The sequence below is a fragment of the Coloeus monedula genome, assembly GCF_965178545.1.
Source record: "Coloeus monedula genome assembly, chromosome: 3".
Lineage (NCBI taxonomy): Eukaryota > Metazoa > Chordata > Aves > Passeriformes > Corvidae > Coloeus > Coloeus monedula.
The window spans coordinates 44,459,304-44,525,840 of NC_138783.1; the positions used below are offsets into that span (position 1 = coordinate 44,459,304).

The 66,537-nt window shown below is 41.5% G+C and overlaps 1 protein-coding gene across 1 annotated transcript; it reads left to right on the top strand.

Annotated features, from left to right (window-relative positions):
* Positions 1-8,620: 8,620 nt before the first annotated feature.
* ZC3H12C (zinc finger CCCH-type containing 12C) lies at positions 8,621-53,230 on the top strand. Its single transcript, XM_082278714.1, has 6 exons — positions 8,621-8,937; positions 28,301-29,067; positions 41,187-41,326; positions 44,100-44,334; positions 45,250-45,356; positions 46,110-53,230. The coding sequence occupies exons 2-6, from the start codon at positions 28,373-28,375 to the stop codon at positions 47,504-47,506; spliced, it is 2,574 nt and encodes an 857-aa protein (XP_082134840.1). The 5' UTR covers positions 8,621-8,937; positions 28,301-28,372; the 3' UTR covers positions 47,507-53,230.
* The last annotated feature ends 13,307 nt before the right edge of the window (positions 53,231-66,537 follow it).

Consider the following 66,537-nt stretch of genomic DNA (forward strand, 5'->3'; position numbering starts at 1 on the left):
GTGGAGTATAATGATGGGCCAAATAATGTATCTTCTCATAATATTTTTTATGATTTCTATGATTCTTCTTATAACCATAAAATCATAGAATGGTTTGGGTGGGAAGGGACCTTAAACATCATCTACTTCAGACTCCTCTGCTGTGGGAGGGACGCCTTCCACCAGACCTGGTTCCATCAAACCTGGCCTTGCACACTTTCAGGGATGGGGCATCCACAACTTCTCTGGGCAACCGGTGACAGTGCCTCATCACCATCACAGTAAAGGACAAACAAAGGTGGCCAGGAATGGGGGAAATAGGCTCCAAGAGACTCAAAGAATGGAGCAGAGTGAAGGTAAGTGTCTAAAGTCAATATTGCCCCCCAGCTAAAATACAGACACCGGAAACTATTCTGTTGGTTCAAAAAATTGGTAAAGAAATCAAAGTGAAACAAAGTCTAACAACATGGATGCTCAGTCCCAACTATCATAGCATTTCTATATCAAATATAATGAATAAATAAATACTGAGACAATTCAATACTTGCTTGCTTTCAGGTCTTTGTTCAAAAGAAGAGGGCAGAAAATTATATAAATGGAAGGAATAAAGAAAGTAGAGATTCTCGTCTCCAAGGAGATGAGGTATAAAGAACAGCAATGATTAGGAGAGAAGATATTACTGCTCTCTCATTAATGATATGCAAAACCACTAAGAAAATGGTAGCATGTTGTTAGCAGCTTTTGGGTAAATTGCACAGTTCCTGAAAAAAACCAATTTTCACTGCAACCAAAAGCCATTTTGTTCATTTGTGGTAATTGTTATGTTCATTTCTGAGCCATCATGAAACAACGCTATAGGAAATAATACTAACCCCCCTCCAGGAAAAAAACCAGCACAAGTATTAGTGGTTGGGGGGGGGGGGGGGTGGTTGCATCAGTAAGATCAGGTTTCACCAGAATGAAGGAAACAAAATGGTATCACTTCACCTTAAAAAAACACCAACTTCCCACAGTATTGAGGTATAAAACTTATAATAAAAATACTATCTGGTGAAACCACAGAATATGACTAAGAGTCATACTGGTTGCAGAAGAACAGAAAAAAGCTTGTTCCTCTGTAATGCTCTGCCAATTTTTTCCAGCTGTGAAGAAAATAAAACATTTGAGTACCTGAAAGTTATCACCTAAGTGCTCTTTCATTCAAATTTTTAGCATTTAAAATATTTTCAGATAAACTAAAGGAAATTTCAGTGAAAATTTCTTCCTAATCAAGGAGTCAAAACCCCAGCTAAAGATGGAAGCACAAACTATTTTACTTAATAAAAATTCTGTCAAATATATGAATGCAAAACTGCTCAATGTTTTATGGTTTTTGATTCGAAATTTGAAATGCTGTAGCAACTATTTTTGTTTGAATTTTCATTGCTTCAAAATACCAATAACCAATAGTAAATACATGGTATGAGGCCATTTTACACTCCCATATCCTTCTCTCCTTACTCACTAAACCACAGCATGACAGTCACAGTGAATGAAATATATGGGGTATATATACCCCATATATTTACCCATATATAGGGTAAATAAAGACCTCCTCAAACCGTTGTTTTACTGCTGGGTTACTCCATCATCCAGTGTTCTCCACAGCCCAGAGGGGATCACAGGTATGAAGAATCCCTCAGCACTGGCTTTCTTCCTCTGCCTGTACAGTCTCATGGTTTTCCAGTAAGCTGCTGCTCAAGGTGAATTATGCCCTTCCCAGTCTCCAGAAGCCAACACGTATGCATGCATCCTGCTAATTGAAAGCCTGTTTAATATTCCTGTCAGTCAGACTTTTTCAAGCATCAAATTCATACTTTCCTGTGTTCTGCGGTGAAGAAGATTCCCATGCTAGTTTTCAATCGTACGTCTGTATATGTTGACAATGGATATGTCTCCTTGATGATGCTCTGGAAATTTTGATAACAGTGAGCACAACCCCTGCCCTGACCCACTTCAGGGATGCCCCAAGTGATGTCTCCCAGATGCAGAAAGTAGTTTTGCATCCACTTGATTCACTCTCTGGCAGGCACAGCAAGGGAATTTCTTCACTCTTTCCTCCACCCCCAGCATTATTGACCCTTTTTGTGGCCCTAAAGTCCTTAGGAATTTGCTTGGCTTTATCAGGATGCAGGAGACAATGATAATGGAGTCAGGCATCTGTCCATACTTGACTGTGTCCAAGGATGTGAGGGGCAATCTTTTTTTTCTTTTTTTCCTTTTTTTTTTTTTTTTTTTTTTTTGTTAACTTAAAAAAAAAAAAAAAAAAATTACGTATCAAAGGCAGATTCCTGCCTCCTGCTTATTCATCTGATCACTTCCCAGGCTGTGTCTCTTGCAGTGCTGTAGGGTTGCAGAAGCACAGACCCACACAAGTCAAAGGGTGTCAGAGCCTTCTCAGTCAGCAGGCAAATTAACAACAAAGTAAGAATGCTCACACTGGGGCACATGCCTCAGTCCACCCCAGGATCTCCCTCTGAGAGTGGCCAGCTGAAGACGCCTTTTGCCAAACAAAAGAATTAAACAAATGGGTAAAGGCTCCAGCAAGGCTGAAAGCTGGGGCTGCCTTAGGGACATGCTGAAATAGAGATCTCTACACTTCAGCTTTTAACAGCTCCAGATGGATTTTTATTCTACGGGCATATCCACTTGCTTTCTGATAGCTTTGATAATTAAAGGGAATTTCTCCTTTTGTGTCTCTGAAAACCGACATCTGACAATTTTATCTGACCAGATAACTCCCTAGCTCCAGTATAAAGACAGATACTCAATTCATGGGGTTTGTGCCATCCATGATTTACCGATCCCTCTCATACCCTCTCTGGGCTGTGTCCTTTTTGGGCTAAAGATTTTGTCTATTCAGCCACACCTCATGAAAAAGATGTCCCATATCCCTGATTATCCATATTATTTTTTTCTAGTTCTACTGTATCTCATCTGAGATATGAAGGCAAGAGCTGCTTGTGGCATTAAAAAACTGGAGCACCATAAACAGGGGCATAATGATACTTTATGTTTCCTATTCCTTTCTTAATATGTGTTTCTTTCAGCCACACTTTTCATTACATTTCAGGACATTTTCATTACAATTCCAATATCCTTGGCCTTACATGAAGTCAATGGTTCTTGATTGTTAGATTTTAGTTTTTATGACTCTGAGAAATCCAGTATTACAGAGAAATTTTGTCACTTTGTTCCCCACCTCCTCCTCTCCATCGCCTATGAATATGTGGATCAGCACAGGTACATGGGGCAATACTTGTTCTGTGCAGAAAAGCACACTACTAATCTGTAACAAGAAATTATTACAGAAAGAAAATCCTCATTCTCTGACAGGATAAAATGACTGTACAGTTTGCCAAAGTTATCCTTGAGAGGAAAAAGAGTGGGTTTAAACTTCTGATAGGCATTCTCTTTAAAAGCTCAGCAAAAGAAATATTCAGCATTGGCAATTATTGCAGCACCTTTTTTTATTCTAGGGTGCCCAAAATGTGCATGGGTCAGCTCTGACAGACATGCTGATTAAAGGCTATAAACACAAACGTTTGTAGAAAGAAGTAACACCAACTTACAACAGCAAACATGATTGGAAAAAAACACAGCAAACCTATCAAGAATGTTGTCTGTTGATCAGATCTGCCAAGCAAACAAATGCCAATTTTTCTTGGTATAACCTATTTATTTTAAACTGAAATGTAGACGTGAATGGGGTTTTTTTTAAATATACAAGACTTTTTGAAACCAAATCATGCCTAAAAAATAAGTAACATAGTACAGTTTACATTAAAAACTTTTGGGTTTATGGGTTCCTGTCAGTGAAGATCAGAGAATTTGCAATTATGTGCATTAGATTGGTCTGGAATACAGTAACATTTTATGAATTATTTTGTCTAGTATATGACTAGAGAATCTCAGATTTATGTTAACATTTTTATACAGTTTATGTAGAACATGTCTGAATAGACTGACAACAGTCATCTAAACAATCTTTACTGCATGTTTAACTCACATGTAATTATAATAGTTATCTCAGCTGTAAAATGCAGTAAAACTCATCAGTTTGTGTCTGTTGTGGGCTACCAAAAAATGAGAAAAACTTTGGTCTTTACCTACACAGGAAGAAAAAAATGGGACAAAACCCTCTTTGTCCTTTAGAGAACAGAGAGATGACCAGGGATCTGACTTGAAAAGAAAACAGAATGTACAATGGGACTGGATAAAGAAATGATGATCAATGAGAAGCCTCAGATTATATGTAATCACAGAAAAATAGGTCTGTAACAGACCTTGATTAGTCACTTGGTCCATCCTCCAATTCTAATGCCAGATCAATAGTACTTAATATTTGTCCAGTACATACTTAAAGACATCCAGTAACAGAGACATCATTACACCCTGTGATACAAAGCTGTGCCTCACTAATGCTACCATTAGAAAAGCTTTTTCTCCTTGATGCAATTTAAGTCCATTACATCTTACCCTACCTACCAAGAATAGATGATTCCCCTTCTCTTTGCAATGGCCTTTTAAGTATATGAAGAGTCTTAGCATGTCTGTCTTCTGCCTTCTTTTTTCTAGCCTGAACAACAACTCCAGCTCCCTCAGTCTTCCCAGTCCTCTGTCCATCCTTGTTGCCACCTGCACTGACTCCTGTGGTTCACATAGTCCTTGATGCACAAAATAGTGCACAAAGTTAGCCCTTCCACTGATGTCCTACCAATACCACACAGAGCCTACAGATTGTATCTTCCACATCTATATCTTCCTGGAATGTTTACTGGTTTTGCCAGGAAAACATATCGCTGACTCACACTCAGCTTGTGACTTACTGTAGACTCGATTCCTTTCTGGAAGATTACTTCTTCACCCATTGTTCATTTCCTGAATTTGTGCAATTTTTTATACTGGCCTAAGTTCATTGCTATTGTTCCCCCCAACATGTGTCTTATGTTTTCTAGACCAGTTTTCTATATGTCAGGATCCTAATCCCCTCTTCCAGCATGCTTGCAATTCCTCAAATAACCAAACAGAACTGTATTTAGATTCCTACAGGATCCTACCTGGTAAACCCATTTTGACAGCAGCTATTGATACCTACTCGATAGGCATGGTTATCTACCTAGTTAAGACCCAGCTCCACAGCAGCTGCACACAGACTATGTCCCCCTAGCTTTTTATCAGAATGCCAAAGTGCAATACCAAACAATGAAACACTACATTTTTGCATGACTCAGTTGCTGTGGCAACATAAATTAACAAAATGTACATTGTTGTAGCAGCTTTGTCATCTAAGTACATAGGCTTTTCCACGCAAATAATGGCAGAAGCAGCACAAGATTCTCAGATGGAAAAGTATCTGGACAAAATGCGATGGCTGAAAAGGTAAAATAATGCCAGGTGAAGGCTAAACAAAGAGCTGACAAACCATCTAGATATTTCAAGGATGTCAGTTTGGAATCAGGGACCATAACTGTGGTTAAGTGGAAGGAAAGGATAAATGTCTACCTGTCAAAGATACTCAAACAACCAAAACAGAAAGCCAGCAAGAAATGCACTTAATGTTCAGGATCTTCAAGTAAAGCAGCGGTTATTTAAGAAGACGAAAGAAACAGGCACTAATATTGATTACATTATGCTGAAATCAGTTATCTGCTCTGGCATATCTGATAATCTCAAGCACAAGGTGGATCAAGAGATTTTGGGGGGTTACCTCAGAAGCAGGTTGTTGAGGACAGAAGCATAAACCTCAGAGGTTTCCCAGGCTGAGAAGGTGAGGAGTAGGTTCAATTGCAGGGGCTGGCCAGTGCATTGGAAAACTGAAGGAATAAAAGAGCCATTCCCTGTCTGAGACAGAAAATATTCAAGTAATGGAAAACAGCTGAAATGCACAACATAATTGAAAAGGTAAAGGAATTGTGAAAATATGAATGTGCATTTCTTACACTAAAAAGAGAGATAACTGATGTAGAGCTGTTAACAGAAGTTTGACTTGACAGAGATTGATAAAGAAGACAGAAGGGAAATCAGAGTTAACACATATAGGAGATCAGTTTTACAGAAAAAGTATTGTTTATAAACTTTTGCTATTCTATATTATGTTGTAGTTATGCCAATACAGATTCTGGAAACAAAAGAGGTTCTGGTTTCCAAAGAGGGCAGCTGGTCCAGTTTTCCCTGATTAATCCTGTGAGTGTGTTCTCATGTATCAAAAACTTTTTCTTTCATTAGCTGACCAGGAAAGTGTTGTGAAACATGTGAAAGTCCCAAAGAAGCCATGGAAATCCTGAGTTTCAACAAAACCTGAAGAACAGTGATGTAGGAATGACTGGGGACATACAATGGGGAAGGAAGAAAGAGATGTGGGAAGTTCTGAAGGCATGGCATATAAATCCCCAGCCTCTGACTGTCCTACCCTGAGAAAGTCTTTTAACACTTAAAATCCCTCCTTCAAAGGTACTATTACTATATTGTGGGTGTGTGGTCACAGAACAGAAAAATCCTGGTTTCTGACTCCCAAGTCAGAATCTTATTCCCATTTTAATTGAGAAGCAAGTTGTTTCCTAAGGCAATAAGGAGGACGTGAGGCTTTACCAACGAGCAGTGCAGTGACATCAAGCAGCTCACTTCATTTTGAGTAGCCCTCCCACTTGAGCAGACGTAACTCATGCCCATGAGTGGTGTGTTTTAATCACTCACAGGGTACTGTAGGTTTACAGAATCACAAGATCAACAGGAGATGAGATCAAAAAGATCCATTTGACAAACTCAGGAGGAGCCATAGTATACTAAGAAAAAAAAGTTAATGTGAAACTCTTGTGATTTTAAGTAGTTTCAAAATCAATTCCATATTGCTCTGTTCTCTCTTATTCTGATAATTGAGAATCATTTTCTCCAGCACTGCAGTGCTTTTAACTGACTCATATGCTCCTCAGTCACCGGAAAAGGCTTCCATAATAAGCGGCAAAGTAGCACTGCAAGTGTCTAATTCTTTCATCTTGCTTTCACCAATTTCCCCTATTAAATTAATATTCATAGTCACATTTGGACACCACTCTGGCTCTGAAACAGCATCAGCATATGGGACTGAGGGAACGAGCATTTTAATTTTTTAAGTAGAGGCCTCAAATTCCTTCTGTACAGCTAAGTAGCTAACCAGGGAAGAGAGGTGGCCTTTTACATCATGAACTGAACCCTCCAAACTCGTACCTAGGATGGGGATGAGAGCCACTGAAAAATTCATCAGACTTTGCAATGAATGAGTCAAACGAACAAAATCATGCCATCACTCTACAGGCTATGTCAGGTCTAAGAGGGAGGGTTTATGGAAACTTACATAGGAAAGCAATGTAGCCCTGTGCCATCACAATCTTTTGTCCAGGCAAATCTATCACGTTTCATTAAAAAGATAACCCCTGCAAAGTGGCCCTTTAGGCTCATTTTTCTGTGCAGAATTTTTGCAAATTGGATGCAAAACTTTTAAAATTTAGCCCATTTTCTGCTGGGTACTAAAAGAGGTTTTTATAAATTGCAATAGTAGAATAGGAGAGGGTAACAGTTATATACCGAGATATATATATATACACATTTGCAGTCTGTGAGTAGCAATAGCTGTATGTCTTATCTTTATATACGATATGCTCCATCAGCTACAAGCCGTAATCACAACACCAGACTTTCATTCATATCTTCTAAGCAGCTCCTGGCGCTCAGACGCCTCGGCAGAAGCACAGAAGGCTGGGTGGGATGGTGAGAGGTAGATTACTTCAACTGCATAAAAGTAACTGCGGGGTGGGAGGAAACACCTCGTAATTAGAACACGGGACGGAAATTAAGGTCTCTACCAATTCTGTCACAGAGGGAGTTCGTGATCCTTGGCGAAAAGCTTTCCGACCGCCCTCTCTCCACCTGCACAGCCGGGGCGGTGGGCACAAGGACACTTGCACAGCGAGCGCCCGCGAGCACCCGGAGCTTTTCTCCGATGGCGGCAGGACCTTTGCCGGGCCGGAGGACCAGCTGCCCAGGCCGCGCCGCCCAGGCCCTCCCCGCTGGCCCCAGCCGGTAACGTAGCGGCGTTCTGGGAGGGGGGCACCGCGGCAAACTCCGGGAATTCACGGCGGGAGCCCACATCGCGGGGGGCGATCCGTGTCCCTCGGCTACCCACCACTCACGGCCGCTGCCGAGGCTGGGCCGGGCGGTTCCCCCGCCGGGTTTCGTGGCGCCCCGGCACCAGGTGCCCCCCGTCCGCCCGCCCGCCCCGGCCGTGCCCGGCGGGAGGCGGCGAGGGGCGGCCCGGCGGCGGCCGGCGGGGCCCCGCGCAGCGCCTCCCGCAGCACGGAGGGGATGCGGGCGGCGGCGCCGCGGCGGGCGAGGTGAAGGCGAGCTCGCGGCTGCCGGCGGGCTGCAGGTGGGTGGCTGCCTGCGAGGCCGCGGGGACTCGGCGGCCCCGGGCGGGCCCTGGCGATGGCGGCGGGGGAGAGCCGGGCCGCGGCCGCCGCGCTCCCGCCCCGGCGCCGCCCATTGCCGGGGCTGGGCCGGCGTCGCGGCCCCGTGTTGACACACGCGCCGGCCCTGCCCCCGGCGCCTCCCCGAGGTCGCCGGGTGGAGGTCGCCCGGGCGGCGGAGGCGGTGGCGCTTCCCGGGGGGGGAGGAGACAGCCCCGGCCCTCTGCTCCGAGGGGCTGGCAGGATCGCCCCGCGCCTCGGCAGGCCCTGTCCCTCCGGAAAGTTTTCCCCGACCTGTTCGCTGCCCACCCTGGCGGGAGCCGCGGGCCGAGACGGCCGTGCCCCCTTGCCCAGCGCCGGTCTGGCCCGCCCGCTGCGCCGCGCCCCGCCCGCGGCCGTGCCGGAGCTGCGGCTGTCCCGAGGGACACGCGTACCTGGCACATCGGGAGCCTGACAAGGAATTTAAAACTTGTTTCAGGTACTTTACCTACCCTGCCGTTCCCCTGTTTCTGACTTTCGGGGTTGTTTTTGTGGGTGTTTTGTTTTTAATAATTGTGTGAGAAAGTGTAGCTTTATTCCCTCCGCTTTGTGTGAGAGAACCGGCAGCATAATTTGGCTTGTTCTATTTAACCGAACCGTAATAAGTGTTGGTTTCACCATTCTCAGATCTGGCTGTGGCTTCTAAATTGTAATTTCTCGTAAAAATTAATTTTCAATCACCTGTGTGTTTTGGACCTAATTCTGCAGGCATGTCTGAGTAGCGCCGGGCATGTACGGTTGTATTTGTGGAGCGGTGACGTTATTTTATAATGCCCCCGGGGGAGGAAACTCCGCCGGGCTGTGCTTGTGCAGCACATTCTGCAGCCGGACCTGGCCCTGTCTGACACTCCCGTGCCTGGCTCTGGTTTGGTGCTTCTGACAGGGCCAAACAGCCCTTAAGCGATGGTGTTGCTGAAAGTTGGGTTAAGTAAATCCATCCCACTGAACAGCAGACCACAATTTTTGAACAACAGATGTATTGAAATGTCTTGTTTACTGTGTCTTGTCCTCTTGATCTGTTCTTGCAAAGCGGAGACATAACTCATAATTGCGGCTCTTAGGGTTATGCAATTAACAACATACTTAAGATAGCAGGAGCACAGTCTTTTGATCTGGAAGGAAAATAAACCATTCGAGTATGTCTGGGTTTTCAAACTGGCAGGGTTCTTTCTCTTCCACTGTCTCCTTACCACATAACATTTGGCCATATAGCAAGCCAGTGAGCTGACAGTAAGACTTCTTCAAGGATTGTATTAGATATATCTTAGTGAACTGAATTTTCTAACTGGCAATGCTCCAGGGTGATACTACACTTCAACAGAGTGTAATCTGTCATGAATGAATCTGAACTCAAGAATGTAGGCATTTTAAAGAGAATGTGTTATGTCAGTATAAAACACGTTTACAGCTATTTCAGGGAACTAGGGGGAAAGTTTTGTGTTTTCTCTCTCCCTGCTCCCCCTTGTTTCTTTATTAATTAGCCTTTATTAATTACTCTTAAGAATTCAAAAAATTCCTTTTTGTTTTTTCCTAATGGAGGTAGTTGAACCAATTGGAAGTATTTCATCTCTGTACAAATCTTACCATGGTTATTACACCTTTATTAGTACACCAGACTTCTGGGCAGCAGTCACCCAGTGGAGCTACAATTACCATCACCATTCGCAGTCCTTTTAAAAAGGCAGTTATTATTTATGAGGTCCTGATAGATGGAATTCTTCTAACAGTATTTTTACACATCAGCAAATCAAAACATGCTTTTAAAAAATATTGTCTTAAAATGTAAATGCAGAGAAGTGGAGTTTATTGAAGGCATGCAATTTAAAAACAAACCCCATACTCTCAACCTGACAGAGCATGAAGGGATTATCCAGACTTGACTCATCTGTGCAGATTGTGCATTTCATGCTGACTGCTGTGCTGAACAACGCTGCTGCAGTGATTCCACTGCCTGCTTCTCTGGGTTGTACCAACCTTTAAAAACATTACTGGTGTTCCAGAGCTGTTGGTATTTTTGAAGAAAACTGGACTTGCAGTTGGTGGGACTTGTAAAGATTGGAGATTCAGTTAGATATTTGATGAAACCTATTTACTATGTATTTACTGTTCAGTTTTACATAGGTAAGTCAAAAACCTTATGTGATTTTACTTTGTGATATCTTATACATCCTATGTGCAATTGAAAATATTCTTTAAGCAAGCTGGAGAAAAAGCAGTTCAAAGTCAGTGTGAAGTAAAATGAGGAACTTGTTTGACTCAGGTCAGTTTTGTTGTACTCAGAAATGGCTACAGCTAAGCAACTCCATTTGGTAGAAAAGAGATGTGTGACTTAGTTTGACTTCTTTCATTACAGGAGTCAAAAAATCTTGTTTGGTATTTTCTGCATCATCTCTCTAACTTCTGCCTTGAAACAGTTATTAAAAAAAAAACTGCCCTTGAGAACTAAAGAGTCGGTTTCATTTTTTTTCCCTTGATGCCCTTTGTTTTTTAATTAAAACAGATCTTAGCAAATCAATGGATTTTGCTAGTCTCAGCCTCCAATGATCAATCTCTTCATAATTTGTTTTTTAAATCATTCTTAAAAGCTGAAATGCTTCAGAGAGAGTAACAGTAGTGAAAAAGGGGGAGAGTGCTTTATAATAACTAGGAGGAAGGGTAGAAAATGTGTGATGTAAAACTCCTGCTTTTCCTCTTCTGTAAGTATTATTCTGCTGCTTTTGCTGTTCTGTGAAGCAGTGTACCACATGTAGCTAGGTAGTTGTAGATAAGAGTATTTCTAAGTTATTCAAGAGATATTTCATCGTTCAGTCATTTCCATAGTGTTTGTTGCCATGGGAGCTAGCCAGCGGCCTGCTTAGTGATAGACGTGATTACACTTTGTTTTTTGACTTGGGGTAGTGAAAACTCTGTCTGAGCTACTGTAAGAAACAGATGATGTACAAAGACTACAGCGAGTTGTTTCTATGAAGAGACTGAAGCGTTTCTGTCCTCGGACTGAAGTTGTTGTATCTTTATATCTCTTATCATGTATAGTTATGTTTAAAATGCCTCATGTCTCCAAGCTTGCTAAATATTTACAATAAATGTACTACTTCTACCATATGTTTGAATCAAGAAACTATTAACTGAACAAGCCCATATTTTTATGCTTGAGAGAATTGGCTTTTCATTTTAATTGCTAAATTATATGTTAAAAGTACAATGTAAAAAAAGCAGAGGTGAAATGGTGTAATGAGAATCAGAGTAATTTTTCTTACTTCCTGGCCTCAAACTGTAGTTATTTTCAGTTAGAAAATAGATAGAAAATCAATTGTAATCTGCTCATAATTGCCTTCCTGGTAGAGTTATGAGGCATTTACTCCCTCTTCCATCCCCCACCCCACTCCTTTTTCTTCATCCCTTTTTTTTTTTATTATTTTTTTTCTCACTGTCTGTATTTTTTCCTCTTTGTCTTGTGGAATAGGCAGATCTCCAGAGCTAAAGGAGATTTTTCATTGAAAAGCCCTTCATCTTTAAATGTTTTTGTGTAACAGCTTGGGGCTCTGTCAAAAAGCATGTTCCTTACCAAGTTATTTAGTGGTGAGTAGAAATTGACAGAGGTTTTCATAACCTTGGGGCTTTCTGCTTAGATGAACCAGGCATTTCTCTTTTACCTATCAGGATTGATTACTTCAGGTTAGATCACATTTCTTATGTAAAAAGCTTAGCTTGCACTACCAAAAATCCAAATTGTGTTTTGCTTAGTGCAAAGTGCTGGGCTTGACATTTGGCACTGACTTTCGCACTCTGCTAGAATGTTGTACTAACCAGTTAAAGAATTATTTTAGCTCTTTGGAAAACTCAAGCTCCATTCATTCTTGAGTCATAGCTGTAGAATGAGAATGTTTTGAAAGCATACCTCAGTTTTAAGACTTGCACCTCTGCTCTCCTGACTCGAAAGGTCCAGACGAGACGTTTTCAAAGTTTGCCCTGGGGACTAACGTAGCTCACCCTCTGCAACTGTGAGATTCATCATTCTTCCAGGCTTATGTCACAGCGTGCACCAGACTACCTCTCCTGATGACTTGGCCATTTTAAGGTTGTATTTGCTTGATTTATGATACCAGTGTAACACTTTAAAATTTGACATAAGTCATCCTCCTCCCTGGAAGGGTGGATGTCTATTTATATATTTATATGTATGTGTGTGTGTATGGGTAGATGGATACAGAATAGAATGCTAGACCATCCCAGGTTCTGCTGTCCTTTAAATGTTGAAACCACCTATGCATTCATAAATGTAGCTCGCAGTACCTCTGTTTTAGACCAAAGTTATTTGACTCTAAATTCTTTCAGGATAAAGATGTTCTTCGCATAAAATTTCTGCATTACAAAGTATTTAAAATGTATTCTGTCTTAAAATTACAGTTTTCTTCAGGTGACAATGAGGAAACTAAAGCTTTATTCAGCAGGAGGGATTTTACTTTATGAGAAGTTGGTATTTTGAGAAAAGAGTGGGTAGAAAGGAGGGAGGGGCAAGACATTCAGTGATTGGGAGTGCAGAAAATTTAATGGATGTTATTAATCCTCCCAATGGAAGAAATAGAGTAATTTCTTTTGGTATGAAAGGAATGTCTTGGGAGGTGGTTGAAAGTTGCAGAGGAGTGCCAGAGATTGAAGAGTCAGTGAAGCTGGAGGTGTTCAGTTAATGTGACACAGGTTATTGCAAATACCTGAAAAGCATTTTGCTTGCTGTGAGTAGGTAAAGCTCAGAGTCTAGGGAGCATCTTAAAGAGTAAAATCCTTGAGCCATTTACTACTTGACAGAAATTCACATGATAATTCCTAAATGACTATTTGTGTGAGCCACGCTCTCTTATGAACTGTTAAAAGTAATGTGCTAAGTTGTGAAATCAGTGAATCAGGCCCATGAAGCTTTGAAGTTTTGTGATGATCTGAAAAATTTCAGTGTTGCTGTGACTTAGACCTTTTATCTTAAGATTAATGAAATTTGGTGGTTTGGCAGAGATTGTCTGGAAAAGGGACGGATTGCATTTCCTTTAACAGAAGCTGCTTTCCTAGTCTACTTTTGTTCTTTAAACTGTTAGCGTAAGTAGCTGGTATCTCATTATTCATCTCTCTGCTCTCAGAGTTACCATTATAGTTGGTGCCTTGACTCTCAACAGGTCTCTTCAGTCCTTTGTCATCTGTAAAGCTAATATTTGAATTGCTGAGTTATCTGATCTTTCCAGATTTGATGCATGGCCTCATTCTTGATGAGAGACAGTTCTCTTATAAGAAGTGCCGTAAACACTCTCATGGAGATCTCAACTTTATCTTAGTGGAGAGCCTTAGAGCCTCATAGCTTGTAGCAACATCCCCTAAGGCTATTCCACCTTTAAACATTCAACTAATTTGGAAACCTCAGATGATTTTTCCTTCAGCAATAATTCTAATACATACTATTTGTAATGCCAGATACACCTCTGGAAATGGTTTGTTCTGGCTAGGGAAGGACTGTGATGTACAAGTGCCCAGGGCTGTGTACCTGGGTTCACAAGTCTCTCTAGCAGCTGCTTCTGGGATTCTTGCTGGGCTGCCAACTAGGCTTTTGCTGTTCTTGCTGAGCTGTGAGTTGGATTAGAGTTTCTGGAACTGTCACTATTGGGATTACAGTCTGAGTTTCTTGAAGTTGTTGCTGAGCTACAGCCCATGCTTTCTGGTGCAAGATGGAAATCAGAGTTTTTTGCTTCAGCTGCTGTTTCCCCAGCCGCTTGTTCACTTGTCTTTTCATCGCTTTTTACTGTAGCTGTTGTGTGGAAGAAAATAGCATCTGGTATCATGCATACATTGATGGGACTTTCATCTGGTTCCAGCAAAAGACTGTGTGGCTAAATGTGTTTAGGTAGTGCCCAATTCCTGGAGCTTGATCTTACTGCCAGGACTCATTCAAAGTCATGACTTTAGTGTGAGCTCTTTGCTCTCTTCTCTGAATTGACCATTGCTTATAAGTGAAATTTGGTAAACCACCCGGGCCTGATAATTTAGGAGAAACTAAACTACAGATCTCACAGAGATTTAGTTTGTGTTTGCATTGTGAAATTATGCAGCCAGTTTTTTTCAGGACCGAGAATAATTGTTCTTTGGTAGGTTTTAATGGTGTTGGTACCGTGCATGGTCTGTTCCTAAGGTTTTGTTCAGTATTTGCTAATAGTCTGCAGTCTGATTTGTTCATAAAACTGGCAGCTCCAAAATTTTATAAGGCTGTGGTAGCACTCTATAACTCAAAATTCTTGATGAATTTTGGACATTAGTGTGTTACAAATCACTTTGCTTTTGATATATATGTATGTTGCAAGAAAGATCTCAGGTATTTCATTAGTGTGAAATAAGCATCATCATCTGAAAGTTGATCTTTGTCGCTGCTTCTGTGAGCAGTTTGAATTGTTCATCTGCAGCTTGAATGCACTCTTCATTATGCCTGTGAGAGAGCTCTGACGAGAAAATGTTTGTAGCGGACAGACTGAAAACAGATGCCTCCAGTGGGTATTGTAAATAGGGTTTAGTTCATCTGCTGACATGGGATCCTATTGTGGAAAGTAAAGCCTCAGCCCTTGATAAATGTAAGATGATGTTGCAGAAATAGATAATAAGGCTAAATATTATTTATGAATTGGCCATATTATCAAGAGCATTGCCCTAGGGTCAAGTGGAGTGATCATTTACCTCTTTTTGGCCCTGATGAGATTGTATTTGGAGCACTGAGTCCAGTTTTGGTCTCTAAAGGACAGGACAAGACACTGCCTTACAGGGACAAGGTTAGTGGATGGCTACCAGGCTGATTAAGGGGCTGAAGTACATCATGTAACAAGGAGAGACACTGGGAGAGCTGAGTTTGTTCAGCCTTATTTGAGAGAAGACTAACAGGGATCTTATTGCTGTCTTCAGCTCTGTAATTTGAGGGTTTGGAGAAGACAAAGTATTCTATTTGGAGGCACGTAACAAAAGGACAAGAGACAGCAGTTGGCAAGGTATAGTGGAGAAATTCTGGCTGAAGATGAAGAAAAATGTCACCATGAGAATACTTACACACTGGGGTAGGTGTTTGGGGAAGTTGTGGAGTCTCCAGCCTTGGAAATGCTCAAAAGTTGACTTGGAAAAGACACAGAGCAACCTACTCTAGCTGACCCTGTATTAAATGGGGGTTGTTGGACTAGCTGATCTCCAGAGATTCCTTCCAAACTAAAGTATTTAATACTAAATGTTAATAGCATCGCCAGTTCTGAATGAAGTATTCCCATTTGCATGTGTCGTTATCATATCTATCTTCATGACAAGGACTCTGAAGAACAGGGGGCTCGAAAGGCTAGCCTTAATAAAGAAATCTGTGCATGGACTCACAGGTCTAAAATCTAGCTGGCTTTTCAACTAAATATAAGAAAATTTGGTCAGCAATATTAATTACTACTTTAAAAGTTGCAAACTTTGGAACTCAGAATGACTCTAAGACTGCAAATAGCCAGGAAAATTATGTGAAATCACTAACACAGTTTGTCTCTTTCTGATGTATTAGGTTATTAAACATGAGCAAGCTGTTTTATTAACATGTAAAATACTAGAATTTCAAAGCCTGTATGTAGCTTGGTGTGGAGACTTTCTGATGGTCTTTCCTGAATTCAGGAATACAGTAAATCTGAAGAAAAGCTATACTGAGGTAGTAAGACTTCTGTGCAGCTATTTTCTTTCATTCCAAAAATCCAAGTTCATTTGGAACTTTGATTTGCAGCTACAGTAACCCACTTTGTGTAAGATCTGGCTGTTGTCAGGTCTATTAAAAGCTTCCCCAGAAGGTAAAAAACAGTTATGTACTAAGTGTGTCTCGACAAACCACATGATCATCTCTGCCTTCCCTGATTCTTAGCTTACTAAATCCAGGTAAAAAATTGAACCGTAACATATTCTCTGACTCTTTCATCCCAATAGAGAGTAAATGGCAAGGCTGAAAGTCGTGCAGAAAATCCACTGCTGGCAGCTCTCTCGCAGAAGGCTCCAGGCCAAAAGGACAACTGCAGCCGTGTGGTACAGGCATAGGAATTGTCTCTCAGATAAGCATAACACTGTGAAGCCATTTAGGGCGACACAGAGTCCAACCAACACCTTGAACTCTGTCCAGGAACCCTGGAGATTATGGAGCTCTTTTGCCAGCAGCATGGCCTGAAACACAACCTGGCCATGTCTCTAGACAGTTTGAGAGGCCTATTTTCCTCTGACGAACCTTTCAAACTCTTAACAATAGTCTGTGGCACAGATAAAAGATATTAGGTTGACTAGCTAAGTGTATTTAAATGAAGAGAATACTTTTTTTTCATGTAACCATGTTAGTTTTGTTAGAGGATTTTCTTCTGACAGAACAAATTTGAATAAAAGTACTTTGCTAAGCATGATGGTATACACTTTGTACAGTTGTAGGCATTATCTGGCCTCCCAGTATTGTCACTGGGAAAGTTAATTAGACAGTTCAAATTTTCATGCTCAGAAAGCATGTAGGCAACGTGACTCTTCCTGGAAGTGGGAGGAGATCAAATTTAACATGTATGTATTGGTGGAAACTTTTTTTTTTCCTGGAATGCTTTGTATTTCAGTGTCTGCTTCAATTCATAAACAATAAAATTTAAAAATAAATTAAACAGTTACAATCTTAAAGTAAGCACTGTTTCCCCATTTGTTGCAGAAATGGACAGTGCATTTCACAGTTGATGAGATGGTGTTGATGAAGAGTGGTTGCCCGACAGCTACCTTAGCACATAGAAAGGGGTTTCAGTGCTTTCTGGCTTGCAAACCCCTGAATACTTTCTGGTAGAGCTTTGTGTCTATTCCCAAAAAAACCCCCAAGAATTTCTAGACATGTGACTTACTGCTGTTGGAAACAAGACTTCTGTGATCATCCTTCTGTGTGCATGCCCTGGTGTGCTTGTGCAGATGTGGTTATAGTGGCTTGCATGTCTGTGCTGGGGTTTAACCACATTTGAGTTGGAGCATCCACTTAAAGATGGGGCAGTCCTTGAGCCTGCTGTATGTCGCCATGCTGGAGGCAGCCAGCAGCGGCCTGGTTGTGTTAGGAGGGGTGGTGCGGCACGTCAGGGGAGATGATCCTTTCCCTCTGCTTGGCACTGGTGAGATAAATCTGGGCTCCCCAGTACAAGAGAGACATGGAGTTACTGGAGTGAGTCTAATAAAAGGCCAGAAAGATGATGAAGGAGCTGGAGCATCTCCTCTAGGAGAAAAGGCTGAGAGACCTGGAATTGTTCGGCCTGGAGAAGGGAAGGCTTGTGCGTTTCTTACCAATGTGTGTAAATATCAGTGTGTGCAAAGCAGACAGAGCCAGCCTCTTTTTAGTGGTGCCCATGGACAGGACTGGAAGCAATGGGCACAGACTGTTTCATCTGAACATCAGGAAATGCATTTTTACTGTGAGGATGACCAAGTACTGGCACAGGCTGCCTAGGGAGGTTGTGGAGTGTCCATTCTTGGAGATGTTCAGGTGCTGTCTGGACAGGGTCCAGCAGCTGGCTCTTGGTGGCCCTGCTGGAGCAGGGGAGTTGAAGCTGATGTCCTACAGAGGTCTCTTCCAACTTCAGCGATTCTGTGATACTGTGAAAGGATCATTGCTTAGGCATCCATGCCTGCAATGGATATCTGTAAGTTATGGTACTGAGGCAATGACTTTTTCATCATCCTCTTAGGTAAATAGTGGAGTTTTGCTACATGATCAAAACTATTGACTTTTAAAATTAAAATCTGCTTCAGAAAATACATTTCACTTCAGGTGCTACATCTCATTGTGGTAGTGAGGGGTGACACCAGTGTTTTTTGGTGTTGCAGAATGCTGCTTTATGCTTTCTGTGTAGTTGGCTGGTGGGGCTCAAGCCTGTTGGGCTCCTAATGTAGGCAAACTGCAGCTGCAGGCGGGTGCCTTGTCATGTTGTGATGAACAGCTCACAGTCACTGCCTTTGTCTACCGACAGACAAGCGAAGACTGGATCTGTTTACCTGTGGTTAGCAAAAAGGTAATCGCTACTTGTGATAAAGCTTGGGGTTTTCCGCTTCTCTTCAAAACCTCAGAGCACATCCTGATATATGTTGCAGGGGTTTGCTCAAGTCTTGCATGCAGCCTATGTACTGATGATCTAATGGGATTATTCCAGAAACTCTAGGCATTCTGACCTTCTTTTAAATAATGCCATGCTGGAAAATGCATCTCTGCTTTTTAAAATTTTAAGTATAACTAGAGAGAGATAGTCTTTTTTCTAAGAGTGAAAGAACTCTTCCCCACTTTGTTTTAATGCATTTGAAAGTGCGTATTTTTCTACAGAGCAATTGCACTGCATTTGAAAATACAGTTGAACCTTATTTTAAAATATGGGGGTTTTTAAAGCTTAGTTATTCTCTAGGTCGTCTTTATCATAATATCAGTTCTTTTTCTGAATTCTAGGCACTCTTTATGGGTCATTTAATTCACTCCTTTGTATGGCTGTGGAGTGGTGGTGGGTTTTTGTCTGTTTTTGACTGTGTGTAGATCCAGTCTAGAGCACCACTTACCACTCCTCAAAACTAGGTGAACTTCTTTCAAGCATTCTACTTAAGATAGTTTACATCTCTTCACATAACTTGAAAGGAATATTCTTTTTGTATTGTCCCCTTGTAAGTTTAGAGATAAGCATTTCCTTTGCAGCTCCCAAGTACAACAGTAAATGTAAATTTTTTACATTTTTTTGGCTGAGTTTTGTCTGTAGCTTATAACCTTAGTTTCTATTCATAAATGCTGTGGTACATGGTTGATTTAACTTTTGCAGTGTGTTCTTACAAAGGCATCATTTATTAGAGGAGGCTTAGCATAAAGTTCTACAATAAAAGATAATTAAATACTTTAATGGGACAAATTGTCTTTCTAATTGCTGCAGTAATACCACTGGAGTTACAGAATGACAGAATGACCACTTTATATGCTTGCATAAAATAATTTCTTTTTAAATAAGGCTTTGTTTTCAATGTACTTGAAACAGCAAGATTTGGCTGGAACTAGCAGCTTTTTTTTTTTTTTTTTAGTTTTTTTGGGTTTTGAGGTTTTTTAGGGGTTTTTTTCTGGCTTATAGCAGTGCTTCCCTAGTATCTTCAGCTTCTGCTGTCTGAATTTCCCAGCTGCTCCAGCTCTCCCCTCTTTGGTCTCTCTGATCCTTCCATGCATGCTTTTCACACCAAACTGGGCAGTGGGGGGGGGGGGGGGTTAAAGGGGATGCTCTCCTTCCCACCCCTCAGCCAAACCAAGAAACACCCTGGTCTGTGTCTCTCTGCAGCATCTCATCCCCTTCCTGTGTGCCATTCTGAAATCTCCTTCCACCATGGAGTCTCTGAGCCTATCACCTCCAGGCAATTCAGGATTTTGTGCTGGCCTGCCGTTTAATCTGAAGTGGCACTAGGGACCTGACAAGCACTGTGCAAAATGCCCCATAGCTAGCAGCCACAAAAATAGGTTTTTATAGTTTACTCATCTTGCAAGACCAGAAATTTGAAGGAGCTATTACATTTGCTGTGTTTGGCTTTAATTTACTTCCTCTTTGTATTTTGTGTAATAGGAAGCTGTTGAACTAGTTTTTGGATTTGGAGGTTTTAGCTCAAGAAGTAGAACTTGCTTTGTCCTTTTGTGCTGTGTACCTTCTGGTTATGCTCTTACAGCCTTTCACAAATACGATGACAGAGCCACAGTGTTTCATACTAAAGTGTCTTTGGTGAGCTCATCATTCCCACAAGGAAGCCTCATGTACTGGTTAAACCTTGATATGAATGCTTTTCTGTCATCACAAGCATGATTTAATAGGACCATCTGACACCTTGTAAACCTTTGACAACCCAACTTCTTTTAGGGAGGAGCTGAGAAGATGCTTCCAGAGGAGGCAGCTGGTTTAAGTAACCGATATTGCACACAAGATAATTAGAAAATGTCTTCTTAATTCACACAACTTTAGCTTGCTAGAATACTGTAAATTTGACAATATAATGTAAGTCTTCAGATTGCATCCATTCTCACTTTGCTCGTAGTGCTGCAGCATGGTGTTTGCATGAACATTAATCTGCAACTAAAGTTTATCCCTGGTTCCCTGAAGACATGTACTTGGTATAGGGAGAGTTGGAGTGGTACACAGAACAGGATGGTATTCTTGTTGTTACTGTAGAAGATATAGAGGGGGCAGATATTTGCAAGTGAACTTCTTACAACATTATTTTTAAGGCAGATTTCTAAGCCAGTTCATACACTTTACTAGTTGTGCTTGTAGAGCCCTAAATACAGCACTTCTCTGCCACAGAGTTCTCTGTTACAGATGTATATAAAGGGTATCATATGTGTCTCTGCAAAGCAAGCATCTCTGGTATTGCAAAAGAAATGCCTGGCTCTAATCAGGGAGATAACAAATGACTAGCCAAGTGATCCTGCTTGCATTTAAGTGCAGTTCTTGGACATAGATGAACTGGACTGGCTTCCAATTTTGCCTACAGAAGTTTTAATATGCTTAACATTATCCAATACCGGCAACTGAGGTAGTCTAAATACCACAGCAGGGACTGATTAGCTTTTTCAGATCACTGCTTTTATTCGCTGTTTGCAAAGAGGCTTAATCCAGTGCTGGGGATCAGGCATCCCACTGTGCTCGTGGGTAGCTTTCTCTCAGTCTTTGTATTCACAGTGGCAGAAATTAGTGTGGAGTCTCCTCCTGCTTCTGACTTAAAAGATCCCAAATTGTGGTGTTAGTAGTTGTTTTTGGGAGTGTTTAATGGACAGTGCAGAGAAACTGTAGTTGGGGTTTCTTCTTTGAAGTTTAATATCTGTGCACCTGATAAATGCATCAGTGTAATAGCATGATGGTATGTGATTTCATTTACTGTGTTGAATTGCTTTAATATCCACATAAAGCTTGAGAAGTTTCTAGAAACAGTTCTAACAAACCTATTCTCATTCTTCTGTTAAATCGCAGTAGATATTTCCCAGCAGTTTGCCTGTCCTCACAAGCAGAAGAGGACAGCTGTCTCTGTGGTTCTCATTATTGCTTTTAGTCATGTAATGATTCCAAAGCTCAGTAAATACGCTTTTCTAGTAGTCATTCAGATGAACATTTGCAAATGCAGAATCCCTTCCCTCTGTGTGTTGACCTATCTTCATTGAAGTTATCAGCAGTGGCAAATTCTTATTTGAAAGTCCACAGGACACCACCTTTTTTTATCAAGCATCAAACCTTGCTAGGGTTATGTTGCTAAATGTCTGTGTTGTGCACTGGAAATGTTGGGCAGTGAGGGGAGATGTGGACTGGAGTTTGTGTTTCTATGTGGATTATTTCAATTGAAAATAAAAACAATAAAGAGTTGGCTGTAACCTAGCTCGAGACTTCTGTTCAAATATTCTGTCATTGAGAAGAGATGGAAAGATCTTGGCATCTAGAACAGATCTATGAAAAAAAAAAAAAAGGAAAGAAGTTCTGTTGCAAAGAAATATAAGTGACTCCAGAACAAAAGTGTGGTTCTTAGTTCCTTTCTAACAAGTGCTCTGATGTTTCAACCGCTTAAAAATATCCATTATTCCATATATTAATATTATGTCATTTTAGTTTAAACACTTTCATCCCCTCCTTTGAAATTACCCACAAGTACTCTTCGAGTTGTGTGTAAATGCAAGTTTGTTGCAATTATTGACTAATGTAGAAAACTGTCAGAAAATTCAGAAAGCAGTTTCTGAATACATTTCAGTGTTTAGTGTGGGCTCCTTTCATACCTCCTTGTGCTTCATACCACTATGATTAATTTTGCTAACAAGAAAAGAGGATTACAATAGCTACTGATAGATTTATTTCTCTTTAATATTTTTCCTGACAAAGAACTTTTTGTTTCCATAATAGAAGGTGTTATATTCTTTCAGACTGATACATTTTAATAGAAACTCACAATTTTTACTACTTAAAAAATAATTCTTTTCTTTGTTTCATGAATTAGAAACAATGAGGAGAAGCTGAAGTCTGCCCAAGCCAGGTGTTTCTTGTTGGCAGCCTGCTCCCTAATGACTCTGGCTCTCATACAGCAGCTGCCTGCTAGTCTCTTTTGTATGGCCTATTGTTGCTGCACACCCCTCGTTAATACACATGCTGCCCGGGGCAGACCCTGAGAATGACATCAACTTGCTTATCTTAGAAACCTCCGAACCTGATGCAGGGTGGGGAGGTTGCCTTGCATCTGCCCAGCCAACTAATTGTGAGCTCTGCGGGCCGTGATTGGCTCCGCGGCCGCTCAGTAATAGGTTAAGCAAAGACATCGCGGGTCCATCTGTTCGTCCATTCATTGTTCTGCTTGCTTGCCTGAAGTCTGCAGCTGAAATCGTGTTAAGGAGTTGCTTCTGGAACAGCTACGAGAAACCAATGTCTGTGTGTTTTCCAACCAACGTAAGTATAGGGGCTTCTCTCTGCACAAACGGGATGGTTCACCTTTCTGGTGTTGCAGCGTTATCAGCTTGTGTTTGGACAACGAGCTAGCCTGTGTGTCGGCTGAGATTTGCACACTTTGGGTGTCTCTTGGAAAAAGAGGGAAAGAAAAACAGTTATGTGCTAAGACTAAGTATATTAAAGAGCATTGATCTCACACAGTGCGTTCTACTAAGGAACTTTTGAAAGCATCAGTAATGGTGTATTTCCCAGAATTTGAAAATGGTAGGTAGTAGCCATCGACAGAACAAATTCTCTCTAGCCCGCTGGCTAGAAGGAGAGGTTTCAACTTTTAAGTTACAGGTATTTACCCTTTTTTTGCAAATAAGCTATTATTGTGACTAGTAGAAAAAGCTTTCAAGGAAAAACAAAATTAGACACCTTTCCATTATACCATACAATGGGTGAAATTTCCCGTGTTTGTAGAAAAAGGAAGAGCTCCATTATGGGCTATCTGAAGATACCCATAGTGTAAGATTGAGCATTAGGGTGCTCTCAAATAGGAATGTGTTACAGTCAAAGGTTTTGAGCTTTGAAAACCAGTTATCAGTGTGTCAGATCTAGCCCGTCTGTTTTTATAAAGTTTCTAATCTATTTTGTTTTATGTTTTGAGTTCGGATGTTAGGCTGAAGAACAAACACTGTGTACTCCATGAGCCTGTGTTCCAAGGATCCTGTAAAAAAAAAAAAAGTCCAAAACAAAGACCTTCATATATCAGTTGAGAGGGAAAGAGAGCATATAAAAGGGTTAAAAAGAGGTTTGCATTTCTACCACATGCCCTATTGTGTGAACATATGCATGAGTCTATTGAAAGTTTTCAGAAGATGGGCAGGCCACCAGTTGCTGGTCTCCTGCAGTTCCAGTAGACATCTGTTGCCCTAGAGCATTAACCAATCTGTTCAATGGGACATCCCTCCTTTGTTGGACAGAATGATGCAGACAACAGCACTCACTGAAATACAATGGTAATTAAATACATAGAAACTACAGCAGTAGGTATTTATTACATATTCATTATTTTATTTGTATTGTTGCAGTATCTTTATCATTTGGGTAACGGATACATTATCTTTTTTTGCTTTTCTGAGCAGCTCTGCACTTCTGTTTGTGACAAGTAATGAGTGTTTCAACGAACTGATTTAAATATTTTCCATTTTGTGTTTAGAAGACTTAAGAAAAAGTCTACCTGTGTGAAAACATGTTGAACTATTTCCTTGTAGAGTGTATCTTCAGAATCTTGTTGATGGTCTTTTGAGAATACACATTTTCTGTTACACTGTGCCACATGACACTACTTTACTATTTTCCTCTGTGAACTAAATTTGCATTAAATTGCTTCTTTTATGCTCAACTGTAAGTAGAGCAAAAATATTCTGAATACACAGTAAAAGATTAGGTGATCTACTTGCCCACATCCCTTTGAGAAATATTTCTGTTTTGTGTGGAGGTGAATCGATGGGTTGATTGTTGTTAACGGTTAGTGCGAAATAGTGGCAACCTCTAAAAAAATGGGAAAAGATTATACTACTGCAATGAAGTGCTCATCTGGATTATTACATTTATATTTGATAAATGTACATACAGTATTTTAAGCCTTTAAGAGTGATCACAGTGTGAGACGCTGTAGTTTCAAACAGGCTACAGTTTAAAACTTATCATAGGTATGTCAAAATTGGGAGTTAGCCATTTTAGTAACTTTTTCATAAATACAAATTCTTTTACTGAGCTGTGGTGAGCGTAACCAAAAGGTGAAGACTTTCTTGACTGGAATTTTTGGATGATTTTTGTTTATCTCTCATTTGAGACAGAATTTGTAATAGATCCTTTTCTTAGCTGTATTGCATTGTATCAGTCAGCATACTTTTGAACCATATGTGTGTAATAAAAGCTCCTTGTAAATAAAGGAGTTCTTAGCTGATGTTACTCCTTAGATAAATGTGACCTTTTCTGGTTTTCATGAGCTTCATTGTCCTGTGTATAGGTACACTAGTGTTTATTTGGAATACAGATTCATTCAAATTGATTGCCTGGCATGTTGCTCTTCACTAACCAAACCAAGACAAAATAATCAGCAGCATTCAACAGTGACATCTGATTTTCATGGTTCTAGTCAATGAATCTCATAAAGGACATAATGATGGGAGCTCCAAAGTGTAATGTTTCTAAGACATGCTACTGACCACAAATACGATGTACAAAGTTCACAGGCACTGTAAAAAGTTGTCTGAAAATAAATGCAGTTTGCATGCAGGGTTTAGGCCAAATGCCAAGAATAGTGTACTGCTTATGCAAAACTATTTCAGAAATATTTAGCTTTGGATTTACAGTACAAATACAATTTTAACAATCCTTTTAAAGCAGTAGTATAATGACTGCATATTATCTGTGGGAGATGTTAAAGCTGCTGCTTTTATTATTCTGTTCTTCAAATAGTTTCTGAAAAACAGTAGAGTTCTTTGCAAAACAAGCAGTTATATATTGGAGCACGATGGAGATTGACAGGAGAATTAAAGCAGATAGATGTGAGGCTGATTATGTATATATTCCTAACAATGGACCAAGCTCAGACTATGGTCATTTTTCATACGCAGTTGATGTGCAAATCATCTGAAGTACGTTTCATATAATGCCTGGTCTTCAGACACATTCATATGCTAGTGACTTCTTTGAATCCCAGTGGAGGGTGTTATGATTCTAGTTGCTGTAAATCACTTAAACTTCAAGAAAGAAGTGATTGGAGAATGACTTAAGTATTATTTTAACTAACACTAAAAAAAAAAAAATTCTCTTTCTAATCTGTGCACTGCAGGCTTTTGGTATTTGATGCTGTTAATATGCAACCTCTTCTTCCCCCCCTCCCCCCCCGCCAAAAAAACTCCTCCCTTCACTTTTAGTTCAGTACTAAAATGACATTTCACAGTACACGGATTTAGGCAGTGACCCATTATCTCCCTGTATTCTGCAGCAGCGGTACATGAGCCAGCTCAACTTTTCAGTCCAGCTTAAAAGTGTTGCCCATTAACTAGACTTCCTCGAGTCAGAGCAGATTGTGGGGTTGGTGGAACAATGATGTCGGGGCTTCCAGATTGGTTTGGCAGCTGCATTGTTCTCTGAGGGGAAACCAGACGCACTTAAGTCCCGCTCTCTTTCATGGGCTTTTGTTCATACCAAATTATTCTTTGGCTGTGCTAGTATTCATGATGGTATGTTAAAGGAGCGCATCCTAGCAACTAGAGGCCGGTTGCTAAGCAGCCTGGCTTCCAATAGGGGCTGCTTGTTTGCGATTTGTTTTAATTTGTGTGTGTGTGTGTGTGTGTGTGTCAGTTCCGTGAAGGCCACAGTATTGGGTTTTTAACTGTATCCTTTTATTGGAATACTGTGATTTGTTACTAGCTCTGTGCTATCGAGTGTATTATCTTAGTTAATAAATCACCGTGTGAAAAGGTCCATTTCCTAAATTCTTGTTGTGTTTAATCTGTGGGTTGCTTGAAATCCTGAAGCTTTGAGTTAAGAGAAGGTAACATTCATTAATACACTGCCTGAGAATTACAGCCCTACTGCCTTCTAACAATATAATATCTAAATAAAACTTTGTTTTCTTCCCTATCAGTATTGCCTGGATTAAGGTGTTGGAGATGAAAGCACCGATGATCGATAAGATTTATTTATTTTAACTAGACATGTTTAGGTAAATTAAGTTTATGTGCCCCATAACCAGGACGCTCCACCACAATGGTGATGTCTTGGCACTCCCTGCCTATAGAATCTACTTTTACTGAACTGTGGATTGGATTGTTTGTTTGATTCTCTCTAATCTGAAGCCTGGATGAATTTCTCTGGTGCACACTCTCAAATCTTTATCCCAAGAAGAGCAAAATACACTGGGTCAATCTTAAATGCTCACCTGTAAGGGGATGGGAGAGTTAATGTATTTGCTGACAGAATTTTAACTGTTCATGAAACATACCTGTAATTTCTATTAGTATAGATCAAGAGACTGTTTGACACAGTGTTTTTTTTCTCAGTATATCCTCCTTGATGAAATTTGTGTCTGTAGTGTATCTGTCAAGTTCAAGTGAAGTCCTTTGTCTCTATATCTTGCTTTATATTCTGCCTTACAAGATGGAAGTGTGAAAGAACTCTTTGTTTCATAGTCTTTCCTTAATTTAAATTCTTCTTTTTCATGGTAACCTTGCAGTACAATTGGTCCATATGGTCCATTTTTATTTATGAGAAATAATTTATGTTTTTATTTTCTTTATTGAATCAGTTAGCAAAGATTCCTGTTGAAAAGAACAAAGTAAGGGAAAGAGATAGCAATCTGCCTATAAATGTAGGTTGTTGAAGTAATATTTGTGATGAAATGGGTAACTAACTTTTGTGTAACTACTGTTACGCAAAATTCCTCTGGGAAATCCAGTATGGCAAGTGTATGAAGTCCAGAAAACTGCAACTTTTTTTCTTCCATTCTTCCTAAGTGGCTCCTGTCTATACATGTATAGTTTTGATTTATCAAAAGGCTTGCACAAGTCTAGTGCAGGAGCTGAAATCAGCTTTTAATTTTGTTGCCTTGTTGGCTTGATGAATGGTCTGTTGGAATTAGTGCAAAGACTTCCATTGGCTTTATTGGCCATTAGATCAATCCATGTCCCTAAATGCTCTATGTGTTAGTAATACAACACTCTGTTGAGAGCAATTAGTCTTTCTTGACTTAATTATCACTTTATAAGGGAATTCAGAAATAGTTTGAGTGTATTCAGTTGAACTGATGGTGTCTTTCAGGGCCAATAAGTTTTTATTTAGTTGTGTTTTCTGTTACTAATAAGCCAGAGAATCTAGCACTACTCTTAATTTCTTTCTGTTCAACATAGTCTAAGGTATTTAGTTTGAAAACCTTTTCTAGTGTTTGTATTTTATAGTCACTTTTTTTTTCATTGTTACAACACAATCTTATGCTAGAAGAAATATCTCATTGTTTTTAAATAATGACTCTACTCCTGCTTCTGCATTACAGTAGGTAAACTTGAAGTCTTTGGTTTCATATTCTTTCATAAATCCATTTCTAGAAATGTGTAAGTAAAAACATTTGATACATTCAAAAGACAGATGATTAGGTATTTATCCACTTAGCTATAGATGTTCCTTAGGAAGAGTTTTTCCCACAGAAAGCCCTCCATGTTTAAACAAAGAAAGAAGTCCTATTTCTCTGCTGCAAGAGAATAAATGCAGTTCTGAGGAAGCAGCAAGAAAACAGAAAACAAGTAATGCATGTAACCAGTTGCAACGTTTTTGTTTTCTCTTTAGGAATACGGAACACTTTATATTCAGGAATACAAGAAAAACAGCAAAGTGGAGTCAAGTACATGCAGCAGCTTCATGGGCTTGAAGGATCATCTGGGGCATGACTTAGGCCACCTTTATGTGGGGAGCACTGGCACACAAATAAATGCAATTGTACCTTGGTCGATGGCAGAGAAGCCAACGATGGATAAGGTTAATTCTAGGAAAGAAGACGTAGAAAAGGAGGCGTCTGAAGAGACTTCTGGAAGCTCCAGCTGTGACTCTGAAGAAAGCACAAATTCTGATAATGATTCAGAGAGACTGAATAATTCTGCATCGGAGTCACATTTATTGCCTAAGACTCACCGACAGCTGTGCCGATCTCCTTGCTTAGAGCCTCATATACTAAAAAGAAATGAAATCTTACAAGACTTTAGGATAGAAGAGGCTCAGATAGTACCTAAGGAAGTCAAAAAGCCTCCTGATGTGGTGAAAGAATATCAAACCAAACTGGAGTTTGCACTTAAGTTGGGTTACTCTGAAGAGCAGGTTCAACTTGTACTAAATAAACTTGGTACTGATGCTTTAATAAATGATATTTTGGGAGAACTTGTCAAACTTGGGAATAAAACTGAGACTGATCAGACTGTAAGTAATGCTAACACTAGTGTAATGCGTGAAGCATCTTCCATAGAGTCTCAGAGGTCAGAGTCTCCACTGCAGGAGGATGTGACAGAGGATGGAGACAACCTGAGGCCAATAGTTATTGATGGCAGCAATGTTGCAATGAGGTATGTGACTATGAAGGTTTTGCTTTTCTATTTAAATGGAAACTGAAGGGTCTTGCCCCTTTCAAGCACTATTGTTTGGTGTGCCTAAAACTGTATGCAGGGTCTCTTGTAAGTGCCTTTGTTAACCACACAGTGTGCCCATCTTGTAACCAGGCTACAGGTCTGAAAGACTTCAGTGGTGTACTACTCACTGGTAGAAAAACCAGAGGTTAATGCCAATCTCTCATTGTAGGCAGATATCAAATCTCTCTGTCTCACTACCAGTGTAGTCCTTAATTTTTGGTAGTCACCATTGCTACAGGCAATTGCTGGATAGAGTTACATACAGAAAGTTACAGCAAATGTAAGATTCCTTAAGACTATAAAATAGTGATGTAAAATTAAGCAGCTTAAGGGATAATTCTTGGTCAGCTAATCTGTGAGAACTGATCTGCCCATAACATTGGTCTTGGTTATCAGTTTTGGAGTTAGGTTTTATTGACATTAATTGTTGGGATTAGTGTGTGAAAGATGACTTTCGCTTATATGCCCACAGATAGCACACTTACCTTCAGCATTCACTGATCCTGACCCAGTCATCTGGTTGCATGACAACAAACTTGCCTGTGAAGGCGAGAGGCTCATGCTTCATCCATGATTAAAGAGAGAAGGAAATGGCAGAGAGACATGCTGAGAGATTAGGGTTTTATGGCAATATAAATCATTAAATGATAAATTGATTAGTAACTCTTTCAGTAAGTCATAAGGATTATCTTATTACTAACAGCAAGGTTTAGGAGGCCAGTTTTAGTTTTCTGACAACGTAATATGGTTTTCATTATCTTAGGAATAAAAGTTAGTGCAAGACTTTCCTGGCCTAAAAAAATACCCTGGCAGGGGATTTTTTTAGCTTGTAATCAAGTCAGCTCCCTTTAAATCAAGCTTTTAAAATTAAAATTTAAATATACCACTTATTTATGCCAGTATGATGGGTTTTGTTTTTTTAAGTAGAGGAGTTAGCCCATAAGGCAAGGATATTACTTTTTTAATATGGTGTATTCCTGTGAGTTCTTTCTGCTGGATGTATCATTCCTTATCTCTTGGGTTAACTTGAGCTGTGGAGAAGGCATGTCCAGTTGAATAAAAACGATGCTGGCGCTCAAACAAGAAGTTATCCAGAGACTTCTAAAATGGGTTTTTACTGTACTTCACATAAAGCCAAAACAGTTGTGTCTTAGCTAGTTAGCATGGCTCAGATTTGGTGGATGGACTTGGGTTCAACTTCTCCTACAAACTGAACTGAATGCATTCCAGAATTAGCTCCAGATCTGTCAGTTTTCCTTAATGTTTATTCAGCTATTAGCGTAAATATTTAGCATCTGCCTTCCTATGTTCAATTTACTTTCTTGACCACCTGCATCAAATGAACCAAATATGAATGTATGTGATGCATGTGGCAGGGCCTTAGAACAGATTAAACTATTAATAGAATGGTTGTTCTGTATCCCAGAATCAAATTAACAGGTCTTTACTTGTTTTCTACCAAATGTAACCATAGAATCATTCCATTTGGAAGGGGCCTTTGGAGATTCCTACACAGAACTGTGTCAGTTCAAGGCCACGTCAAGTTGGGTTTTAAATGTCTCTAAGGAGATGGAGACTCAACATATTCTCTTGGCCATTGTTTGAATGCCCTCATTGTAAGAAAATTTCCTTATTTTATGTTTAAGCAACATTTCTTGTATTCTGTTTTGTGCCCATTGCCCCTTGTTCTGTCACTGAACACCAGTGAGAAGTCAGTTTCTGTTGCCTTTATTTCTTCCCATTGGGTATTTAGACACATGGATAAGATCTTCCCAAGCCTTCTCTTCTCTAGGCTACACAGTCCCAGATCTCTCAGCCTTTCCTCCTTGTTTGAAAGCACCAGTCTCTTGATTAATTTTGTTGTGCTTCACTGGCCTTTCTCCAGTATTGTCTATGTCTGTCTTACATGGGGGAGCCCAGAACTGAACCCAGCACTCCAGATGTGTGAGTAGAGAAGGATCCCCTCCCAAAACCTGCTGGCAGCACTTTTCCTAATGCAGCCCAGGAGGCTGTTGGTGTTCTCTGCTGCAAATGCAGATTGGTGCCTCTTGATCAGCTTGGTGTTCACCAGAACCCCAGTGTTCCTCACTTCAGAGTTGCTTTCCAGATGGTCAGCCCCCAGCCTGTACTGATGATCAGCGTTAGTCCTCCCCAGCTGCAGGATTGGCATTTCCCTCTGTTGAACTTGCTGAGGTACCTGTTAGCCCCTTGCTCTACCCTGACCAGGATCCCTCAGAGTGAGAGTACACCCATGTGGTGTTCTCCTCCCAGCTGAGCATCCGCCACAAACTTGCTGAGGGTGGATGGACTCTGTTCTGTTATCTGGGTCATTATGCAGATGTTAAGCAGTGCATTCCCCCATGTCAGTCCCTGGAGTACACAGATCCTGACTTACCTTCAACTGGACTTTATGCCACTAAGCATAACCCTTTGAGTGCAGCCGTTCAAGTCAGATTTCAGTCCAGCTCTCTATCCTCTTACCTTGCCCCAGCTTCCTTAGTTTGTCAGTGAGGTTGTGATAAGAGAAGGCTGTTGCAAGAACAAAGCTGTCAGAAGCTTTGTTAAAGCCACAATAAAGTGTCCACTGCTCTCTTCATTCACTGAACAAGTCATCTCACCATAAAAGGCTATGAGGCTGGTCAAGCATATTTCTCCTTCATAAATCCATGCTGACTGTTCCCAGTCACCTTCATCCAATCTACATACAGAAAGGGTTTGCAGGATGATTTGCTCCATCACCTTTGTAGGGATCAAGGTGAGGCTGACCAGCTTTGTAGGTCCCTGAATTGCTTTCTTGCCCTCCTTTAAAATGGGAGGTATATTTGTACTTTTCTAGACCTTAGGAATATCCCCCATCACCACAACCTTTCAAAAATTGCCAAGAGAGGCCTTACAATGTCATTAGCCAGCTCCTTCAATACCCATCAGGGCCCAGCAGCCTCACAATATCCCATTTCAGAGTTCCCAAAAGTCAGCTGAGGGAAAGTCTTGTCCTGTTACCTTTGCCCAACTTCCCGCACATTGCTGTGGGCCAGTCTTGAGCTTGGCATGGGTGATCCTTTAAAAATCTGCCATCTGTCCTGTGCACTCTTCTCTGCATGGGATTCTCCTGGGTAGGCCAAAATCTGCTCTCCTGAATTCTGGTCTTGTAATCATGCTTTTTGCCTTGCTCTTTCTTCACAGGGTATGCCTCTCATGGTCACTGCAGCAAAGGTGGCCCATGACCTTCCCATCTCAAGTCTTGTTCTCCCTTGTTTCTAAGTATGAGGCCCAGCTGATTCACTTGTTAGGTCCTCAGTCACACATTTTAAGAAGTTACTGCAAAAGCACTCCAGAAGCTTCCTGAATTGGTGACACCTTGCTGTGTAGGTCAGAACAAAAGCATCTCTGCCAATTGGCTGGTTGGTCCAGTGCACTCACCTTTTTCCAGAAATCAGTCCTTGGTTAGGAAAGCCAGTCCCATGATGTAAAAGATGAGTCTCAGCTGCTGACACCAGTTGTGCAACCAGTTGTTTGCCCACGGGATCTGTCCTTTCCCCTTCAAGGAAATAGGTATTAGTAACTAAGCACTTCAAACACTGGAAAGATTTCAGCTTTTACATGCAGGAGGGACAGGAGTTCACTTGCAGTTAGTCTTCTTCAGACTTCTGTATCTAAATGTCCAGGATCCTCTTATGGGTAACTACAGATTGTCACAGTTTTGTCTTTCCTCCTTGCTATTCCGAGCTGTGGCCGATGTGTTCACTCTGGAGTTGCTAAAGGGAAATGGGCCTGTGCCCTAAGCAAGACTGTAGATAGTCTTTTGAGAGGTGTTCTTGGAAGCTTTCTCATATGCTATCACAGGAATGGTTAGACTGTGATCTGTATTCTTACTCCCATGTAGTTGTAATGAACATACTTGATGATACCTTTTACTGTAAGAATTATTCTATATAAGAGCTACTAATTTTCCTTTAAAGGATGTATTTGATGGGGAGGGAAAGTCTTGTGGAGAAGGCTGAGGTGACTGATGTCAAAGGATCAAAGACTGTGCTGCCCTGTGTCTCCATTCCATGGCTAATTAAGGATGTAGTTTCACAAAACATCCAGTGAGTGACACAGAATGATTTCCTTTAAGGCTTGCTTCTATCCCACTGCCAGGGATGCTTTCTTATCTGCATCTCATCTAGTGACTGGGTGGCTGCAAAATGAGTTGATTCAGCTTCCTAATTCAGAGTGGGGGTAATCAGAAAGGATTACTTTTCCATCAGACATGTAAATATAACCTGATGTTTTTGTCATCGGGAGAACAACTCGGTCCAACACAGAGGAGGAAGGATATGTCTGATTATGTGACTGAATGGTCGTATTTGTGGTACTGGTTGTATCTAATGAACTGGCAGATTCATGAATTCCTTAAGAGCAGTACAGAAAAAGGCTTGGGTCAGAACAACTTGCTCTGGCAAGCCAGAGCCACCATGTATGCCAGTCTGGTCTGGTGACTACTCCTGTTACAGACAAACTGCTTTAGCAAACTGTAGATTAAGAAAAACCCAACACTCAATTTTTCTGCATTTTGGTAACGCTTGGAAAGCTTTCCATAACCTTTCATATGGCATTGCTTGTCATTAGTGCCTTAAACTGAAAATGAGTGATCAAATGCATCTTATGAATATCAAGTTTAAAAATCCAATATGGTGTAAAGAATATGAATTAGTTGAAGTTTTAAAAACAAAGAGAACGCCCTCTTTTAGCTGAATAGCAGAAAGGAGGCTTTTGCAAGCTATGACTTGAAGAATTGCTATTCAGCTTCTATAGGATACATCAAATATGCTCTTGTTTTGTTATTCTGCCTTTCTTGATGTTGACTTAATCCTTTTCCAGAAGAGGAAAGATGCCCAGCATTTAGGCCTTGAACACACACCATGTTTTTTGTTAGAATGCTCTTAGAGATGAGAATGATTTTTCTGTGTGTATAAATTGAAAATGAGAGCTGAACAGCAAATTAGATAATCCCCTGGAGCTATCGTGGACCTTCTGATAGACCCTTCGTACAGCAGGGAGTGAGGCTGAACTAAGGGATAGGACCCAGAATTCAGTTGTGCCATACCTGAGCAGTGACCTATGTCAATTTCCAGAGAGCTGTGTAGTTCTAACCCTGCTTCATAAGGTAGTTGGGTGTTTTGCATGTAGATGATAATACTGTAATGCAAAAAATTCATTTAGAACTTTGGTCCATGTGAGTGAGAAAGGCACTTTTCCTCCATGAAAATGCACTCAGGACCTTATTTAGTGTAAGCTGCACAGCATTGATACTAGCCAGGTAACACATTTCAGTCACTCGTAGTTCTGTATCCCTCGCTGTGTGGTAAGATTTTAGCTACCCTAAGTTTTCCTTTTACATAATTGAGGTAAGCAAAAGAAGGTGATCTCCATCCATCTAACAACAGCATATTGTCAGCTCTTTGTCATCACTGTCACCCCTACATGTCTCTTCTCCAGTGGGTTCTTGGTCCTGCTCTTTATGCATCCCCGGTTTCCTCAGCTGAGGCTCCCTAGTTTGGGATCAAGGGGGGGAAGGTCCTGTTTCTCCATGAGGCAACAGAGGCAAGGTTTTAAGGTTCTCTTTTGACCCTTTAAGACTTCCCTTTACTGCTAGGGTTGAGAACAAAGGAGTTCGTTCTGAAGAGAGAAATATATGGCAGCAAATTTGCACAGTCCTTTACCCTCGCTTGTAATTTCAAGGATAAGGTTGGGATGTTGAAAATGGACTAAAATTGGTTATTGCTGTGATACTTTCCTTTGCTGGAATCAAAGTAAGCGTTTTGCTACCAAGAAGTAAGGAGTAAAGAACAAAGTTGTTAGTTACAAAGACAGTGAGAAAATTATAACCATTTTATTCATTTGTTTCTGTTCCATGTAAATTTTCCCTGGGTACCCTGGATGCCTTCAGACTTTTCTTTACTGACTGTGGAAAGAATGTTTCAAATATGTATAAAACTTTATGCTGAAAACATATTGGCAGAAGTCTGCTGTGCCTACAGAGAGTGCCACAGGAAGATAACACCGATTTAAAATTATGTTACTATTTTACTTGCTTTATTATTATTTCTAGACTACAACTTTAAGAAGTTTATGGGCAAAGGAATTGAAGTATTTTGATCATGTGCCACCTTGATTTGCAGATTAAAATCAATTGATCTTGTTTTGGGCAATTAGATTCCTATGAAAACTTCACCCTTGGGTTTCCCAGGCCATGGAGGTGATGCATTTCAGCTTCCCTTTCTAGAAAACCTTGGGCTGTATGTTTAAATGGTCCTTGGTTGTATGTCACTGCACAAGGGAAAACACACCATGAGATAAATAGTTTACTTAATTTTTGTTTGGGAAGAGGAAGATACTGATTTGTGGAGTTGATTTTTAGATAAATACATTTCCAGTTTAAGACAGGTATTTTACCATTTTCTTCCCGCTTTCATGCCCAGCCATCCCACCCGCTGTGGATGTTGTAGGTGCTTGGTGGCACCAGAAACATACTCCCAGGCCTGACAAGTCATGGGCAGAGCCCCCAGTGCCATTCAGGAGTGGCATTCAGCTGGAGGAAGTGTCACTGAGGTGCCTAACCAGAGTTAAGACATCTCTGTTCAGGCAACTGAGCCTTGGTCCATGTGTTTACCCTGAGGCAGGTCATTTAACTGTAGTAAAAGGTTCACTCATACCCTGCCTACACAGAAGTTTCTCCACAACTGCAAATTGTGTCAGCCAAAGGATGGCTCAGTTGTCTTATCCATGCCTTATGAAGTTTTTGTGTGGCAATTTATTTTAACAAACTAACAGTTTAGCTGCATTAGCTTCTCCTCAGATTGTGTTGCTGAGTTTAGTAGACATGGTTGTGTCTTGGTCCCTTGATTCAGACATTTGTCTTTCAGTAGCACTATCTGGTTTTTTAGGTTATTTTGAGAATTCACTTTAAAGAATAGATAAAAATATTTTTCCAGCAAGTAACAATCACATGGATAGGAGCTCGTCACTGGAAGATTTGAGTGTAGCTTCTTTTTGCCTGTTTTGCCTGTTTCTTTTTGCTTGTTTTGACCTCTGAGTGCCGAGTGTGTGGCTCTTGCTCGGTCAGAGACCTGCGTGAAGTTCTGGCTGGAGACAGCACCTGCTGTACTCGCAGAGTGCTCCAGCATTGGAAGCCCTACAGGCAAAAGGTATTTTGAAATACGTGACAGCTTCCAAGGCTTTTTTTCCTTGAAACACCTCAAAGCATTGAAGTAATTGGGGCTAATGGAAAAAAGAAATATATTTGGCAACTGTTCTGTCTGCTTTGTTTTGGCGCCAAAATATGCAGGACTGATAGAAGGCTCAGGTTACTGAGAAATGCTTTGGGACAAATGATTTCTATGATCAGGGAATTAGTAGAGCTTAAATAAAAAAGTAATTAAAAAGGGATGGCTAGTTAAAAAACCAGGCTGCCAGGGTTATGAATCACTGATATGATACAGAGTGGAAATTCATCTCTCTCTGTGCTATGGACTGAACCCTCTTCTCCTCCCATGATATGATAGAAGAAAATAGTTTGGTAACTTAGTAATAACTCGTACTGGGCAGGTATGTGTTTTAGTTTTGTTCTTGCTTTTAGTCAATATGCTTTTACATGCTAAGTGTGTGTTTGTGTCCAGATTTCAGTTGTATAAAAACCTGTATGCAACAGACATTATTGTAGACCTCTTGTCATCAATGTGTGTGTTTTCTGTAGCTCTCAGAATATGAGTGTTGGTTTGAATATTGTGTTAGAGCACACTAGAAATCTTGCAGGTATTCTAAGTAGTCTGTCTTTTAAGAGTGTGTACCAGAAGTCTTTCCAAGACAATCACTAGAAAATCTAATTTGGGGTCTAGGAAGGTAACGGAGAAAATGAAAAGTGTTCTCATCAGAAGTTTTACACTTTCTACTAATTTTCCTAGCCTTGAAAATGCTTTATTGATTTTTTGCTTAGGAAACATTATATTACTTTATTTTCTTTCATTTAAAAATAAAACTACAGCTATCAACAGACCAAATATAAAAGTGGTGGTAAAAAGAATCATTCACACATGATATGAAAAAGATATAGGTACTTCTAAAGGAATATACTTTATCTTGCTATTGAGAGTGGTAGATGAAACATAGCAAGCAGAACCAGTGTACTGTATACCAGTATCTCACCCAGGGCTACAGCTGTCAACCTGATTGCTCTGAGCTTTCTCATATTCCTAATGACTGGAAAGATATTTTTTAAAGTTTCTTGACAAAGAAGTACAAACATTTCTCATCTTTTTTGCAACTAAGAAGAGGGAAAAGAAGTCAGAAGCAGTAACATAATTTCAGTCTTTTCACCATATGTATCATAAAGCTGATGAAGCGCAAAGATCACAAAATGAAGACCATCAAATCTGCATAACAACAAAGTGAACAAATTTTAATTGCACATCTCTTTTACAGACTTTCTCACTAATGATTTAAATTCCTTGGAATTTGTAGCCGCTCAGATCCCAGCTTAGGCATGTACCTGAAAAGGAGTGGAAAAAAGTGAAGATTTATACAAGTTATAAATTCACTTGCTCCACAGTGCAGAGTAGCTGGTATGCATTGTAATGCATTCCCCACTTCTGTTTCATGCAGTTTATTTAAAATTTCTGTTCTGGATGAAAGAATTTTAATAGTCTGTATTAGGCAAGAGAAAACTAAGGAGCTGAACTGCCTGGTCTTCCCTCTGCCTCTAAAAGTGTGGCCTGAACTACAACTTGATGGAAGGCAATAGGCAAGAATGTCCATTTTTTTTCCTGAAGTTATTTCTCAGACTTGCAGAAGGAAACATAGTGTTGCTAAAACGTAGTCTTAACACACCACTTGTTCTCTGTAAGGAGTGAAAAGTGGGTTTATCCACTTGAAACCATGGAGATTGTATAGAGCAGTCACAGTACAGTGATTCCACTGGAATTTAGTAGCTGGAACAAGCCCTTCCTGACTGTTTTAAAATGGCTTACAATATGTTTATGGTTGTACACAGCCTGCTGATAGCACGAGCAGTAACCTCTCTTCTCAGCGTTTGCAAAGGAGGCCTTATGGCTTCTCCCTGGGTGCTGAAAGTGCACCAAGTGTGTCCCAATCTTGTGTCATTGAGGGAAGATGGAGTTAGACCATGGATGAAGTACTGTTGGCCATTTTTGCTCTGCACTGTGTGCGTGTGCACTTTAAGTGTGTCACATCTGTGTGTGGTTTGCTTTCCCATTCCTGGTAAGTTTTGAAATACACAAAGATATTCTTTCAGCCAAACAAGCACAAGAGTAGTTGTATAGTATAAAACAATGCCTAGAAAAAATACTGGTCTGTGTTTTATAATTACGGTGTTATTATGATGTAATTCTATATCGTGTGATATGATCATAGAAAACAGGGAATGCATTACTGCAGAGGCCTATAACCATAGCTATAAAGGGTATTTAGGTAGAGATACTGTTCCTGACAGTGTTCCTAGTGTAGGCACAGAAGATGGGCTTAAACTATCCTTCGAGTACTCCCATGCCAGCTGAAATTTTTAATTTTGATTGTTATGCTTGGCAACAGTTGCAGTATCAGAATATATGCTTATGTCTGCAGGTACTGCCTCCAGTATCATTAGAAGAGGAAGTAGGACACTTCCTCACTTAAATCCTGTTAATGGTAGTGGGCTCTTCTTTGCCTTTTTCCTTTTTTTTTTTTTTTTTTTTTTTCCCTTTTGTTTGGGATGTGTGACCTTCAACACAGCCTCTGCTGAGAATGATGCTTTGTAAGAGGTGTTAGCCATGACTCATTCTCCCTTGACACAGGTGGAAGTGTACACCACCTCCTTCACAGACTTCTGAAATCGGAACATTTTTGCAAATTTTTTCTCACTTTTACTTTGACACCTTGTCCATTGCACAATTACTCAAGCTCCCTCAGTGTCAAGAAATAAACCAGCAGTGCTATGTTTTAGAAAGGTGGAAATAGTAGGTACTTAAAATTTCCCTACTGAGGGGGACAAAAGTTTTTAGATAACTTTCTGGTGTTCTGTTTACCTCAAAACATGCAAGGAGAAGGAACTTTTAAAATTCCTGTGGCTATCTATCATGCTGTTGTCCTCTTCACAAATCATGGACAAAGAATAGTCTTTTACCCTTCTGGAAAGCAGATTGTGGCATGCCTGCTATGACAAGCCAAGTGAAAGGTGATGGCTTGTTTCCATGCCCCTGAGTTTCTTCGGCTACACAGAGCTGCAGGTTTGGGACAGACCTCACAAAAGTTGCTTGTTTCCTCTTGTGCATGCAGAGGCCAGACTGGCCTCAGAGGAGCTGTCTAACTTGTTCTGCAAAGCCTCCAGTGAGGAGATCCCAAAATCCATGGCCAGACTGTCCCACAGACTAGGGAGAAAGCTTTTACTAGCACAGTGCTTAACTGTTCCTTGCGCTAGTTAAGAACTTTTCTGTCCTTACCCAGTGGTACTATTGTGGGTTGGCTTTGGCTTGCCTCCTCCCAACAGAATGGGGGAGAAAACAGGAGGAACAGAAGCAAGAAAACCCATGGCTCAAAACAATGACAGGGAGATCACTCATCAACTAATTTTTTATGTCAGGCAGACTCAGCTTGGGGAATTCAATTTCATTTATAGCCAGTTAATATAAATATTTAATTCCAAATTTAATATTGGGAAACAAAAAAGAAAAACATTAAAATATTTAGGGGGAAGACTGTCTCTCCTTTTCTAGGCTTGCTTCATTCCAAACATGTGTCCTCCCCACTACCTCCCCACAGCCTCACTCTTACACCTTGTCACAGCTGCAGGTGGCAGTCAGTCCTCCCAGAGCAGCTGTGAGCTGTGCAGGGGGCTGAGGTCAGAGTGTCACAGTTTTTCTCTGCTGCTCCTTCCTTCTTGCCCTTTTCCTGTTCTCAAGAGTGCAAGTCCCTCTGGGAGTGTACCTGCTCCTCATGAAGCACCTCCTCCTCCTCAAACCTTGGTGTTCCCTCATTCCCTTCTCCGCTGTGGAGCTGGCTAGAGCTGGGTGTGCCCATCATGGAGCAATCCCAAACTCCTCTCACAGCAGCTCCCTGCTCCCAGAACCTCTCTGTGGACACCCATTGGTTGATTGCTGTCCTCCATTTCAGTTACTTCGTATACGTGGAAGATTGATTTGTTCTTTCACAAGCTGCTTTTTTTCCCCAGATTATCTAAATGTGCTTCCTTCAGCCTTTCCCCATAGGTCTCCTTTCACTTTCTTCTGGATTCCTTCTATTTCAGCTATGTCTTTTATAATGTCATGCCTAAAACTGGATGTAGAAGTTGGGCAAAGGCTTGTCTGCCTTTAGAAAATGACGTAATTGCGTCTCTTGCCTTACCCCAGACAGTTATTGCACAACAGACACACGTTTTGTTTTGCTTGTGTCTGATCAGTTTCTGCTTAATTGTCTCTTCACAGCTTTTTAAATAACATTAATTTCTCCTTCTGAAGTATGTACTAAGCACATTCTTAGTTTTGCCATGTTGATTTTGGACAGTCTCCCCAGTTTGCCTAATTTGTCCTGCTGAGTGCCTGCCATCCCCTTGGGCTTGGAGCCTTCTCCTCTCTCCCTGTTCACACAGGACCTCGCAGAGCTCTCTGCTGTCCCTTCTGCTGCTTCCATGCACACCTGTGCTCATCTGCTAACATTTCCTAAACACAGTTCACTCTCATGTTGGTATTTCGGGCCTTCTGCTTTCCCTCAGGTCTTTGAGCTGCCTGTTATACCCCATACAGTTGGCTGGACTATGAGGATTTTTAAAAGCACACTTATATTTTTCTTTACTTGTCAAATCTTTGTACAGGTGATAAATGTGTTTGGCAGATTCAGTAGCCCTCTCCCACGCTGTTTTGGAAATGATGGCTGTGTTTGGGCTAGGCTCAGACAGACTCCCAGCTGCCTTTAGAGACCATGGAGCAAGTGAAGAGCATGGCTTTGACATCTGCATTTTACTGAGCTCCGTTTGTGGTCATAGAAAAACAAAGTCATCTAATAAAGAATTTTAATATGTGTTTCAGCCACGGGAACAAAGAAGTATTTTCTTGTCGAGGAATCAAATTGGCAGTAGACTGGTTTTTGGAAAGAGGCCACAAGGATGTTACTGTGTTTGTGCCAGCATGGAGGAAAGAACAGTCGAGACCAGATGCTCTTATAACAGGTAAGCTCCATCTTTGCTTGTTTGTTCAGTGCTTTGCACAGCATGAGTGCTACTGCTCAAATGAACAGTGCTACTGCTCAGATGAACAAACCTTTAGCAGTGAAAGGCTGTAACAAAAAGTATCTCTGCTGTAGTGACTTCCTTGCGACTTACAGGATGGAAAAAGACAAAGCAATGCCCTCTCCACATCCTCCTGTTCTGTTCTGCTCATCTGCTCAAGTTTCCCTTAACATTGCTACTTACTTCTTGAAGGATGTAATTGCCTTTGTTAAAATATGCTGTCTGTGCAGCTTTAGTACCAAAGAGGTTTGAAGTTAGTCATTTGGTGGGTATTATTTCTTGTGGTGAGCAGATTCTGCCAGGATGGCCTGTCACTGCCCATGCTCTGAGTTATGAGAATTATCTGGACAGAAAGGGACTGGTACCTCTCTTTGTCATTACTATTAGCAAATAGACAACTTTTGAAAATTTTAATTTTGAATGTGTTTATATAGAAAAAAATATGGTGTAGAGGTATTGATTCCTTCATCAAACTAACAGGTTCTGTGTGAAGGCTGGAGAGACATCCTCCAACTGCCCTAAAGTTGAAACAGAAAGGAATTAGGGGTTAAAAAAACCCTAGAACTTGGAGAGGAGGAAGGGGGTTTTCTGAGATGGGTCCCAACATGATTGCCATTAAAGAAGGGGAGGCTTCTGAGACTAATAGCTGTAGCTTCTAGAAGAATACAGAAGCATGTTTCGGTTGCCATGAGCATTTTCAAATATCTGGAAAGATCCTCGCAGCACTTCATCCCATTTGCTTGGTTGCAACTAGAATATAGCATGTTAACACATGGTAACATTTGGAAAGCCGCAGTTACCCTGTCAACACTGGCAGTGTGGAGCCTTTCTCTTGAAGCCTTTCTCTTTCGCCGTACTGGTGTTTGGGGAATGAGAAGAGCATTGGCTAAGTAATAAAAATTTGGCCACTTAGAAATAAATAGTGACATCTGCTTGAAGTGTGCGTAGGGCTAAACGCCCCAAAAGGCATTTCAAGAAAGCAGCAAGGCTAGAATTGACCTTGCAATGGTCAATTGTCTAGCAATGAGAAATCAGTTTTCCATGTGTGATCATGTACCCTGAAAATGGGAGGAACATCAGAGCAGGTTGTTGTATCTTCTGTGAAAATACTGCATCTTCTGTTTTCTTCTAAGGATGCAGAAAGCCTGTGTGCTACCAGGCATGTAAAATACATGGTGCTGGCACTCTGTTGCCAGAGATACGCACCTGAAATACGCGGCCAGCTGGGGTTTGGAAAAAGCCCTAGATGAGTAACATGGGGATGGTTCTAGACTGTCAGCATTCATGAGAGTCTCTTGGACTAAACAGCTGCATCTTTCTTACCAGTACCCGCCAGTCATCACATGGCAGATCTTTTTATTCTTTCTTAGCAGGGAAAAAAAATCACTTCCCATCACACTCTCACTCATCATTTACCACATTTTGGGGCATTGAATACGAAAAGGTTGTATTTCATTTAAAATCTTGTGCTTTTTCTACTAAGCAGATAAATGCTTGTATCAAATATATTGTTTATATGTAATATTAATGCTGTATTTCTTCCTGTCGGAATCTTTTTTTTCCCCAGATGGAATATGTCCCCTGTCAAGTTTCTTATGCTACAAAACAGTTGAGTTATTTGAGTTATTACCCATTACTAAGAGCCATGATTCATATTCACTATGCAAGCATCTTCTGCTGTTTTAGATGTTGCCTAGTTTTTTTGTGTATTTTTCTTTCATAGCTTATCTGTTCTGAGGAGAGTGATATGTAGGAGAATCAACAGAAGGGGTAGGTGCCCTAGTACTAGGTACAACCTCCTTAGTAGCCTGAGGTCCATCTTTCAAACCTGCTTGGGATCTCTGGGTTCCGCACAGGAAAAGGGAAAGTACTTTTGGGATATGTGAGTGACAGATTGTGTATAACAAGAAGAAGCTACATAAAATGCTAAATATGATTATTTAGAAAGACTGAAGAGAAATCTGGCTTTGATAAGAACTTACATATAAACATGTAAACCATTCAAGGAAAGATACAATCTAAACTATTACTGGTGTTAACAAAAAAAACCAAACAAAACAAACCACCACCATTTTTGCTGTTGGTTACAAGATGACAGCAGAGGTCTTTCTGGGGTATGCTGCTAATATTTATGGAGAACCTGAGTGCTTGTACCGAATGTGGGTTTTCTAGTCCTTTGGGTACCCCTTCTCTTGATGGGCAGGGATTCAATGAGACAGTCCCATTAATGTGAGCTGCTGGAATTCTTTCAAAAGATGCTTCTTGCTGGCTTCCACAAAGAAATGAAGAAAGTCTGTCCTTACCGAGGAGCTCAGTTATGGGAAAGCCGTGGCTGTTCTTGGGTATAGTGCTCCTATTCAGTGGTGTTTAAAATGACCCCTTCAACCAGAGGAGTTCTGCACAGATGTTTTGATAAAATGGGGTTTTTTTGAACCACAGGAACATGAACAAGATCCCTTGTGTTAGTCTTAGAGAAATGGTGTGGAGCAGGAGGTTTTGATTTGTTTGTAGGGTTTTTTGAAAGTATTGCCAGCTGACTGCTGACTATAAGTTCAGATATCATCTATGGGACACCTTCTGCTGGACTATAACCACTTAAGACGTTTTTAGTCCTAAGTGCTTGGATTTTCTTCCTCAAGTCTAATGTTTTTAGAGATTAAACAAATTTTTTTATTTTCTTTGTTGTTTGATTTTTGGTTCTTATTCCTTGTAGATCAAGAAATCTTACGTAAATTAGAAAAGGAGAAGATTCTTGTGTTCACACCATCCCGGCGCGTGCAAGGGAGAAGGGTGGTGTGCTACGATGACCGATTTATAGTGAAGTTGGCCTTTGAGTCAGATGGCATCATTGTCTCTAATGATAACTACAGGGATCTAGCTAATGAAAAGCCAGAATGGAAGAAGTTCATAGATGAACGCTTGTTGATGTATTCATTTGTTAATGACAAGTAAGTCATTCTGTCTTTATGTGTGCCACTAAAATAATTGAAGAAAGGACAGTTTGACGATTTGTACGAATTTTTTAGTTTGCACCCAAATCATTAGGTACATGTAGGAAAACAAGAGGAATAGTCAATCATAGATTTGGTCTTCTGATTAAAAATACTCAAAAGTGTTTTTCTAGCAACATTTTTGTCTTTTTATGCTGTTTTTTCCTCTTTGGTGTATGCCAATGTATATTCAGTGTATGCTATGGTATAATATTCCAGCTCTGTTGATATCCTGAGCCAGCATGTTCCAGCTGTTGATATACTGTGCCTGTGGTTAGACTCCTAAGTCCTAGAGTCACAGAAAAACCCATGTTGGAATGAACCTCACGGGGTCTGTGGTTCAACTGTCTGATTAGATGCATCTATAGTAACTCTGTACCCCAGCCTACAGATCAACTGCAGTTGCAGCTGGTGGCTTCCTGTAGTGGGAGGGACTCAGTACCCCACCAAGCAGGCTCTTGTACTGAGGTGCCTGAATGCTGATGCAAGAGTCCTAGGCAGTCAGTACAGTTTTGCAAAGCTAATAGGGGTGTTTTAAGAAATGGCTGCTTGTATTGCTGCCCTTACTTTTGATTTTGGGATGGGTTATTTGCAGCCCTGCTTTGCTACAAAGCATCAGCTGAGCTGGACCAAAGGTGTCTGTAGCAGCCTGGAGGTGTCCACACAGTCTGTTCCTGTGACTTACCTGTCAGGCAGTACCTGCAAATTGCAGTACCTGCAATTTGACCTTCCAAAACTGCTCTCGGGGTACCCGGATTTAAAAACGACAGGATGGCAGGTTATGGTGTAGCATAGTCGTGAGGTTCTTGGTCATTGCATGAGGAGTGCAAAAAGGCTTGTTTGTTTCCGTAATACTTTTTTCTTTCTTTATAGATTTATGCCTCCTGATGATCCTCTTGGTCGCCATGGTCCAAGTCTGGACAATTTTCTTAGGAAGAAGCCTATTGTGCCAGAACATAAGAAGCAACCGTGTCCATATGGTAATTTGATTTAACCCATCAATTTTTTTTGTACTGGGACTGGGGACCAAGCTCCTGCTTTATTTTAACATTGCCAGAACTGTTAAAAACTCTTTAACATTGGTTTTAACATTGTTGTTTTAGCCTGAGATGGGTTGAAATGCTGAGCTGATGGTGGAAACCATAAGAGGTTTTTTCATGTGCTACTTAGAAAACATTTCTGTCTACTAGTTGAACTAAAGGAACAATTTAACTAATCATTCATTGGAATAGATCCAAATCAACACCTACAATTCTGCAGGTTCCAGAAGCCCTTTTCTAATATCATGAGATATTGAGCTTTTCTTCCAGAAAATTAATTGAGCTATCTGAAGGTTAGCTACTGAGCATTCCTACAGGCATCTTGACTGAGCTGAAACTTGCTGGCCTTATTGCTGTGGGACTTCCCTGTTAAGTTTTGTGCTTGTATATCGCCTTGGCCCGACACAGCAGGTGTGTAGACTCCCTGGCAGTGCCACATTCAGCTCAAAACGTGGCTGGTAGTGTTGGTCTGCATTCCCAGGGCATCAGCTGCAGAACGCTACCACTGCCTCTTTTTTCCCCACAAAACAGGAGAGGAGCTCTTAGAGCACACCCTGTGTTGCACCAAACCTGTCTCGTTTGCAAGATCTCTCAAATCAACAGTAAAACTTTAAATGAGGGGCATTTCTGTTATTTGATGGCTAACAGATCTTGTTTGAAGTTTGTTAAATCTGCTTATGTCTGTATTAACAGGGAAGAAATGTACCTATGGACACAAATGCAAATACTACCATCCAGAAAGAGGAAATCAGCCTCAGCGATCCGTAGCTGATGAACTTCGTGCCATGTCTAGAAGCACAGCTGCCAAAACTACAAGTGAAGGAGGACTGGTAAAAAGCAATAGTGTTCCCTGTAGCACTAAAAGTGATGGCACTTCAGAGCTGAAGCGTGCTGCTCCAAAGAGGCAATCCGATCCTAGTATAAGGACTCAAGTCTATCAAGACTTGGAGGAAAAGCTTCCCACCAAAAACAAATTGGAAACCAGGTCTGTACCTTCTTTAGTTAGTATACCAAGTTCCTCTGCTGGAAAACCCCAAAGTACTGCACCTTTAACTAACGGCCTTCCATCCGGAGTTCACTTCCCACCTCAGGATCAAAGACCACAGGGACAGTATCCTACAGTGATGATGGCAACCAAAAATCATGGAACACCAATGCCTTATGACCAGTATCCAAAATGTGAGTCTCCGGTGGATATAGGCTATTACTCCATGCTGAGTGCATATTCAAATCTCAGCGTATCTGGTCCGCGTAGTCCAGAAAGGCGCTTCTCCTTGGACACAGATTATAGGATTAGCTCTGTAGCTTCCGACTGCAGCAGCGAGGGGAGCGTCAGCTGTGGCAGTAGTGATTCCTACGTGGGTTACAGCGATCGCTCGTACATGAGCTCGCCTGACCCACAGCTGGAGGAGAACTTGAAGTGCCAACATATGCACCCCCACGGCCGCCTTAACACCCAGCCCTTCCTGCAGAGCTACCACGAGCCTCTCACACGAGTGCAGAGCTACAGTCACGAAGAACCAAAGCATCACCACAAATCTCCCATTCCGTACATGGCTGTGCATCTGCAGCATCCAGCAGTCGGGGCTCGTTCCAGTTGTCCGAACGACTACTCCGCATCTCAGAGCTCGTCCCATTCAAAGGCGCTGCATCTGGGGAGAGCGCTGGTGTCCACGAGAATAGACAGCATTTCAGACTCCCGTTTGTATGAAAACTCTCCGTTAAGACACAGAAAGCCTTACGCTGCCCAGGAAGGTCTGGGAGGTTGGGACAGGCAGAGTTACGGGATGGATGCCTACGGCTACCGCCAGACGTACTCCTTGCCCAGCAACCCCACGCAGCCGTGCTACGAGCAGTTTGCCTTCCAAAGCCTTCCCGAGCAGCAGGACCAGCCCTGGCGCGTACCTTACTGTGGAATCCCGCAAGACCCCCCAAGGCACCAAGACACCCGGGAGAAGGTTTACATTAACCTCTGCAACATCTTCCCCCCCGACCTCGTGAGGATGGTGATGAAGAAGAACCCTCACGTGACGGACGCTCAGCAGCTCGCTGCAGCCATCTTAGTGGAGAAATCTCAGCTAGGTTATTGAGACATGATGCATCTTTGTGGTGTCTCGTAGTTTTCAGCTCAGCGCTAACGCTGAGGGAGGTTTGCTACAATAGCATTTGGGATCTCCTTCTCAGCAAGGAGGTTATAGAGTACTCCGTTTATGTGAAATACTGTATCATGGAGTCTGTATGTATAGCCCCATGCATTGGAAGTACCAGATATGTTTTGTGTTCTAGTTTGAAAATTTTTAAATGGCTATTTTCACATCTGGAATATGTTCCAGTTTAAATTAATATATATATATAAAAAAATAATCTGTGGTCTCTGGTTATAATCTTTGGTGCATCAGGGGTTTATATGCAGCACTTTCTTATCATTGTTACATTTTGTTGGGAATTTTTTGTTTCATTTTTTAACTTGCTGGATGCTTATCCTTGGGCTGTGAGATAGTAACCCGCAGAAAGAGGATTTTGCTACTTCTGGCAGGCAATTTTCAAGCCAATTTTCAAGCCAAGTTTCTGAACTTTTTACACCACCATAAGTAAGTCTGATGTATGTTTGTTTGTTTTTGTGAGCTTTTTTGTGCTGTAATCACCTGTTTGTAGAAAACAAAGATTTACTACAGCACTGACTTCATTTTTTGAAACAAATAATTAAGTTACCAGTTAACAGTGAAATGGGTAACAATGTATTGGTAATTTATAGTATGGCACTTTTCGTTGCTTTCTTTGTTTTGCTTAAATAGTTACATGTTTTTGTGGATGCAGTCAATTAGTAAGATCAGATGCAAACAGAGGAGGAATTTTTTTTTTTTTTTTTACTAATCTATGGATATGGTAAAAGCCTTATTGCCTGATTTTCAAAGGTACTGAGAATTTGCAGCCCCCTTGGAAGCTAAGAGAAGCTGCAAATGCTCAGGATCTCCCCAAACCAGGCCACCCTGTTTCAGTTCCCGTGTGTTGTTACCCAGCTCTGTGTATTTCTGGTCAGTAGATGGGGACCTGAAATCGTAGGGCCCTGTTTAGTTGTTTTATATGTTTTTCCTTTGTATTGCTGCACAACTGTACTGGATAAAATATGCTTTTCATAAAATATTTACCTGTTTTTAAATGAATTTAATTATCTCAATGCAAGTTTTGTATTTAAGATACTGTTTGATTTTTCTTGCTATTTATCAAGGCTGGCCTGAAAAGGTTTTTGTGTGTTCAGGATATGCAACATTTATTAACTGCACTATGGTAATGATATTGTAGCTCAAAATAATAACTTAAACTTTTTTTTTTCTTTTTTGGCTGGGGAGGGGAGAGTTGTGGGGAGAGAAGATACCGTATGTGGTCCTGGAGTTAGTTTTTCGCTTTTTGCATTGTGTAGGCCTGATTCTTGCCACAAATAGTGTAGTTTTAGAAACAGACAAACCAAGTCTGTTTTAGCATTAGTAAGGGATATTTCTGGTTTAAAGTCATGGGTTTTACTAGCACCTCATAAGCTTTTATATATATATATATATATGAAAAATAGAAATAGTTTTTGCAATTGATGTCAGATGTACTTCCATGACGTGATCAGTTGCCGACAGTTTTAGGTTTCCATCCATTGTAACAATGTTCAGTGTTAAAAAAGTGTCACTAGTTTACACTATTACAGCTGATAATTTTGGTACACTTGCTGGAATTTTAAGTAAGGCCCTGAAGAACCAGAAAGTACCTTTTACTGTTGATACAAATTGTATCTTTTTAACTGAGAACTATTTTGATTTGTAGATTAGAAACACAAATGTATAATTATAACTAGTCTTTTGGGCAACATTTTATCCCTTATTTAAAAATTAGAGATTTCAGACATAGAATAGATTTAGGCAAGTGAAAGTAGGTATTTATTTAGGTGTCTGTCTCAATTTCACATACTAAAAGGAAAAAATAAACTATTGGCATCTTCTTCCTTCTAAAATCTTTGTAGTGGGAACTCACTAAAATAAAGGTAAAATGCTGCCTGAAAATGATGTCCAAGCACCTTTGAATACGAAGACGTTTTCACTACTTGTGTGACACCATGTGTTGCAGCAAGTAGGGTTTGGGTATACAGTAAATGCTTCTAAAGAGCATTGTGCTATAGACATATCCAATAATCTGAACCATGTTCAGCAAACCAACTCAGGACGTGGTGCTCCTGCAGCTTCCGCTGCCGGTGCGCTGCAGGTTCTGCCACTGCCTGTCCCCAAGGCCAGAGGGGCAAGGCCAGAGGGGCTCTACACCATCTGTCCTGCGTTGTCTGTTTAGGGAGAAGACCTCTTCACCTGTGGCAACAGTTTTTCCTGGATTTGGTTGGTGGCCATCTGTAGAGCATGTTTTAATGTAGAGATCAATGCAGCGCTGACGCTGAGGTTTGGACTGGGAAATGGGTCTCATCTTAGTTGTACGCTAAGATTTGGTTAAATTGAATTACACTGAAGTACTACACCATAGTGTAGATGCAGCTGTTTTAATAATGCAATTATTATGTTGGTGTTTTTAATGGGTTTCTACATTTATTTTTTATGTAGGTATTTACTTCTGCCAAAAGGTCAATTCCTTTAAGCATGAACTGAAATGTGCATATGTAAAAGAAGCGTTTTGTGTTTTTTCCCTGTGATGTGAGCACCAGGATGCTCCTGCCATGCACGTGTCACAGTCTGGCCTAGAGCAGGGGCTCAGCAGGCTTAGCCATTGGGATCTCGCTGCGGGGAGGTGTGTGGGACTGCGAGCTGCACTGCTCGGGCCTGAGATCCCACAGTCCATTGCCTCTGCACATATCCAGGGCAGTATAGAATCCCCAAAAGGGTGGTGATTCTTGTAATAGGTTCTGTGTTTTGCACCCCAGCACTGAAAATGCTTTAAAAATACAAGAGCAGGAGTAACTTGGTGGATTTTAATGTTGTGCAATGATGTGCTAGTTCCCCTTAGACTTGCTTATTTTGGGTAAAGGAAATTTACTGTGGACAAAACGTTTGCCTTGATACTTCCTTTTGTTTTGCTGTGTTAACAGATTGAGGAATTGTGTGTGAACTCCTCCATGGTGAGGAGACCAGTGTGTATATTTAACAACTTCTAAAGAGGACACCAGTAACAAACGTGGATGCAATGATACTGGTCAAATACTACCTTTGTCTGTGTAATTGCATTGATGCAAATAACTGAACTGTAACCTCCTGTGGTACTTAAATAGCAGAGGTAATTCAGTGATACTGTCTTGGCCCCAGCTGAGTGCCAGAAATGCAATGAACAATTTAGTACCTTCGAGTTAGAGCTGTCCCTCAGCTAAGAAGAGGGTAACACTTTTCCTTTGTCTTCAGTGCTTGGGAGTTGTTTCGATACCTTGCAGAAACTCTGCATTTTTAGATAAAATCCCAAGCTGTTATAACTGCATCAGTAATAGTATATAGATATACAGTATTTTTAATGCACATACATTAGGCATCTGCCCACAACTGTTTTCAATACAACAACCATATTTAGAGTTTTTAAGTATGTCCTGTAGGTAACTAACTTCGAGTTAAATATGCCCAGGGTATGACAGTATTAATCACTTCGTTGTCTTTTATTTCTTAAAATATGTGTAAGATATATATATATATATATTTGTGTATATATACACACATATATTTGGCAAGTGGGTTTAAGATACTGCTAATGGTCTGAGGTAAGATCATACCTTTCCAGGTGTCCCATTTTCTTTGGTATGTCTGAATTGTGGCTTGGTCCTCCACTGCAGAATACCTCTGGGGAGAGCCAAAAGCCTGATGTGTTCATGTGATGCCCCGAAAAGAGAAGGTGTGCCAGGCTGGGGAAGCCTTCGAAGGAGACCCCTGCAGCCTTGGCAGATGCAGACTGGTGCTGAGCTGTTGAGAAACTTCTGCTGTGAAAGTTTTAGCTAACGGTGAACACCTTTCCAAAAATATCAAAGCTGTCGGTGTAAACCAGAGTACCTCACTTGGAAGGGGACGCTGCAGGGGTTTGCTCCAGCAGGGCCAGCACCAGAGGACTAAATGCCCTGGGTGAGAGATACTGCAGCATCTTGACACAGTAAGAGACTACCAAAACTTTATCAGTTTCATCAGTCAATGGTTTGACCAAGGTATTTTCAGTGTGTAAAGCTTGAAAATTGAGACACAATGCTTTCCTGCTCTCTGGAGCATTTAGAAAAATACCCAACTGACTTTTCATTGCTACTGAAAATTTTAAATACTGTGCAATTAAAGAGACCATTTTTTAAAAAAATAAAAATAACTTAGAAATTATTTATTTTTATTTACAATGTGACTTGCTAATTTATTCCTTGCATTATAAGGCCATGGTGGAGTGCTGTTTAAGTTTTTTTATCACAGGAACTAAAACTGCTGAGAAGAAAACCAATAGATTTAAACTTTAAATTCTATGGCCTTGTTTTGTTTTCTGTAAAAGGGCTGAGGTTTTATAAATGTCAAATCACATTTTATATACTTTGTAAATTTTAGAGAGGCATAGTTTAAGAATCTTGTTCCAATTAAGTATGTTTGGGCACATTGTTTAGACTAACCATGTAACTAAACCTGGAATCATCTGTATTGAATGGTTTTTCCATCGAACCTTTTGCTCAGTAATGTGAGAGATGTTCAAATGTCACCTTTAGATGTTCTAGAATACATTTCTCAAGGTTTCATCGGAAGCTGGTGTCTTAAGCACCCAATCACACGGGAGATGCGCATTTGCGTGGGAAACACCCTACGGCATGCTGGGTTTTCCTTGCCGTGCTGGTGCACATCAGGTCTGTCAGAGATGTTTATAAAGGCACTACCGAATAGCCTGTGCCGTTCGTAGTTATCAGTGTGCTTGAAGTAATTTTCCAGCTTCCATTTTCAGGTCTTAAAGGGTTGTCATAACTTGTGCTTGGAGTGTTTATTACTCTGTCTACCCTTTAACCTAAATGATTGCAATAGTTCTCGTTCTGTCTCACACTCAATAGCCCTGGGAGGGCCCAGTCTCCCAAACACCACCACATACGCCTGACTTCAGCAGAAGTAGAGGCATGGGCCGGTGTTAGAGAAGCCCTGAGTCAGACTGGCGTGTATGTGAGTGCAGCAGGGCTGAAGCCTTGAGGAGCACAGCTGGAGAGCCACCTCCTCCCAAACAAAGGGGAGATCTCACTGGTGCTGACAGGTCATTCGGCCAGGATTGCCCTTTGCGGGTGTTGGGAACACCTACAGACCAAATTTTCTTAGATGCTTAAGCACAGCCATCGTCTGTGTTTCAAAGTATAACAATCTACTCTTCACCTTTTAAAACAAAACCTCTCTGCTTTTGTTGTAGAACCATCCTTTTTATTCTGGTCTCAGATAAATTAACCATGTGAGATTGGCTAGTTGGTTACTTCTTATTTATCTAAATGACATTCTTAATGAAACTGAAATTTAAAAACTGATCTCCCAGCATCCAGTAGAGTATCCTCCAAGGAAGCAGTGCAGATACAGCAGCAATAATTGTATTTTGTAGTTATTTTCCCAGTCATTATCTCTGTATTTGTGTTGAGTAGGTGAGATTTTAATATTGTCCTGAAGTCCGCTCTGGGAAAACCATTAGTTAAAAATAATGTTTGGGCTACTTGATAAAGCAGTTGTCAAGCCGGCTCTTCATTCCTTCACTGGTTGTTCTGTATTATTTCTGTGATGTGACTATTCACATCTTAAAACTACCTTTAAACCATACAAAAGAACATGTACATGGATTCTGCTTTTAGAGAAAAAAAAATAAAGATTCATTTTCCTCATTGATGGGCTGGTTTTGTTTCATAAAAAAAAAATCTCTAGAGCAGTTAGTGAGTTATAGACAGCTTTGTGTTCCTACCTGAATAACAAAACTGCTCACTTTGAGTAAATCGGAACAGTTTCAAACATAGAAGCATAGAAAGGTTTGGTTTAGAAGAGACCTCAAAGATCATCTAGTCCCAACTCCCTTGGCATGGGCAGAGACACCTTTCACTGGACATGGTCAGCCTGGCCTTGGACACCTCCAGGGAGGGAGCATCCACAGCTTCCCTGGGCAACCTGTTCCAGTGCCTCACCACTGTCACAGTGAAGAATTTCTTCCTAACATCTAATCTAAACCTATTTTAGTTTAAAACCATTGCCCCTTGTCCTATCTGCCCGTAGAAAGAGTCCCTCTCTCGTTTTTCTAATCCCCCTTAAGGTACTGGGAGGTGCTGGAAGGCCTCCTGGGAGCCTTCTCCAGGCTGAACAGCCCCCACTCTCTCAGCCTGTCTTCATAGGGGAGGTGCTCCAGCCCCCTGATCATCTCTGTGACCCTCTGGACCTGCTCATACAGGTCAACATCTTCCTTGAGCTGAGGATCCCGGAGCTGGACGCAGCAGCATTCCAGGTAGGGTCTCACCAAGGGCAGGATCCTCTCCCTTGCCCTGCTGGCCACAAGCAGGATACAAGTGGCTTTATGGGCTGTGAGCGCACACAGTTGACTCATGTCCAGCTTTTCATCCACTAGAATCCCCAGCTCTCCATAGGGCTTCTTTCAATAACTTCTCCTGGTCTGTACTCATGTCTAGGATTGCCCTGAGCCAGGTGCAGCACCCTGCACCTGGACTTGTTGAACTTCCCTCTGGCTGACATCCTATCCTCCAAGTATGGCACCTGCACCACCCAACGTGGTGCCACACACAAACTTTCTGAGGGTGCTGTCAGTCCCTTTGTCTGTGTCACTGATGAAGATGTTAAAGAGCACCAGTCCCAGGAGAGAGCCATGAGGGACACCACCGGCCTCCACCTGGACATTAAGGCATTGACCACAAACCGCTGTCTGCATCCAGCCAGCCAGTTCCTTATCTACTGAGTAATCCAGCCATCAAATACACATCTCTCTAATTGAGAGAAAAGGGTGTCATGTGAGACCATACATAAGCATGTATGATTATAGATTATCAGTTCATTTTTAATGTAGTAATTTGTATTTAATAGGCTCTTTCCCTTCATTTTGCTTACCAAGAAAAAAGCCTCTGGGATTAAGAGGACACATCAGTCATTTATAGTAGCAAATTTTGGATTTAGACATTGTACCAGTGAACCTAGTGTCCTTTCTTTGAAGAAACTGGTGTGCTGGATCATTCAGTTATAAAGCCGTAAGTGTGATTTGCCATGTCCCTAAACATGCTGGTTTCTTCATAGGTGAGTTGCTGGCACAGGTTGGGTCTCAGTTTTTTAGCTTGCTTCAAGAATGCTAAATACAGCCATTCTTTTTTTCTCAAAACATCAAGCCGCTGGTGTTTGTATATGTTTGTATAATCCGGTTTGGTCTCTTTGGATAGTGGTCATACCACCACCTGAGGCTTCTCCTCCGTAGTTCTGCTTTCTCCCTTGGCCTGATCAAGCACCGTGAGTTTCCCCAATTCAGTCAATTCTCTAAATCCCATGAGATCTGCCTGCATCACTTGCAGGGCAGGCCTGGAGAGCCTGTCACCTGTTTACAAATTTCTCTTGCATAAGCCTTAACAAAATGCCTGTGAGCCTGACAGGCATCACAGCAGCCTCTGATGCAGGTTGAAGTGTTGTGACACTGGAGATGAAAGGGCTCTGTCACTCACCCTGGAGCTGAAACCTGAACTTGACAACCTGCATGACCTTGTTTGGAGAAGCTAAGGAGAGGCTGCTGTATGAACACACAGGGGATGCTCCTTGTGAGACCATTTCCAAGCAGCACAAAATGTCACTTGGGCTGCTCTGGGCAGCACCCTCCAGCCTCAGAATCTTTGAGATCATTCCATGCTGACAAAATGAAGGGACATTTAGAGATTTTGTGTCCTGGTGCATAAACTGCCCCTTTGCTGACTGTAGACAAATATCTGGCATGGAATTGGGCACACTGTGAGCACATGCATTGAATGCCACCATCATCCTGCTCTTCAGTGTCACAGCAGAGGACCTGTGTTCAGCAACCTCAGGACCTGCTCCTGAGACATCTGGCGTGGCAGAACCAGCAGCAGAAGTGTTGAAAATGGTTTAAACTGCTTCCACCGACCGGCTTTGTCACGCACCTTGTTTCACTGAGCCTTCCCACCAGGCTCCCAGAGTCCCGCAACAAGCACCAGGAAGGAGCTGCTGCCCTGCATTTCCCTGCCCATCCCTGGGGGCGTGTCCAACCCACAGGGCCTGAGAGAAGCTTCAGGCTGAGGAAGACCTGCGTAAATCCAGCTCGTAGGAGACCCAGGAGATCAGTCATCCCTGGAGTCACACAGGGCAGGACAGGGGTGGCTCAAGGAGCAGGGGTGTCCCAGTCCTACCGTGGCCGCCAGCCGGGTGCTGGGACACGCGTGAGCACTCGGTGGCAGTGGTGCGGAAGATGTTCTGGTGCCACTGCATCTGATGGTCTCTATAGCAACAGTCGGGCTTTTTCTTTCCCAGCTGAACTGCCAAGAGCAGCAGGTAGGTATGACGGAAATTCAACGCTGATATTAATTTACATGAGCTGGGTGAAGTGTAAGCAAGAGGACTGTGGGGGATAAGGAGCTGGCCCGTTCCTTATGGCAGCCAGGCTCACCTTACAGAGATCCCCAATTGCACCCTGGAACCAGAGCTGCAGTGCTGGTTTGGGTGACCCAACATTCCAACCCTTGGGAAGTGGCCTGAAAGGGGGAAAATTGAGTTGGGGTCTGGCCAGGTTGCCTGTGAGAAGGAATTTTTGGGTTTCATCCACCTCTACAAAACTTTCAGGCATGCACAAACCTGGATTTTATTTTATGTTTTACCAACTTCAGGAATAGAAAGTCTATTTTCCCTGGTCGGGGAAAAAAAAAGTGAACCGAATTCAGTAGCAGAACTCCCTATCTCAGGCAATGTGTTTTCCTACCTGTCCTTCCACTGCAGCCACCTCCAGCAGTTGTTGGGGGCTCTGGCACGAGCCCCATGTTTGCAGAGTGCCTATAAACACAGAGCTGCTGGGGCTCAGACCCAGTTAAACATTTTGGGTTTTCTGGGGGGTGCAGACCATGGTGACCCTCAGCACTAACCTGCCCCCAGTGTTCACAGGCTGAGGCTCTGCCCTGGTCTGGTCACGGTCACCATGGCGAGGAGAGTCAAATGCTCCAGGAACTGCGGAGAGGGATGATGTGATGTTTGTTTGTTTATTCAATGCCTGATTAAATGAGCTTCCCTTGGTTCTTGGTTCCTCTGCGACAAAGTGATTTAATTAACGCTGAAACTCCGAACACACAGGATGCAGCAAAGCTGCTCATGGTTGGCACGGGCTACATCTATAGAACTATTTCAGAAAAAGGAAAACGTCAGCATGATAAAAATGGAAAGTGTTAGCGTGCCACGTGCTGCCAGGAAATGGGGCTGCTACCCTATTCTAAACCTGGATCAGACTTTTAGTGAAAGTTAACTTGCTCACCCCACCTTTTGACATTTAAAGCTAATTTAATGGAATACCCACCCCCAGCTGAGGGCCAGCAAGTGCCGTAGGAGGCGTGCAGGCTTCCACTCACTAACTCGTCAGTGCACATCAACGGCAGAAAGCCAAGCGGCAGCAGAACTTCTGTCAGACCATCACAAAAACTGGGAGGAAACCCCCCAATGGCTGCAGGTTTACAAATATTGCCCTCTGCAGTCAGGACAATGAGGTGGCCGAGCTGCAAGACCGCAGGTGTCTGCATCCCAGTGACTGTGTGCCCACCTGCAGCTCGGCTGCTTCCAAATCCATAGCCTGGTGCAGACACAGATGCCAAGACCACTTGTGAATTTAGAGAAAAGACCCAGGATGAACTGCAAGGAAAGAAGCTGCTGGCCAGCCATCAAGTGTGGAAATAGCTTGGAGCAGAGAGGGACAAGGAAGGCACCACTCTTTGATGTCAGCCATTCACAGGCACGATTGAATTCACTCTCCTTCCCTGCAGGAGAGCATTTTTCATCATACAGCTCTGCTACAACAACACTTCAGACAGACTTTTACCTACAGGCAATTCCAACAACATCTTCACCAGGGCAAAATCCTGACTGCCGCAGAGGTGACTGAGAACCCTCCTGTGCCGACCAGAAGCAGGACCGCGCTCCCTCCCTTCCCCCTGCAGGGCAGACTGTGACCCTTTCCTGCCACTTAGGCTCGTCCAAAGTGGCTGCTGCAACACAGGAAGCGCTGTCCCCAGGCCGGGTCCTCCAGCAGCTGCCAGGGGAGGGCTGCCACCCCTTCCCAGACCAGCTCCTGCCGGCTACTAGCAGCAGGTGTGAACCTGCCTGTTCCAGCTAATGAGCTGCCAATCCCGTCAGAGCCAGACCAGGCCAGCTTGAGCAACGCTACAATCAGTGAGAGGGACCCAAAGCTTTCATTATATCAGGATCTCAATTTTCATGTTTCTGTTTTTAAGCCTGGCTGCTAAGGTACACTTCATCTTGCCCAATTCCCCCTCTGCAGGACATCCACCAGAGAACTTCAACACTGACAAGCTAAAAAGCATCCTAGGCAGCAAGGGTAGAAGTAGAAAAAAATCCCTGGGAACATTTTGTGGTGGTACTGAAGATATATTTGCATGAAAGGGTCTTACTACCTTTCACTCTTGGTACCTGAAGCAAACACAGTCCTAAAGAAGGCTACTCCAAGCAGCAGCTATTGCAGAGACTTTGCTAGACATAGAACTCCTGGAGGCCACTGTGCCTTGGTCCCCTGAGCACCAGGAACATCTCTAAGCCCCCACATGGGTCATGCAGGGAGAGGGAGGCTGCACAAACAATTTTAAATAATCACTCAAGTGCTGACCAGTCCCGAGACCCCAGTGCTGGCCTATGTGTGCAGATCAGACCCTGAAACTCCACAGCTTTGTATTTTATGTTCCTCTTGGCATCCTAAACCCAAACCTTGTCTTCCAAAGGCTGAGCCAGGGTCTTGCTTCAGCTGGTGGTGTCCTGGTGTGCCAATCAGAGGCAGGGGAGGCTTCCTTCTCGACAGCCCCTGTCTCTGCAAGGGTTTCAGCAGGAGGCTGGCCATGGTCCACTGCCCACCCTACCCACCTGCAGTCCTGAGGGTGTGAGGGATGTGGCTCCAAACCCTGCCAGGATGGAGGGTCCAGGGCACACAGCCCCTCCTCCCTCAGCCAAGCCAGAGGGGCTGCTCCCAGATGTGGTGCCTACAGGAGGCACAGCAGCAGCACCAAGGCAAGTCCCAGGTCCATGGGATGCTTGCAGAGCACCGGAGCAGCTTCCTCCTCGGGCAGTTATCACCTAATGATTTTGGGCACATGCTGGAGGCTTTGACAGCTGCTGCTTCAGATCCAAGTCCTCTGACAGATCTACTGGCAGAGTTCCCAGTGCAGGAGGCCATTGTGCAAGAAGGCACTGCAAGGAACACAAAGTTCACTCTGAGGCATATACCAAGGCTGGGTATATTCCCAGGGGGTGCTAGCTGGATTTGAGAATAATTCAGGTGTCTATCTACTCAATTAACTTCCTTAACTACCAGCTGTCTTTTCTTTCAAGAGTAATCCATTCTTTGGAAATAGAGCCTCTCACTGGCTTACCTGGTCATAGCACAAGATGTTTACCTGGAAACTCCACTTTGGATTGGTGCTACAAAGTGAATTAAAACTTCTCAGAGAAGTGAAGGAAAACCCACTAGCATCACTGATCATCAAATGAATAGTGATTCTTTGGATGAAGGTTCAAACCCATTTATTCAGGCTTTTGTGCAGGGTGCACAGTCCAGCGCAGTTACGTACACACAGAATGCACATCCTGACAGCGTACAAAAAAGGCAAGGAGCAACGGGAGCTTACACTGGGAATGTATGTACAGACATATTAAACTGGGATTTTTACATTAGAAAATTGTCTGACACTGTTCAGGTATCATCAAGGCTCTTAGAAACTGTGTAGAAAACCAATAAAACTTGGAAAGTATCTACTGTTATTTCACTTTACCCAGGCTGGATATGTCAGGCTTCCCAAACTACATCATTTGTGGACAAAGCCTACAGGATGCACTACAGATAGCACTTTGGAGGGTCACATTACTGTAGCACATCCCATTACAAGTTAAAGATTAACACATTAGTATTATCCTGTTTTCCTGGAAAGAACAACAGCTTAAATACTTCAAATAGCTGATTTTCTCCTGGGAAAAGACGACAAAGGAAAGATTTTAGAGACCATGAGAGAATCAAACACTAACAAAATGTTGTAACAGCACTTCCTGGTCCTTCCAAAAACTCTTCACAGACCAGGCAGTGCCTAATTTAAAGCACTGTACACTGTCCAGATTTACAGAAGTGCAATAGCAGGCCTTGGCAGACCCCAGGTCTTCTGCTGATCTTTACCTTGCTCCTATCCTAAGGGTTGCAAGAGATCGTACTTTTGTAACCTGCACAGAAAGACACAGAGAGATCAAATAGATTTAGCAAAAGTATACTGAACAATAGATAGAAATATGCAGCAACATCATATGAGCCATATTCACTCCTTGTAACTATTCCGTATTTAATTTCTGACTGAACTTTTTTTCTAAGATGTCAGCAGAATGAGGGAGCATCAGAAACACAGTGATTAAAGAAACACACTGTTCTTGTGGCCAAGGCACCCAGGGACACCCAAAACCCATCTTCACAGCTTGAAGAGCAGCTCAAACTCTTTAAGTACTCTTCTGTGCCAAATTTTTGTACATAGCAGTTCAATTTTGGTATCAAATTTTAGCATTACGAAGAACCCAACTGAAAATCCACCCAGGGGTAGTTTTAAAGGATCAATCTGTTATTGCAGGTAACACAAACCACATGGGAGTACAACAGAGGTAAGAATTGTGTTAAAACTGCTCCCAAAGATGGCTGAAATAAAATGCCTTTTGCACAAATACACCAAATATAGGACATATTTGTAGAACATTCAATCACAGCCAGTATGATTTCAGACATATTTTCCTTTTAGCACAACACATGTGCTATTTGCTGTGTAAGCTTTGGCGTTCAGTTCATTTCACTTGTTCCCTTGCATGAGCCTTTTGGAGAAAAAGGTGAGGACAGAATAAAGAATCTCTCTCAAATTTACTTCTCTCCTTAAGTTTAATGTCCTCTGCTGGAAATCTTTACAATGAGTCAAAACTTACTTGAGTGAAGATACACTTCAAAAATGTTTATTTTCCATGTTGATTTTTTTACAAAAAAATCATTGTTGAAGTGGCTTGAAAATTGCTTTCTTTTTGGAAAATGACTTCCTTAAATATACTGACTAGGCAAAGAATAACCAGTATTTTACATTCAACCTTCCTATGTGAGCCTTCCTTTGTTGTGAACATCTCGTTCTGATTGTTTTAGAGAAAGAAACACTTCAGCTGTAAGTAGTAATATATCATAATACTCTTCAAAATTAATCAAGAAAAAAGAGTAAACAACCAGATTCTCTTTGTAATTAGTAAGCATGGGGAATGAGCAGCTATTCAAAAGTAAGAAGCCTTCAATGGCATTTTTTTTTAACACTTACGAGTGCAGACACAGCACATAATGTGCAGGAACATCAGAATTTTGTACTGCAGCCTGTTTCCCACACAGATTTTCTGGCACAGAAATTCAGCCAGAACTTCCAGGGCTTGACCATAAGCAAATAAGGCATGTGGTTAAGACTGGTGTTTTAAAAGTCTGACAGCAATTCCTGGACATGGGTGGGGAGAAGGAACAGGTTTCTGTCAGTGAGTGAAACTGTAGGCTGGGAAGGCATCACTGAAACCAGTGAACTGTTTCCTGGTACTAAGAGAACCCCAGAAACAACTGGCTTTCACAGGTGGCTAAAATCAAACATGAAGATAAGTAGATTTGAGATCAAGAACAAAACTGAACCATATTCACTCTGCCTGCTGTGATTTTTTTAAAATCGTATTTTAAACACAGTTTTTATAAGTCTCATTTCTAAAACTATTCAAGATCAAAGTTCCTCTAAGTAGCAACTTGCATATTTCAGTTTAATACAGACATTACAAGGCCTAATGCCACATGCTGTATTAGAAATCTCCAGTTTAACCATGCTATCTATATATTTTTAATATATATGTGCATATATATACATACATATAAATTACCAAGCTCAGTTAAACAAACAAACCATGATACCTTTCCCTCAGAAAATAGTTTCATCCATTAAGCTCCAGATTGCAAAGCTAATTTCAGTGTCATAGGCAAACCATAACTTTACAAAATCGCTGGGGAGGGAAAAAAAGCACTTTTAAATTTGTGGAATAAGCCACAACAGCAGCAATTAAAGGAAATATGACTAAAAAAAAATCATTCCATATTTTCTTCTCCAGTGCTCTCAAAATAACCCAGCAAATGCAAATACATAAAAGGCCTAGTGATTTTTACCAAAGTACTTTTCTGTCATGAATTTAGTTTGAGAAGTCCACCTTGCCATACCTAGCCTCCACTTTTCACCTTAAGTCTAAGCATTCAGCTAAGTGCAACATATTTTTTAGCTAGGACTTAAGGCTTAAACTTACCCTCACAATGGTTTTAAACTAATAATTATGCAACATCTTCCTTCCTTGTCTTAATTTGCATTCTCATCTTGAAACAAATAATTGCATTAAAGCTCTCAATGACACAAACTAAAATCTGTTCTTCAGATGAAATAAAAGGCAGGACACATTAGCGAGAAGGAAAAAAAAGAAAACAACGGAACAAAGACAAGCCCAAACCAAGCAGTAAAGCAGCAGCAAAGAGAAGTGAGATGCAAGAACCAGTTCAAAGAAGACTGGGAGAAGCACATATGAAAGGGCCATCCCAAAGCATAGAGAAGCCACTGCTAGAAAGCAGCAGAATTCCAGAACTTATTTTCATGGCCCTCTATTAAAACAAACAGAGACAGGTATTTTTTCCCCCACACCTGCCACTGTTTTTTACTGGCAGAGCCATGGGACACCTGACTCCTGCTCTCAGGTATCTGTGCTTATGCTATAGAGCAGTTCAGCTTTTACAGGAGTGACCTGCAGAGAAAGTTCAAGCCAGACAGAAATACAGCAATAAATAAGACTTACTTAAGACTCCACAGGAAAAGCCAATTATTTCAGGGCTGCTTTTTTTTCCTTTTTATTTTTACATCCAGGACACCTGTTGTGCATAAAAGCAAAGCTGCAGCACCATGCAGTTGTGCCTGACAACTCTGCTGTTTGAGCAGGAACAACCATCCTGCTCCAGTGCTTTCTCCTGCCTAGTCCAGCCAGCCAGATGAGCTACACAATGAAAGCACAGAATTTCTCTCTCCCACATGCTCCCTTGTGTGTGTGAGCAGGGCTAGGTTCAAAGCTGAACCTCACAGATATGAACACTGTGCTTTGGATTCTGCATTAACATATTTGTTTTCTGACATTTCTCCAGAAAGCTACCAGCAACTATTAACTGTCAATACAATCACTTATGCTATAAGGTGGCATATGCCATGGCTGGCTGGTAAGAGAACATGCACCCAAAATTAATCCGAAGACTATTTTGAGAAGCAGCAGTAATAGTTCTAAATTTGAAGATGATGAGTTCACTGGCTTTGCTGAAAACAACACTAAGATCCCAAATGCAAAAGAAGAAAGAGCTGTGTTTCCAAATGGTATGGAAAAGTACAACTAGCACTGAGCAGCGAGACAGATGCCCAAAACACTGTTCACAAGACAAGAGATCCAAGAATTCAAAAGGTGAATCAAACTGAAGAAACACTATCAAGGAAAGGAAACAAACAGTGGAGTGCTGATTAATGGTGGGAAGATTTGTTCTAATTTTTAGAATTTTTTCTGATGTGTGGAGAAGTTTGCCCAAGTCTCAAACACTGAATCTGCTCACTCAGATGTAAATTAATCTGTTTCCAACAGTAAAGGCAAGCAGCATGATCGGTTCATCTGTGTATTCTGGATATTATTTCTCAACTTTGCTGAAGACTGAAATGCACATAGCAGAAAAGTTTTGAGCCTCAGTCCCAATGCAAATGAAGCTCTTTCTGGCAACACAACTGCAATTACCATATTCATAGAGATTATTAATTAATCAGAAGTGCTATTTGAATAAAAGTGTGGCTCATTGATATGTTTTAAGAACGCATTTGACACTGTAGTCAACCATTCACTGTAAGCTCAGTTTAGTAGAATGTTATTGAAGCCATAGATTAAGTTAAATACTGTATCAAGTTCAAAGAAGAAATCAAGGGTGAGTAAGAGGTGTGAAAGCTGAGGCTGTAGGGAGCTGTGGATACAAGATCCCACAGAGCTGTGTAGGCAGCCGCAGGGCCCTGGAACGATTACTGTTTCACAGGGGCACACACGGGTTTCACGTTGCTGGAACAAGCAAGTGGAGCAGCAGAACCCTGAATGTACACGGCTCTTGGCACTGCAGAAATGTGCTAGGGCAAAATTACCACGCTGCAGAGGAAGTTTATAACACAGAGGCCAGGCTGGGAGCACGTGGCCTTAAGAACTCCAAGACCTTTTAGTGCTGGGCAGCAGGCTTTCTAAAAGCCTTCAGATAATGGCAGTTCCTCCTCTGTAAATAAGGTAGCCTAAAAGCAAACAAAGAAACAAAAAAACCCAAAAACAAAAAAGCAGAAAAAGCAATGCAATTGTCCTACCTCTGAGCTTGATCTCTTTTCACCTGATCCACTTATCCAGAGCACAGGAAACATTAACTCTTATGCACACGTGCATTAGGAATATTTGCACCAACCAGGCCGCGTCCTTTGATGTGCATTTCCATCTCCCCTCGTTTCTTCTGCTGCCTAAAGCCTACTGCTGTGAACAGAAACACTCTTGACATATTATTTACAAAAGCCAATATAAACACCTCATGGAATACCAGCAACTCAAAATGCTCCATTTCCTCCTGCTAACTTTGTCTTTCCCTAAACTATGAGCTATGTGGGCATAATCTGTCTCTTCCTGAGGCACTGCTGCAAATATTGTGGTCCCTTCTGAAGAAATTTGATAGCTTGGTGAGAAAGCCTTTTGAGCTTGGTGAGCCCACTTCATTCACATTGAACAAAACATATACATTTGATACGGAAGCAATCTCTTGTGTGGAATGAAGGAAAAAAAAAGCAAAGCAAAGCAAAGCTTCTCTAACTGCACTGCAAAGCATCAGTTTATTAACTCAGACAGTAAAGCAAACACAAGCGACAAACTCCATCAATCCAAACAAAATCAGGTAACTGCCTTTGGCCTATGGATCTAGGCTCAGCTCGGTGAAATGGAAAGTGCAACTTGCTCCAGAAAATTGGCTGCTAAATTTGCTAAACAGATTATTGGTCACGCAGCTCCCACATGACTACACTGAAAAGGAGTCCTCCATGCAAGTAAATAAAGGAGCCAGTAGGGGATTCTAGTGGACATCTGCATTTGGGGTTGTCTCCCCTCTTACAGCCCTCTACCACTACATCAGCCCTTCAGCCCTAAGTTGCCCCTTGCTGCTGACCCTTGAACTGGGTCCCCCAACTGGGAAAAGGAGCAGTCAGGCAGAACTCCCCTGCCTGCAGACCAGCTGTGTGGGGAGGAACGGCACTGCACTGTGCTGCTTGGAAATGGAGCAGTGGGACACGGCCCATGGCAGGTGCCCACAGCCACCAGCCAGAACCATCTCCCTCAGCCACCCAGCCAGCTGAGCAGCCAGCACAGCATTCCCACTGGGAGGCAGGTACTCTCCACCTCCAAGCACAAACAGCAGAATGTGCTCCACGGGAGTCAAAGAAATCACCACTGTATGCTGAGACATTGACACTTCTTATATTTTCCAGGAAAATCTTATCACCCAGCCAAGATAAATCAAATTATGTGTATGAGACAACTTCTATTAAAAATTGAACTTTTCTCTTTTGTAAGAAAGTTTTCAATTTTATGTTGCTATTTTTACTCAAAGTACATTTACAAACACCAGGATCAACTACCTCAGCCCACTTGGATACATCATCTTTATTAAAAATCCCTGACTCCTGAAATTACCCTGAAGTCTTGGGCAGAACAACTTTTTAGATATCCATATGTAAACAGACATGGAAAACGCTTGCATAAAAGTTCCTCTTCAAAACCAAAAGGTTTTAACTAATTATTTTAATCTCTATATTTTCTTTTAAAATTTAGAAAAAGTATTTGTGGTACCTTTTCTTCAGAAGTTTGAAATACTTCATTTAGAACAAACCTCCTTTTTCCTCAGAGGTGCTCAAAGCAGGTAAGTTGAAAAACCCTAGAGAACATGTTTTAAGAAAAAAGCAAAACCACAATAATGCTTTCCGAAGTGGTACAAGTGGTGGAAAATGTAGGTTTTGATGTGCAGAAGGGACTGCTTCAAGAAGATAAAATATCTTCTTGCACAACGAGGCATAATGTTTGATTGTAATAGTCTGGTCTGTAAATAGTGACACTATTTTTCACCCTTTTCTCTCCACCTCAAGAGCTTATTTTAGAAAAAATAAATCTTTCAAAGCACTTACCTCCCCTTTCATGCACAATATTGTGAAGCTACATACCTATGCTATGCAGAAGCTCTCTAACAAGTGAGAAACCTCAGATCTAAGGCTTCAGCAGGAGAGACTACAACAAAAAGGAACTATAAAACTAGAAATATGCACATTTACAAGTACCAAGTTTTAACTCCTCATGGCAATTCTTCCCTATGGAGCAACAGAAAAGGTCGTGTGCTTGTACTGAGTGCAAGGCCAAACAACTACAAGAGAGAATGGAATGCCACCTGAGAGGAGGTCTAATTTATGTGAGAATATTTTAGCAGATTATTTGTACACCTATTTACATGGGACTGTTCCTGTCTTTTTCAAGTGTATTAGAGATGAAAAAGCCCAATAACTTGCCGTTGTTTAAAACACATGGCCATGCATGTATTTGACAGCACTGTCCACTGTAAGGTGCAGTATCAAAAAAAAAAAAAAATCACGTCACGGTTTCTCAGTAATTAAGATACTAACCCATTAAACTAAATTTCACTTAACCTGGGGCTAAGCAATATGTAGGCAGTGATTGAAAGTTCTTACATTACCCACAGAGCTCTTATATGGCCAAATTATCCTCTGCTCTCAAAAGAGAAAATTTGCTGTGATGATTCATATCCTGTT

Excerpts from the sequence above, each read along its gene's own strand:
- ZC3H12C (XM_082278714.1), top strand. The coding sequence starts at position 28,373 with ATGGGCTTGAAGGATCATCTGGGGCATGACTTAGGCCACCTTTATGTG. Across the intron at positions 44,335-45,249 it reads TATTCATTTGTTAATGACAA|ATTTATGCCTCCTGATGATC; the intron begins GTAAGTCATTCT and ends CTTTCTTTATAG. Across the intron at positions 45,357-46,109 it reads GAAGCAACCGTGTCCATATG|GGAAGAAATGTACCTATGGA; the intron begins GTAATTTGATTT and ends CTGTATTAACAG.